Source organism: Haliotis rufescens, unplaced genomic scaffold (genome assembly GCF_023055435.1).
Source record: "Haliotis rufescens isolate VD_foot unplaced genomic scaffold, xgHalRufe1.0.p SCAF_4, whole genome shotgun sequence".
Classification (NCBI taxonomy): domain Eukaryota; kingdom Metazoa; phylum Mollusca; class Gastropoda; order Lepetellida; family Haliotidae; genus Haliotis; species Haliotis rufescens.
In genome coordinates this window covers 45301535-45360860 of record NW_025964112.1, presented here as the reverse complement: position 1 = coordinate 45360860, position 59326 = coordinate 45301535, and the positions used below count along the sequence as shown (strand labels likewise).

At 38.4% G+C, this 59326-nt stretch overlaps 1 protein-coding gene across 1 annotated transcript; it reads left to right on the top strand.

Annotated features, from left to right (window-relative positions):
* Positions 1-13057: 13057 nt before the first annotated feature.
* Positions 13058-57435, top strand: LOC124152173 (homeobox protein MOX-1-like). The gene is made up of 3 exons (XM_046525010.2): positions 13058-14197; positions 40183-40358; positions 56664-57435. The coding sequence occupies exons 1-3, from the start codon at positions 13738-13740 to the stop codon at positions 56877-56879; spliced, it is 852 nt and encodes a 283-aa protein (XP_046380966.1). The 5' UTR covers positions 13058-13737; the 3' UTR covers positions 56880-57435.
* Positions 57436-59326: the final 1891 nt, after the last annotated feature.

Sequence of the window (59326 nt, the reverse complement as noted above, 5' to 3'; positions counted from 1 at the left end):
GCCAGGGTTCGAATCCCCACCACCGACCCTAGCCTGTGAGCTGTATGTGATGTGTTAACACACACACACACACACACACACACACACACACACACACACACACACACACACTCACCCTCACCCTCACCCTCACCCACCACCGACTCACGCTAACACGCTGTCTGTCTCCAATTACGGTTAACTGCATATAAACTGAGGAGCAAAAGAAACTACAGTAAACTACGTTTATAACGAACACACTTATAACGAACTAACGGATATAAAGAACTGTATTTTGTCCCGTCCATTTGCTGTATACATGTTGTATATATGTTTATACGAACCACGGTTATAACGAACTAAAATTAGTGGTAGTATTGAGTTCGTTATAACCGTAGTTTACTGTACACGTCTCAGATGTTTTACCATTTGTTTGAGTTTCAACTGAAAATAAAGTTAGCGATATTATATCCAAAAGTTGAACTGTACTAAGGTTTACTCAAAACTCAAAGAGTACTTGTACGTGGTTTTAGTTTTTAAAATAGAATTTGATTTTAAAATAACGAAATATAAAAAAACACAAAACACCACTGGTGGGTATCGTGGACATCTTATCTTTGAAAATCAATACATTTGCATTTTTCACCACAAATCAAACATGGTGGGGTCATGTGATTGCAAATTACTGTCTTACTCAGTCTATACCGAACCAATCTTTTTTTACACAAAATTAACCAGCCAAAGATTACTTAATAGACTGTGGCAGGAATGAGTGATGGTTAAATAGCATAATCAAATTTAACAACAGTCTTTTCAATTTTCAATTACATGGAAAACAAACTCGGTACACTTTTTTCCCCATCAGTTCCTTTTGTATAGTCTCCATGACTTCGAGGTTTTTTTCTATTCAAATGTCTTTGAAAACGCGAGAAGCCAAATCACAATCCGCAGAATTATCATTACTTTTTTTCTGTCTATTCACGAACACCAGGTGTCATCATTGATTTTCACTGATCCATTCATAATTTCCATCGCACTTTTGCTTTTTACGCTCAATGGAATCAATTTCGTGGATAACCGAGACTGATTATTCTCTGGCGTTGACGTTTTATATTAAATTTTTAATATACTTAATATATAATATATAGAACAGACTTTTAATGAACAAACTTAAACGTTCAGCCCTTAAACAATTTAAATTGGATTTTGTGCAGGAAAGCATATTGTTACACACCATTTATGAAAAGTCTCTAAATTGACTTTTACATAATAAAACAAACTGTAATGGCATTTTACATATGCATATACGATTTTACATATCTGTAAAGTTACATGCTTGGTACGCTAATATAATTATATCCATTCTCGTACTCCAATTTCTAAATGCCTCTCAAAGAAGTTTTAATAATACCATTCATATAATGAATTCATTTCCATTTCAAGGATACTTAAGCCATTCTGAATCAATTGATATACATACAGCAACAATTGCAATATGCACGTAATATATGCCTCAACCCCTACTTCCCTTCAACGATATTCTTGAATCTTGTGAAAATACACTCTCATAAAAACAAAGTTTTACCTATCTAATAGTTTCAAAACAAACAAAAAAGTCTTATTTTTCCACAACATTGGATTCCACATACATGTGCTTAAAATGTGGACTAACTTATTCAGCTGGTTTTCACATTTCCTCTAAAACCACACAAATTGACGGAATTTTATATATTTTTTTCGCAACCGGAGAAAACCCAATCCTAGTTTTGTATAACCCGCCACCCGTCACGTTGGCGGGCCAATTTAGACGCTAGTTTCTACTCGTGCTGGAGCATATGTCTAAATAACACCACCGGAATAACTCTGTTTTAGTTTTCAGCTCAACTGCAAGTCGGACTAATTTTCGAGAGTTCTTTATTTTAAACAGAATTTCGAAAAAGCGTCACTTAAAGCACGGAAGTCCTTGCTCTTGATTTATTTCTATGTCGCCAGCACACGAGGCGAGAACTTGTGTTAAAGTTTTTTAAATATTTTTTGTACATTTCTTCGATTTGAAATGGTTTCTGTCGTTGTAAATCTGATGTTTTTTCTCATTTATTAGGTCTGCAGATTATCGCGTCTTTGGAATGAATATATAATTAACGCTTTTGTAAATCGATTGCAAAATACTGATACATATCCTAAGTCAAGATCTATTATTTGCTTAAAAAAACAGACACATTTTGTTCTTCAGTAAATATCTTTTGAGACAGACTGAGACACATTATAACGTTGTAACAATGGTAATGTGCATTCATCGACTTTCTCCACGCCTAAAAATTCAATTCCATTAAATTTTAGCCAAACAATTCTTAAAAAGATATTTCGATGAATTTCATTACCATGAGCTATTCGTAGGTTTCCATTTCCTGAGATCACGAGGTTACCTTCACAGCCATGATATAGCAAATTGCACGTGTGTTTACTTACTTTTTTATGCAAATTGTGTGAGTGGCGGGTAGTAGCGGAACGCGGGACATGCTTACCATTTTGGCGAACACCTGGTGTCATCACTGATTTTTAGTGACCCATTCATGTAAGTTTGCCTTTTACGCCCCCGGGAATCTGTTTCAGCAGAAAATCGAGATCACTGTTAAGGATATATATGGGTATATCAATGAACTGGCATTACTTGGGGCACAAATAAAAGCGACAATTTGTTTTCCATAATCATAAGAAACTTCTGCTAAAAGCAGAATCTATTGTATGATTCCGACTATATCATAAGAATGTGTTTGCTGAAATAGACCCCAATGGTCGCAAAACCGAACTGCGTTTAGTTCACGCAAGTTACCCATCCACCCATTAATTCTTATCCACAACTTGTCTGAATGTCAATTACAACTCCATTTTGTCTGGGTCGTTGGTTTCTCAAAGTTGCACTAATCTTTAAGTTAACCAATTAACCAAGTATAGATATTCTGTTTTACAATTTAACACTGGTTAAATGAAACACATGTAGTTGCAGTTAATACATCGACTACTAACACAATTCTTGCTACCGCCAATCTCCAATACACAATTATCAGGAACTAGATTCTACAAATTAATCAATACATTTGGCAAACATTTATGGCAGATGGATCATCTTACAGTCACCTGGATCATCAGGTGGATCATCTGGATGGTACAATTCTTACACATTTGCCCTGAACATCGAGGGGGATGACACGTATGACTAGAAATCCGGAGAAACATAAGATATTTAACCTCGTTCTTTTTACGCTCACCTTTTCCCGAACACCTGGTATCATCCATATTTGTGAGTGATTCATAAACGCATGCTCATGATATAGTGGGAATCGTACAATCGATTCTGTTTTGAGCAGAAATGTCTTATGAATATTGAAATGTGTTTGTCGCTTTTATTTACAAAGAGATACAAGTTTCACATCAGCTATTCCGTATTCAATTACAATTTTTTTTATGTGTGGGTATCATGTCATCAGACATGTTTTATCAGACATTTTAAGTTGTTCTTTTTCTCAAAGAATGGATGTATTTATGACCAAAAGATCCAATCTAACCTGAACCTTGATAACATATGGGCAAGAAAATGCTAATGACACCTTCGAGATCTCGCGAGAGGACGCACGCCCAAAACCCAACGCCATCTTGATTGGTACAAAGAAAGGAAAACAAAACTGATACGTGGGCCTGCTACTTTTGTCTGGCGCATCTTTAAGTCAGATTTTCGGATCTAGTGGGTCAGTTGCGCATGAGGCATGTGTCCATGTGTCGATCAGGATGAAGCTTTATTGACACATCCACCATCAACATTGTCTGACGATAACAGGCACGTGTCAAGTCGACGTGTGTTTTGAAGGAACTGTTGGCAGCCCCGGAGACGATACGAACATTATGGATACAAGAAACCAAATGTATATGTTACAATATAATTCTCATTGTAATATCATTGCAGGTTTTATGTGGTCTTTAATGTCTCAATTTTGTGTTGCAGTCAGGTATATTGGCAAGGCTAACCCATTGATCCGAATGAAGTGAATATTTCTTCCTTTTCTTTGAAAATGTGCGAAATAGCAAAAATGTGCATTTGCACCGATCTAGTACTCAAACTGTTTATTGATATGTACTTAAAACTTTATATTTCTTACGTTTTGGGTGAGCAGAATAATGTCATTTCCCCCCTCGACAATATGGCCAAACTGTTACATGTTTCCGGACCAGGTTATTCCTTGATGGAGTAGTCCAGTGGCTAGTGCGTTTGATTGTCGTGAGTTCGAATCCTACCTGGTTACACTAAAGCTGATCTTTCTGATAAAACGTGAAACAATTAAACACACTGGAAAAATAACATTGAATTAATGCGAAGTTAGTTTTAGATGTTTTCTCAAACATTTATGTTACACAGCAAACGTAGTTTAAAATGAACATTTCGCTTTGTCTCTACAATACCGTCATCTGTACTGTCTGGTCCATCACGTGACTGTCTGGTCAAGACTCGAGAGATTTCAAGCCGCCATATGGTATGGCGGGAGTCCTGCTGTGTGGCGTCAGGCGACAAACAATCACTTAATTTCTTTCCAAATTGTGTGAGTGTTGGGTGCTACCGGTCAGGGTCCCGTTCCGCAAAGCCATCTTTGCGCTAAGATGATCGTAAGCCTTCGTTAAAGTATGGGAGTTACGATCAACTTAGAGCTAAGATCGCTTTGTGGAACCGGGCCCTGGACATTGTTAACCCTTTCGCCAACACCTGGTGTCATCACTGGTGTCACCACTGGTGTCAGGACATTGTTAACCCTTTCGCCAACACCTGGTGTCACCACTGGTGTCATCACTGGTGTCACCACTTGTGTCATCACTGGTGTCACCACTGGTGTCATCACTGGTGTCACCACTGGTGTCATCACTGGTGTCATCACTGGTGTCAACACTGGTGTCACCACTGGTGTCATCACTGGTGTCATCACCACTTTCACATGGTATTCACCGCTGTTTTACTCTTTACGCCTAATGGGGTCTTTTTGAGGTGATCCAAGCTGAACCTACCATGGCGTTGACGTTTTATATTTAAAGGTATACATAATTTAAAAACAACCAAATTACACTTTTACTCAATCCATTTCATTGTGATGAGTCAGGTTAGATAAAAAGGGAAAACAGGCAGAGCATAAACTCCGCTACAAATGTTAGACCAAACTACCTCTCCCCCTGTAGTTCTTGGTTTGTTCCAGAATCGGGAAAGAAAACTTATTTCCACACACGCAGTATCAACTTCCGACAGGTCTCTGATACCAATACCTCGGTTGACGTTGTACGGAGTATCTATCAAATTTATAGAAAACCATAATATTTCCCTCCATTCCAATGTTTCTGAATTCAACAGCGTTCTGACAGTATCACTCGTGGGCGATCTGAGGAAAAACAAAACAGATACCCTAATCTGTTATACCTCTGTATCGGTTTCAAGACAAAGAAGTCTCATATGATATTAACAAAGGAAGACAAATGAAATAGATAGTTGAAAAATGCAACATTTCCTACAACATTAGCGCATCCTTGTCTGCACCTGCATCCGGCGATGCCACCTGTGGCACTCCCTGCCCCCACCCAGCGCTCTTCCTTTAACCTCCCCCGGCAAGATGATGGATTGCCCCCTGTAAGAAACCCCCTCGAATATGAAAGAAAAAAGGAGGTGGAAGCTAATTTAGATTTCAGAGGCTTGACAAATTGTATATGGTTTGCTCCGAGAATAATTCAGAAAATACGACCGGGCTTGAGAGCTGGGGTTCTACATGTGGCATGCAGATGGGAGGAAAGCATGTCGCGCGCCAAACGTAACGTAGGTTCCCGCTAGGACTCCGGGCGTGCTAACACTGCGACGGCTTGGGAAGCTTGACAACATTCACCAGTCATTGTTTATCCCCAGTTGGTTGGACTCTACTGAGCTATACACATTTTACAGAGGCAGTCTGTGCAGTTGCAGAGGGTTGCTTGGTTGACCCGACGGTCTGTGGATTTAAAGATACGGATTCTCTGCTTATTTCATTAAAAAGCCCGAGTTGGGTAAACAGATGCTGGGACAGATACGTGGACTAGCGGACGGATGGAGTGACGGTTGGGGAAGAGACACGACACATTTATGGATAGATTAAGAAAGATAAGCATAGTTTAAGATTGACTGATGGGTAGATAGACATAAGGACAAACGAAAGCAGATTGACAGAAAGTAACTAAATATTTACATTGATAAATACATTGATGAATAGATAGGGAGATATGGAATATGAAGAATTAATGGATAGATGATGGATAGATAAATGGGTGAGGACGGTATAATACGTGTATCAAAGGGGGCAGGAATATGCTTTCCTGTTTTTGGAACACAAGATGTGATCACTTTAACATGGACAGCGATTAGTGATTGTACTTTCTTCATTTCGACGCTTCCATATTGTGTGGAGTGATGTTGTCTGCAGTGACAGAATACCTCTGAAAAATTTCCATATAACGCTCCCTGAGCAATCATCTGCAAGAAGGTAATCCTGTATGTAGAAAATGCATTATATCTGAAATATGTGTACTCTTAAAGTAGCCAATTCCGTGGGGATTTCCGGGTTCGATAAGGCGCCTAATAATATGTGGTCGTAAAACGCGAATTTAGGGGCCGGGGTTCAGGTTTCTTGTTTGCGTGTCATTGAAGTGAGTGAGTGAGTGAGTTGTGTTTAACGACGCTTTTAACAGTATTCCAGCACGGCGTGTCAGTTGAATGTGGGAGGAAAGCCCAAACTGATGTCTCAGACGTTTACCACTTCTGAATAACCCCCGAGCACGGGTATGTGCCGACAAACCTAGAAACATTATCGGGGCGAACCGAGATTCGAACCCACAATCATAGGTTTCTGGTGTACCCAAGAGACGCAGCTCTGCAAAGCGAATTGCGGCGCTTTAGACGACTTGGCCACCCGTGCCCCCGTGTCATTGTACCCCGAGGGTATGGACCTTTGCTCATAATATCAATCCCAATTTCCGTCGCATGTTTCGAACCGGAGTTGGGTGTTAGGCATCAAAGGAACACACTACGTGCACATTAACAATAACATCAATACAGGCACAGACGCATTGTCGGCGTTCTCTGTTACAGCACACAGGAACACAGGATTGGGATCTGACCATTCCTCCTAACAACACATGAAAGAAAACAGTATAACTACCTTGTGTATGGACGCCTGAATTACTCTCCTTCACACTACTTGATATCAGAACTATCCATCGCAGCACGGGTTGCAAAGGAGACACAATGCAACGTACAACCTTCAACTATAGTCAAATATGTTGCTGGAGGAAAACCTGCGTCTGATAGCACATTAATGTCAAAGATCACTGAAGAGTACAATGTGCACGTAACTGTGATTTCTTTAATGATTTAAGAGCATGGCACTAATAGGAGAACCAAAGGGTAGCGTTGTTGACGTTCATCCTGGAGAAGGGGCCTATGTTCGTAAAGGCCATATTTGGTCTCCTGTTGTGGTAAAACGAATGCAGCTGTATGTCAGTTTAAAGTGGTAGTGTATTCTGAGGTTCTGTGTTTCATATTTGGAATTGTGGCACTGAAATGATTCCCTTAAATGTTTATCTGGGCTTGGAAATGTTATGTAACTTGACGACTGATTCACGTTAACGTGTGTGCATGTCTGAGAAAGGTTAAATACACAGAGAAGGTATACATTGCTTTCATTCATGCCATGACTTTTGTATATGATTTCTGATACTGATGGTAGACTCCAATTCTTACTATTTCCCTAATGGAGGGGAGATATGTTACATAATGACCCCTATATCTGAATGAACTCATCCACTTAGCTCCGCACCTATTGGACAGCTCTACGAGAAGGCTGTCCTTTGCTCAAAAGACATCTATGCAGTGAAACAAAAATATTTGGCGATCAAACGTGATCATATTTTATTTTATTATTACGAAACATTAACCATTTCTGTTGCGTCGATGTTTGGTATATCTGGACTTCAAATAAAGGTCCCAAAAATTGATGTCAAGTGAACATTAGCACAGATTATTTAAATCTCTTTCATTTCAACCGAATTTCACGCCGAGAAAAAGGACTTTATATTCACACACAAAGTAATAGAAACCATTTTATTGAAGATCGTGTAGTTGATGGTTAATCCGAACTTCGGATAGTTTGCTTGTCATACGATCCTTAAGTCGTTAGTCATATCCAGTTCGACATAAGTACTCTTGAGGTCTACCTGAACTTTAGATGACTCATGCTGAGTTTATTTTCAAATGACACCGCATTTGTTAGGATCCGATTGGTATTGTTCCCATGGTTTGATTTGACAGCATCGTGTCCATGACGAAGACCACGCCAGTATCCATCCAGCACCCAAGCAAATATTCATGACAATGTTCATGCCACTATCCAAGCCAAAGTCCATGCCACTACCGAGGCCAATACCCATGCCAAAGTCTATGCCAGCACTCACGCCAATACTCATGCCAATGTCCATGCCAGCACCCACGCCAATACTCATGCCAATGTCCATGCCATTACCCAAGCCAATACCCATGCCAATGTCCATGCCAGCACCCACGCCAATACTCATGCCAATGTCCATGCCAGCACCCACGCCAATACTCATGCCAATGTCCATGCCAGCACCCATGCCAATACTCATACCAATGTCCATGCCACTATCCAAGCCAATATCTTTGTCAATGTCCATGTCAGCATCCAAACCAATATCCTTGCCAAAGCCCATGCCACTAACGAAGCCAATATCCGGGCCAAAGTCCATGCCAACACCCTAGCCAATATCCTTGCCAATGTCTAGGCCACTATCGAATACAATATCGAGGCCAAAGTCCAGGCCAGCACCCAAGCCCAATATTCATGACAATGTCCATAACAGTATTAATGCCAGTGCCCAAGCCAGTTTCCATGCCAACACCCATGTCCATACCAATGCCCGTGCCAATGCCATGTGCCATGTCGATGTCCGTTGGTAAAGAGAAAGCGATAAACGACTTCAGTTTTACGACCTGTCTCATGCTTGGTTTTGTTCCTACACTGAGCTGGCACGACTTGATATAACTGCCATACTGTTCAAAGCCGCTTTAAGCCCATTCATATGAAACCTTCTCAGGATTTATACAATATCATAATAGAACAAGCACACCGCCGTGAAGCTGGAATATGGAATATAAGAAACAAGAAACTTTATACTGATAAATCATATCTCATTTTCTAGTGCATATTAGTGTCATACCATAAACATATGGCCAAAACAGCACCACCAGTCTTATCTTTCAGGGTATAGAATTGGTAGGCTTCTTCAATCATTAATGATACACACATACATCGATTAAGTATTTCTAAACTTTAACATTGTGAAATATGCTTTGGCTATTAGAGAATATTTTTAATTAATACTTTTTTTTTTACGATACACGTAAAAATAGCAACAGAGTACCAATGTAATGCAAATGAACAGAAACAGCTATGCAAATGCACAGAAACAGCCATGCAAATGAACAGAAACAGCCATGCAAGTGAACAGAAACAGCCATGCAAATGAACAGAAACAGCCATGCAAGTGAACAGAAACAGCCATGCAAATGAACAGAAACAGCCATGCAAATGAACAGAAACAGCCATGCAAATGAACAGGAACAGCGATGCAAATGAACAGAAACAGCCATGCAAAGGAACAGGAATAGCCATGCAAATGAACAGGAATAGCCATGCAAATGAACAGAAACAGCCATGCAAAAGAACAGAAACAGCCATGCAAGTGAACAGAAACAGCCATGCAAATGAACAGGAATAGCCATGCAAATGAACAGGAATAGCCATGCAAATGAACAGGAATAGCCATGCAAATGAACAGAAATAGTCGTGCAAATGAACACAAATAATTATGCAAATGAACACGTACAGTTTGTGACCGAACAATAGGTCGTGTTTAAATTTCGTCTGAAGTCAAATGCATGAGTATCAAAACTATTTGCGACTGCCAGTACCGCTAGAGCCTTTTCTCGAACACCTGGTGTCATCACTAATTTCAGTGACCAAATCATATTATTTTCAACACTATTTTGCGGTTTACGCCTAATGTTTCGCCAGCTTATAGAGACTGATTATTCTGTGGCGTTGGCGTTTTTAATTACATCCCATGGATATAAATGAAACGTAGGACAGGTCATTCCGTCATACCATATGCTAGACATGTAGATTAAAACCCTGTCTTTGATATTTATCAACTGGCAATGTTAATGAATAGTCCTCAAATACACCTCTTCTGCAATACTATATATGCTTTGCATACCCGAATGAACATATCTAGAAAATGACATATAAATGATATTCAATATTGAGATGTAGACTCCTAATTAAACATGAAGACCCAGGCTATTGGTGCATCGCACACCTGTGCATGGACACTGCACGATACAAGTATTTGTAACAGAAGCGTCTATGCAGCTTCAACATATTTTGATTAAAGAACTTTTAATGATGTGAAGCATTAAAAAATACTTCGTTGTTTATCCACATCACAGAAACATGAAATATGACTAGTATGTTTGTCTTAATACGTCTTGTTTTTCAAAGATACAGCTGATCGGATTTTTACATGGCAAAGAAGAAAGAAACCGAATAACATTATGGATGTATTATTAATATCTTCGTCGAAAGTTTTCATGAACTTGTAGAAAACCTGGATGAGGAATTAATAAAGGTAGGTTTTTTAAAGTTATGTATGTTAACAATGCTGATTGCCATTATATTAATGGCGTTAACACAAACGGCTTGCTGTACGGATAACCGCCGTCATATAGATGGAATATTGCTGAGTGTGGCGTTAAACAACAACAAAAAAGAAAGAAATGCTGTACGGATATTTCCTTAACAATATACGAAGAATTCTTTACGCTTGGGTCAAATCTCAGAATGGTAACTACAGAATGATTTGAAACGTCAATGCAAGAGAATAACCAGTCTTGATTATCAGCCAATTGGCGTACACATATACATGTTAATCCCGTACATATTGCCTATTGAGATAACATATTGAAAGATACTTAACCCAACATGAATGTATTTTGAAATACAATCGACTATTTAATCTTTTAATACAATCAATTCAAATAACATACACACAGAGTTGTTTAAAAAAAGAAAATCATACCTATTCATATTTTTTACCTACCATTACAACTGCAAACTGCATTGTAAATTTATTTTCGTGGTAATTTTGTTTTCTTAGGTACAAGACGTGGAAAATATAATCTGAAGTAAATCTAGCATGCTTGCTATCCGCTCTTTCCTTGGCTTAGTTTGCCATGCATTGTGTCGTGAGATAGAGAGCTCATTGGAGTTTAGGAGAGCATTAGCAGGCTCGCATTTCGCCTAATGATGATGAGAGGGGATATGGTATAACCAGATTCGGGGAGGAAAGCCCAAGAATGCACACCCCGCTCATGAAACCACCAATCGGTAGAGATTTCGCCTGGAGCTGAGGAAACGAGTCCACGAGATAAAATGGAAAAGTGTGAGCAAAGATTGTCTGTTGAAATATGAAACAAATGATATTCTCCTTATTGAAAAAATGGAGTTGTGTTTTTTGGGGGTATGCTGAACGTCATATATAAATAATGCTTTCTTTTGAAATCTTTGAAAAAGCTGATTGTGTTCATTTGGGGTTTCAACTGAATTTTTTTCTGATAACGATTCTCATTTGAAGACATTTATATCATTTTTTCACCATTTAACGACATTCCTTGTATCAAACAAGCATTAAAAAGAACTTGGTAACCTGATTATGAAGCGTAAGACAACACAGAAGCATTATATAACTAAGCAACTATAACTTTGTTTAATACATTTCGTATTTTTTTAACTAAGAAATAAGCTTATCCTTTAGAACAGTAATTCCAACAACAACAAAAAAAAAGATTTTAAATTTAATGAACAGCAATATGTTGGTTGTTGGTTGGTTTGTTGTTTAACGCCGCTCTCAGCAATATTCCAGCTATATGACGGCGGTCTGTAAATAATCGAGTCTGGACCAGACAATCCAGTGATTACTATCATTATCATCAATCCACGCAATTTGGATCGATGACATGCATCAACCAAGTCAGCGAGCCTGACCACCCGATCCCGTTAGTCGCCTTTAACGACAAGCATAGTTGCCTTTTACGGCAAGCATGGGTTGCTGAAGACCTATTCTACCCCGGAATCTTCACGGGTCCCACCAATATGTAATCCGAAAATCCCTGTACCTTATAGTTCAAGGAAGCTACCACTATAAATAAGCTATGTAAAGTGAGTTTGATGTGTTTGTACTGTACGATTACGAGTGCTGCTATGTCCACACATGTGTACATATAGTGTACTGGCTGGTGCTTTCAGCTTATGCTACATGCCCGAGGCTCACCAGGCCAACACTGACCAAAAGACAAAAATGTGTATATGCAACGTTTATAATTAAACACGTACAAAATATGCTGAAGTCAATATGCATATAAACTTTATGGCTCGTCATGTAACTATAACAGCAGTTTGTAAGGTCAACCAAAATAAAAAAGAATTTGTTCATTAATATATATATATATATATATATATATATATATATATATATATATATATATATGATCCACCTGAGTGTGTATCTTGTCTCACTTGCTATAAAAGCGTAGGAATATTACGGAACACCAAAGACGCTTCCTTAATCTGCATGCCGTGGAGCGATGTATGTCTGTGGGTATTATAAAAATACAAGGATTCTGCCGGTGAGCTTGTCCGGATTTTCGTATTTATTTAACGTTCCTCAGCAGCAATAAACAGATCAGCACATATCAAAATAATAAAACAAACTGTTTTTAAAACAATCGAAATCTGTCGTAAACAGTCAACGGAAGTGTGCACACGATGGAACGGCAGCTACTGCTAAGCGACACCCTATCACCCCTTCGCGAGTGTATCGCTCCGCCGAGTAAATAAGCCGCGGTTCCAAACTTTCGCATGTGATTGGTATTTGGCGGAATCGCTTTCTGACGACTGTCGACGACGGACAGCTCTGTACGGCTCTGCACATGCGCATGGCGGTTGATTTGTGACCCTTTTTCACACAAGGTGTCGCATCAGTGAGACTGGCGGCAGTAAATGTTAATCTACCTTTTGGATGGATGTTTACAACGTGTCGTCTGCTAGTCTGTGAGCGGTCTGTTATCAACTTATGTTTGATGTTACCACAGAAAGTTGTTTATGTACCTTCAATATAAGAGTGCTCTCGTTGGATATCAGTGAATTTGGATACGCATAATTTGATTTTTGATTGATAATTTGGACAACCTATTGTCATTGAGGACACGTTTTCGGATCCTTCTGAAGAAACTTTCAGAAGTTGTCGTGAAGAGTTTTTATTCATCGGCCGAAAGGTGCATATCATTAACACTGACTTGAATGCTTTCTGGTGATAATGATTGTTATTACTATGTAATCACGTATACCTGAAAGGATTACACCTGCAATGATGTCATCAGTTTGCATTGTCGGTATGCATAAATGAGCACAGAGCGCCAATACCTGTGGGATTCTTCAAGGTATCCGTGAACTGACTGTTCGAGCCAGAAGAGGCTGAACTGTGATCTTCGGAAGCAAATTCTCGACTTGTGTATAATTTCCCTAAGGGGGTATCGGCCGAGACAGAAAGCTGAATCAAAATACTATAGCGATGGAGCAACGAGTCTATGGAATGAATGCACCGGCTTTGCACCACTATTCTCATAACTTCCCAGGGTCTTATGGACTTTCTCAGACATTTCCTAGACAAACTGCATTCTCATCAATGTACGGGACTGGGAATTTCTCAGGGGGTGGGTTCACGTACCCCTCCCAATCATCAGAGTGGGGGTTCTCGTCCCCGTCTTCAAATTTTGGTATGAACGGACCATTGAGCAGCGCTGCGTCTAATTTGTTATCAAGTCGAGACACTGGTGACTATTTCTACCAGGGTGGGGTGCAGGTGTCCGGGGGGATAGGGGGTATGTCGGGGTCCCGCGGCTTGATGCCCGGGGGGTCACCGTACTGTGAAGTGGCCAACTCGTACAGTCCCCCCTTTTCTTCATCACCCTCCCAGAGTGTCAGCTCTTCACCCGGGTCTACAGATTCCAGTGACAAGACGAGGTGTTCAGGTAAGACCAATGTACAATTAATATACGTCCGTTATAATTCCCTAGAAATATGTTAATACAATAAGAATTTAAATTTGTTGTTGTTAATAGTCAGCTCAAGCAATCTGTTTTATGCACACATTAATTTGGAGACTGCCACATGCGACACATAACATCATGTGATACGATATTGTATCGAAATGGCATCGGTAGCATGATAATATCTTTTTATATATAAATATAGGGCATATAGAACTGTAAATGAGAATGATTTTTGCATTATTCTATAAAGACAAAAACTAAATTAATTATGCATTTCAATGAAGTCCTGTTTACCAGCATCAAAATTAAAAATAAACTGATTGCGTATTGCTGTAAACATTTAACTGATTGATTCATTTTAAACAAAATGTTAGTGTCTTTCTAAAAATTATATTTAGTTTATTTTAAGGGGGTATAATCTCATACTGACACGGACATACTTTATAATGGATACCATCATAACAACTATACTAGTAATAATAATAGTAATAATAATAACAACAAAAATTTGAAAGAATAATCATGAAAATACAACCACTAGTTCGATCCTAATCATGCACATATGTATTCGCTTCAACTTCGTTATTCGGACAAACTGCTTCATCGACTATTAAAAAGTTCTAAAAAATGAAATTACAACAGCTCTACTATTCTAACAGGCTATAAATAGGGAAAGTCGTCTACACATTAAAGCATTAAACTCTTTGACCTTTTCTTCTGATTACCAGATAGCTAAATATAGTTCACCAAGTCAACCTTCGTTTTAGTTTAGATTTTCTGAAGTTTTCATTTTTCATCTTGCGTCTTGATATAAATAAAATTTCATTTCTAATTGTAGTGACATAGTAGAGTTGAACTTGCACGCTTCATATCCCGCGAAGACCCTGCTTCAAACTGGCCATGAGCAACCCATCCTTGTCGTAAGAGGCGACTAACGGGTTCGGGTGGCAAGGTTCGCCGACTAGATTAATGCATGTCATCGTATCCCAATTGGGTAAATCGATACCCATGATGTCAAGCACTGGATTGTCTGGCCCAGACTTGATAATTTACAGACCGCTGTCTTATAGCTGGAATAGTGCTGATTGCGGCGTTAAACCATAGACAAACATGATGTTTGTTCCACATATATAGTAGTCGTCACTGCATAATGCGACCGTCATTATCTCCGATGATTGTCATCAAGCAGATAAACAATACTCTATAACTATTTGTGCTGTATTTCACTTTCAAGATTTTGCCATATATGTGTGAAAAGATAACAAGTGTTTTGAACTGAAATTAAAATTAATCTTTTTTTCCAAGAAACTGATATATGAATTAATCAATGTTATACAATATTTGATTTAGGATTAAAACATAAAACGCATTTAAATCAAGAATGTCTTCACAACTGTTTATCTAGTATCTATAACACGTCACTTTGTTACCCTTCGGGATATTTAAAATAAAGTTGTGAGATTACAATATTAACTTACGAAGGCAAATAAATATGAAAACTATATTCAAGCAGTATTATATGTAATATCTTATAAATCAATTACTTATATCAACTTACCATACGTAAACATATAACGTCAACGATAGAGAATAACCACCGAAACAAATCCCATTTGACGCAAAAGAAAATTATGTGAATGGATCACTGAAAATCAGTGATGACACGACGTGTTTGCGAAAAGACAACCCATTTGTCAAATAGCATGATCAGTAAGGAATACAGATATGGGGTTTTTTTATTATCAAAATGAAAACTTAAACTAAAAAGAAATTTCAATTTCAAAATTTGGTAAAATGGACATACCCTCCTCACATTTATTACCCGATAACAATGTGTCATATAATACCATATGGTATAATATAGCCTCTCCTATCAGATTATAACCTATAAAAAACCCATTACTAAACAGTGAAAGAAATGCCAAACAAATACCGGTGTAATTTTCACATAAAAATGTGCTAGTTAAAATAATGACCTTACGCGATAAGCGCCAACTATAGCGACGGTGTCCTGGTGGAACATCATCTGATCTAGCCTCTATACATTCATTGTCGACACTTTATTGTAAATATGATAGGTAGCTTTCCCTCTCGTGAAGGTTTGGATTTCGACTAAAGGACAAAAGTTCCTTCCTTAATAATAACGATCTTGCTGACAAGATTATATTCTTAAAATAGTGAATGTAAGAAACACGTGGACGGAGGTGGTATTATGTGTTGATAAAGAGTCTCAATTTCGTGAACCGTAATATATAACCTAACGAAAGGACACTAACGCGAATAATATATGGACAGACACACTGTTTGCTGTATCAAACGTCGCGGGGTTTGTATATGTGCTTAGACTGGAATGGTATCGTCTCGGAGCTCCATTTTTTCGTTTATATAGTCCTCGAACGAAAGGGTAAAACCTTATATTTTTAACATCCTTATAACCATTAGAAAAAGAGTTATAAGAAATGAATATATTGATTCACTGAAAATAAAAACCATTATTAGAACATGAGTACAATTGAGACGCGTGTATTCTTCAAGATAGACGTAAAGCGGATGATCCCATGTTGGGAGGCTTATCAATTTGTTTTATATTTGGCCATGGATATTTAGGTATCTTATGTGACATATATTTTTCATGATAATAATATGATAATTCTGTTATCTAGTGGGCAGTTAAAAGGTAATAGTCTTGCAAACATAAATCATTAAGAATAATATTTCCTACGTGAAACGTTCAATCTGTAAATTGAGCAATCGGGTGTTCCGTTGCTAATACAAAGGCCAATAATTCATAAAAGCGTTCGGGCGTTGCAGTTAGTCGCAGACAATATGAAACTGAAGAGAATATCTGTTGACGTTTCGGTAACTGCGAGGCTTTGCTTTCCTGATTCTTATCATGGTAAAAAGGCATAAAAGACAAACCAAAAACATTTTAGTTACAGAAAAGACAACCCTGGAATTCACGACGCAGCTTTGTGCGTATGTGTTTAATAAATAATAAGTCCGTTGAAAATATGTACAACAAAGTGAAGGATGAGAGGTACTTTTGCGGGAATGTGATTTTAACCAAATATGTGTAAAGAAGAGGCTGATTATGTGTACGGTCTTTATACAATGAACAAACGTGGGCACTGTATGTTCAGTGAAACCATAATCTTAAGGTTAAGGCCACTATACTCATCTCTTTTTCTCAGATAAAATAAATCAAATAAGAAAAGTCACGCTTAGGAACTGATTTTAATTGAAGCGCAATTTCAAAGTTCTTAAGTGATGTAAAAAGCTTTCCCATTGTTGGAATATTCTAACGATACAAACAAATTATTTAGAATCAAGAATAACTTCTAAAAGCTATGAAATATTTGGAGAATAGAAAACATTAAATTAAAAATATAATTACAATAAACATGTACTCCTTATAATTCCAAAACCAAAATCTAATTTTGCAAATATGTTCAGTAAATCAATAAGAAGACTGAAAGAAAAACTTCCCACCTCTGATTTCATTTAATAGGATATGACACCTTGCATCCGCACGCATCCATTTACAGTCGTTGTGGCACGGCAAGACAAGAGCAACAAGTGATATCCACTATAACGATGCTATCTCAAGCAGGTAGCGAGGCTAGTTCTTGGACGTACTGTTATCGTAATTTACAATTAGGTAGTTCATCGCATGTGACCCATTCTCAAGTGGCATCGACTGCTCACATGATATCTGCGTCTATTGTAGAGAGTATCGCGTACTCATCTCCTATTTCCTCGCGGGGTATATTTTGTTCCGACATCGACAAAGGTAGCATTTCATCTTCTGTATCAGTTTGCAAAACCAATATATGAATTTCGATACTTTCTCTAATATCATTAGATATTTCTTTGGAAACACATTCGGCTGTATGAATTGTTTTAGTTTATCATGCATATCTCCAAGCGTAATAGTGGGTGCCCCTGGAACCAAAGTAGATGTAAAGACGTTTTGTAAACGGATGTAGCGTCTTCTTAAAGGCAACAGAAGTATGAGGGTGAAATCTTACTGTTCCTTCTATCTCTTGGACAGGTACCTCTGTACCGTCAGTTGATGAATTCCCTTTCAGTATGTTCACATACGGTTCTCTTCGCGACTGTGCATACAAATCATACCATATGGTTTTCATGCTAAAAACTCGAAGAGGGGGTCGTTGGTAGGCAGGAATGCAGATGACAGTCTGTATGAATGGGGTTGAGATTGGATAGTGAATTCCCAGTGTTTTCAAAGTTTGGTATAATAACATTAGTGTGTGTTGACAAATGGTAATGGACGTTCCCCTGTTGGTCTGATATCTTCCTGCGTTTATCAACAGTTTCTCCCTGAAATTTTGGAAGAATGCGAAAAGCAAAGCAATGAAAAGAGGATGCGTTCCACATTTCATGTCTTTCCATGTTGTGAACATCTATAACATCGTTTGAAAGCATCTGTTTGCCGCCTTTGTTACGTACGAATGTTTCAGTAATGGTTTAGAAGATTATCCCCAACTTAACAAATATATATGATGACAAAGCAATTATCAATGCTGATACAAATAAGTTTTTGTTTTTGATTTCGTTGATACACATTTTATCATGTTTTGTGTAAAAACATGAACATAAAAAAATTATGTATGAGCCACTAAGTCAAAACGTTGAATTTATTTATTGTTTATGTCATTTGTACATCCAAATATATTCTATAAAAAAACTAATGTAACGTATCAGAGTATTGCGATCAGTTACAAGAGTGTATAGTTCTTTAAAAAGTGAAAAAATAACAACTTTAGTTCCCTACATCTTATCTCTTGCGGTTTTTCAAAATGGGATCACATTTTCCCTTGCCCTGTGGGATCATGGGTCACTGGCATACGCCCCCTGGTGTCAACTGTTTCTTTATAGCAAGCGAGTTAATTAAGTTTTAATTGTAAAAGTCGCCTATCAGACAGATCCACCAAATTGCCAGACGTGCGTTCGTCTCTTCTACAACGCTAGGATAAGACGAGATTGGGAGAAATAAAACTTTTACAGCTTCGGGCCTCAATTCCATTGGCTAGGCTACGAAAATGATATTGCATTTTGTAAAACTTGTTTTTTTTATGAGTAAATGAAATGATATTTTTCGGGCTTCTTTTGATCGATGTTAAATAGTGTTATTCAGTACAAACGATATGGGAAGTGTTGATATTTTTTTTCAAATATGTTGGAATAGGAATGTTTGGTAAATAGTTTAACCTATTTACGTTTAAAGGGTTATAGAGCATGTCTCGACAACTTAGGGAGATTTGACGCATTAAAGCACCTATAGAAGGAGCTGTTAAATAAGTCAGTGTAATCCATTCAGTAATAAACAGAGCTCGTAAATAAAGTCAATGGAAGGTTATCGTACAATCAAATGAAAGTATTTGAAAAAGTGTAAACAGAAAATTGATTTTTTTATCATCCCAAAGCAAATCCAGCTGACAACATTAGATTCTGTGAAGTTATTTTGAATGGGTTTTTGAGCGTGTTTGAAATGAGCGTTTACGTTCTGATGTCTTCTTAAGACGTTTGAGCTATCTCTGGGACAACATGTAAAACTACAACTGGAACTACTTTTTTGTTGAATAAATATCACCTTAACGCTTTACTTTGCCTATCAAGACTACAAATATGCATTAGTCTTTTCGGGCGCAGATTAGAATACAAGCAATGTACACCTGCATTACTGAATGGATGCTGTGGAATCAGAGTTGTTTTTCATGACATGTAAATGACATGTTTTCATCCATTTTTAAAACAAATTTCACTAATTCTTTAAGAGCTAACTTAATTGCTAATCATTTTCGAACTTGTTCAGTTTCATATTCAAAATATAGTGGTTAAATATTTGATAACAGAGTAAGCATCGTTTTGACATCAGTCGTGCGAGACTTGAAAAGGGATGTTTTATGTTAGTTCAAATCATATTTGAAAACTCAAAGTACAGACATTTAAGCATTGAATTTCTTTCACAAAAAATGGAATGATATTAACACCAAATAATTTGTGAATCAACGTTGTGTATAAAAATATATTCTGATATGAAGAATGACGCGGAGCCGTGTTTAAGCTGAGAGTACTTCAATTTCATGGCTGCCTGTGCAATTTTCCAGCGTTGTGGCACAGGTTCACAGTTGATTAGAGGTATACCGATTACATGATAGAACAGCTTGTAATATAGAACACCTATATAATACACACACACAAACAATCAGCTTGTAATATAGAAGACCTATAGAATACACACACACACACGATCAGCTTGTAATATAGAAAACCTATAGAACACACACACACACACACACACACACACACACACGATCAGCTTGTAATATAAAAGACCTATAGAATACACACACACACACACGATCAGGTTGTAATATAGAAGACCTATACACACACACGATCAGCTTGTAATAAAAAAGACCTATAGAATACACACACACACACACACACACACACACACTCTCACACACACACAAACACACAGACAAACACACACAAACAAACACACACACAAACACACACACACACAAACACACACAAACAAACACACAAACAAACACACACACACACACACACACACACACACACACACACACACACACACACAAACACGCACACACACACACACACACACATACACAGAGTAGTGCACGCATCAGACTCGCATCACTTGCTCCCACACCAAGCAGGCATGCGGTGATGTCACGGAAACGAAGCCACAAAAACACACTTCCATAATCGTATTCTCTGCTAAAAGCAGAGTCCATTGTACGATTCCGACCATATAATGAGTATGTGTTTATGAATCAAAATGAATTGCATCAGATATCATATCTGTCATAGATTCGTCAAATCTCGAAATGTCAAGCATCATCACTCACTCATTAACTCACTCACTCAACCACTCACTCAAACACCCAAAACTAACTTACGTCAATGTTGATGAAAGCATGAATCCTCAGATTGACCAGTCTCGAACCCATTGCATATCTCGATGTGGGCATGTATTGCAGTTTTCGACAAGCCCGTGATTCATTTCCCTTATAAAATGCAAATACCAACTTCTCTAAAAAAAAATAGATACCTCGGAATCATTATATCTATCCAACTTCCACCAACCCGCACGTATAAACCCCGTTGGGGTTCCGGATAAGAATATGTCCCCAATAATGTGTGGTTAATTTGGATCGGGTGGTCAGATTTGGTGACTTATTACACCTCATGGTAGCGGGGTTAAACAAAAAACACATTAGAAATAAATACTCAAACATTATGTCTGTAATAAAGTCACAACGCACATTTCTTGCTATCTTGAATCACGAATCATTCCTTTGGTGACTTTCGTGTTGAGAGGATTTCAATATCAGGAGTACAGAAATTAATCTTTAATTTTAGTGGTGATGATGATGATGATGATGATGATGATGATGATGAAGGCATCACTGCAGTTTGGTTCAGCTTCTATTTTTAGTAAGTGCAGTTGCTCCAAAATGCATGTTAGTTGGCACAGATTTCAAACTTAAGGGCAAGGCATTGTCATCTCAAGAAATGCAGACAGCTGAACAGGAGCCACAAAAACTGAAGTAGCAGCCTTTTTCTATTGGGATCTATTAAATAAAACATATTATATTCAAGTTTTTGTCAAAAACCTTCCCAAAAGCTTTTCATGTACTATGAGTGATTCGGACAGGTTCGTGGTATGCAAAATGCATCATTGTCTCGAAGGGATTGCGGAATCTTATATTAATCGGGCCACACGCACCTGTTCCAAAATCCCTCCGCCTTGGGAAATAGTCCATCCGCGACACATGCGCTTCTTGCGCAGCTCGAAAATGCATCATATTCCTTCACAAACATACGCCTTCCGACATCCCTAGCCTTCACAATACCAACCGGATGTATCGGATAGGTTGATATAAAAAGGAGGGTAGGTGCTTGCCACAATATGTACGCCATTGCACATTAGAAACTTCAGTAGATGGTATACAATGGTATACAATTCTTTACAAAGAGAAGCATAAAATAGTTTCCTTATAAATTTTGTTGTCGATTTATTTATTTTGCAAGCTGCCTGCACTGACGTTTCATGAGACCGCATCGGGACATGGATATTCAACAAAATACACACTTTGTGGCATACAATAAGGAAAAACTGAGCGGTTGAAACTATTCATGCGGTAATAATGGCACAAAATGTATATGTATACACAGAAACGCGATCTGAGTCTTTCTTTTCCAGATTTCTGAACCATACTTGAAAACCTTACATCAATAAAAATATTTGGGTTTTTTTCGAGATGATTGAATAAACGTGAAAAAAGTTTGTGTGTTTTATGTCAGGACTGTATACTATAAGAAGTACTATACCTGTGTTCTCGCAAAAAGAACGAAAGCTACTCGTTTTAGTGGGTTAGTTGGGGCCAAGCACTTTGCACAGTGTTCCAGTTATATCACGGCGTGTCAGCTTAATGTGGGAGGGAAGCCCGATGTGATGCAGGTCTCAGACGTTTACAACTTTGGTGAAACACACGAGAGCGGTTATGATCCTGACACATCTTGAAACATAATCGGGGCGAACCGGTATTCGAATCCACAATCATAGGTTTCTGGCGTGCCTAAGGGACGCAACTCTGCACAGAGATATTGTGGCGCCTGAGACGACTGGGCCACCCGTACACCCTTCATGGTTTAAGTCCAACAGATCCTGAATTGGTTCTTAGTGAAAAAGTAGTTACAGCGCGACACTTTCATCCATGTGCGAGCACCTGAAATATGTGTCAAATGGGAGCCGTCCATTTTGGTCGATAATGTGAACATTAATCTGTGTTCATAAATGTCTAGACTTTCAAACAATTGTCAGTGATGGTGTGAATACTGCTGGGGTACCATGTCTCCATTGTCTTCAGTAAGGTGACTTAACTATGGTTCCTAATAAATTATTCCAAATGGGTTTCCGATTTAGAATTGATCCTCAGCTACCTGTAGGCTGTCCTTAGAAGTGACTCGGCTCCGGGACTTGGTAGACGCATGTCTTTGTTCCTCGACGGCGTGGATCGTACTATCATAATATCAATCACTGGACATTTGATGCCTAACAATTTATATTTTAAAATTTAAGGATTGCATATTACAGCATTATGAACATAAAACTTTATATAAATACAAAACGTCAACAGGTGGACAGGGAATACATGAAAAATACAGGTCTTAAAATAAATCATGTACGACCATAAACAAAATCAAGAAAGAAAGATTTCTGTTTGCAATCTTTAAAAGTAAATCAGTGATACATTTTAAATATTATAAATATATTTATTTAGATGTTCCGATCAAAATAGTTCATAATTTTACAATGACAATGACAGTATATTGTGAAAAGTATTGTAACCATTATTAATACGTTCGTAGTCGTACTTCTTGTGCAGTGTTATCTAATACGTTTACACTGATTTTAAAACTATCAAGTAAAGGAGAATGCGTAAGTTAGATTCAATACCTCTTAAACTTTGAACATTATTTCAGTTATATCAGGGTAAGATCGCTTAATGCTTTAGGAAAGGCCAACGATAAGATCATAAAAGGGGTTTGTAACAAGAATTCTAAGATGCAGTTTGTCTTAAACGCCCAATGAAAACAGTTTCGTGGAAAATCGAGGCTGGCTATTCCCTGACGTACTATTTCTCTGGAAATTGTATAAATACATCCTGGTGTCATCCGGTTAATTAGTCCGAAAACGATCTGGAACTCAACGCAACACTGCCACTTTAAACACCGGACACGTTTGATCCCGCTCACCTTTCAAAGGGGAATACTTCCGACGTATCACAATATTTAATTTCAAATGTAACCAACCAGAACTTAACAAGCTTAATTGAGGACGCACGGGAGCGTATATACACACTACGAGATGATTGAGATGCACATGCCCACGAAACTAGTCTAAACTGGTCCCTCGGATTGTTCGCAGCAAGCTTAGCGACTTTGGCGAACAGGCGACGGTAAAAAAATTGCTACATATCTATACCATATCCGGTTATAGGTGATCATGCGTATATACCTTATTACGTATGTAAATATACAGGGTGGCATGTGTACACTTATAAAAGTATTTTAAAACTGCTTCTTTGATGTTCAGTTTGACGTGAACAATTTTACTTCACAATCAACTTCACGTAGTCCGTTATTGGATTTCATTCGATACCGAGGACCATTGAAAGTCATGTCTAGCGTCCACTGTTGTCTAGTCGCTACGGTAGGCAGGTGTCCAGTCAATGGCGACACCGGAAGCTTCCAGAGCTAAAAGTTTCGAGTTAGTTCTGATTCAGTCAGACAATTAAGACGAAGTCTGGTATGCGTGTCACCTTTACATTAGTTGCGTATAACATTTAGAATGAAACAGTAATGTTAAACATATAATTTCAACAGTATACATTACTGGAAATACAATGGCAATGATTAATTAAAGATGTTTGCGTCTGTTACAAGACGTAGGAGTTCGAATTTCACAAAACATGATTAACGATATATACTGTATGACTTTGGGGTCACTGCGCAAGTCGAACGGGTGAATGGAAGTAATCTTATGACAGAGGTAAGTCAGTCTATCGCCGATATTAACAGTTAAACAGAGAATCAAAGTGAAAGACAAATAATTAAATATAAGATTTGTCATCAACCCGAGTCAAGGGAGTTAACTGACTATAAGAGTCACCCTTGACGAACTGGGCTAGTGTAATGGAGTTATATCTTGGCTGGACTAACGAGTCTATGCATCAAAATTGCGTAACGAAATCGACATCTGGTCGCAAACTGCCGTGCCGATTGCGGGATTTACAAAGCATGTCGACTGTTATCTTAGCGTCAACAGATATTTTCCAAATCTTTTCATGTTTTTAATCAAGGTGCTCACGTGATTTGACGCACTTCGCGAAGTAAGACCCGTTCTGTTACAATAAAGATCTTTATTATCGATCAGACCGTCTTGACTGGGCGACGCCATTTTTATTTGAAGTATGTGAAAGTGATATGAGAGGTTGAATCTGATTAGTCGAAAGGAGCTGCATAGAAGGGACATAACTCGTAAAGGTTACAGGTAGCGCTTGGATGGAACTGGACTTTTACAGTCAGTTAACTCCCCTGCCTCTGGAAGATGAAGATTTGTTCGTTGGTTGTTTGAAATCGCAATCAACAGTTTACCAGGTGTATATGACGAGGGCCTGTAAATAATAGACCCTTTGACCAGACAATCCAGGGGTTGATATTGTGAGCAACGACCCACGCCGTCGGGGTACGATGACACGTATTCAACAAAGCCACCGAGACTGACCATCCAATCCATTTGGTCGCCTCTTACGAGGAATCCCAACGGAACTTTCTTGAAGAACAAACTGTAAGAACTTTAGAGATGGTTAAAGGTGCTTATAAAGTTGTGCCGAATAGGTGCCGTTGTAGTAAATTCATAGATTGCTGCAGAATGCTGTTGACTGTCACTGATCCGGGGTAGAATATGTCTTCAGCAACCCATGCTTGCTCTTAAAGGCGACTATGCTTGTCGCAAGAGGCGACTAACGGGATCGGGAGGTAAGGCTCACCAACTTGGTTGATGCATGTCATCGTATCCCAATTGCCTAGATTGTTGCTCATGATGTCAATCACTGAATGTCTGGTTCAGACTCGATTATTTACAGACCGCCGTCATATAGCTGTAATATTGCTGAGTGCGGCGTTAAACAACAAACAAACAAAACCACGAAGCTACATTTGACAGTAAATTTAATAGGCAGGAGAAGCTGTTGTCAAAAGACAGTTAAACGTCACAATTAGAAAATAAAGTAAAGAAAGAAAAAATATGAATTACCAGCAATAAACACTGGGCCACCAGACTGGTCCTAACGGTGACTTTCGGTACATCAACTAAACGATGATATCCCAGCAGGATGAACACCTGCGCTCCAATTACTGTTATTTTATGCAAACTAAGACGTTATATTTAAAGTCTACCTTCACTCAAAGTATAATAAACTAGAAGGCGCCATCTATTTTTTCATTCAAACAATTGAAGCATTAGAACTTTGAAAATATCTATTTTTGAATACAACAGACTAGAAGACATTTTCAACACGAAAGTCTTGGTATTAGGGTTCTGCTTTTAACTCCCATTGTCACGAACAGGAACAATGACAACCATTTTGCATTTGCAATATTCAAAATTTGCTATTTAAAAACAACAGTGCTCAATACAATTGTTCAGGGATTGACTTGGCTATAGCGACATCCGGTTTATCCGACTTCGTTACAACCAAAGTAGGTATAAGTGATCTCTCTTGGAGAGATTTTGTATATATTTGCTCTTTGAAGATGTAAAGTTTATGAGAACAGTTTTTTGAAAGCATAACGGATAAAATATGTCTTGTTTAAAAGACCCCAAAAGAAATAGGCTGCTACTTCAGTTTGAGACTCCTGTTCAGCTGTATGCAGTGCTCGAGACGACAGTGCCTTGTCCTTAAGTTTGAAATCTGCGCCAAATAACGTGTTTTGAGCATACTGCTGATACTAAATATGCCTCTCTATAGAGCAGTTCTACAATTTAAAGCCCACCTAGTCCACCCACCTCCCTTCACAACCGAGCCAACCCAACTTTCAACTTGGCATCTTGAAATTTCAACAAAGCATCTTGAAATTTCAACTTAGTATCTTGAAATGTCAACAGAGCTTCTTGAAATATGAACTTAGTATCTTGAAAGTTATACTAAGTTTAAATTTCAAGATGATTTGTTGAGATGTCAAGATGCTATGTAGAAGTTTAAATTTCAAGACAACAAGTTGACATTTTAAGATTTTAACTTGAAATTTCAACAAGTGACCCTGAGAGGCTTCCGTAGTAGTACCTTTTTACATCGATAATGTTGCCACGAGCTCCGAACCTAACTAAAAACGCAGCTAAATATAATACGAGGGGTGGAGGGCAGATTTCATTTGCCGTTACAGGAAATAGTCACTGAGGGCTAAGTCTGGGTTGTAGGGTGGATGACTTAACTGTACAGACTTAGCCACCAGTGACTATTTCTTATTCCGGCAAATGATATCTGCAAAGACATAAAGGCTGCCACAGAGGCGTGGTTAGAGGGCCAATCTGCAGATTTCTATAAAAGTGGTATTATAAGATTGAAGGACAAATGGAATAAGTGTATTGAGGTGAATGAAGATTATGTTGAAAAAAAAAAGGCATAGATATTCTGCGACTTGGTCTTATATTGAAGTTGCAAAACTTATTGAACGTCGTATGTTGCATGGATTGCACATGCACCACACAGTCGTTTAACTGTTGTGCCTGTTGTGCATCCATTGGAAATATAATCCAAACCCACGTGAGCAAATGGTGATCTTTCATTGGGTAAGAGCCTTCAGCTGTGATTTAACAAATGTTCGAGACTTCATTCTAAGAGTGACGTCTTGTTGATCCGACCACAGTCCTTAAGTGTACGGGTTTCGAATGAGGTTGAAATATGCCCGTCAAATACCCTTGAGTACGTCTCAATGATTGATCCACTTAACAACCTTTATAAGTCATAGGCATTTTGTCTGAATCTGACTTTAATGCTAAATAGCTATTATGTTTACAAATTGGCTTCATTTGACTTTCCTAAGTCTATGTGAGGCCTGTGTGACTACAGACATTTCCGGAAAGATAGCAAATTAACTAGTGGGATGCATTCCTCGCTTACAACCTATGCGGGTAGTCTGGTGTTTCGTTTCGTATCGAAAACGTAGCATTGCTTTGTATGGAATGGTCCTTAATTCATTAGCATTTCAAGAAATCAGGAATAGTGGTCATAACTACACACATTTTAATTCATGTGGGGCAGTGTGTGCATTATGTGTTATAAATCACTGTCTTATGATAAGCGAGAGTTTTTTTCTGGAATATGAGATACACGAAGTAATGCATATATGGGGGCCGAAGGGACTCTTTAAGGTAAAATATCTTTTTGCAAATATCGGGTTACCTGTATTATACATTAGTATACCATTAAGCAAATGTCTTCGTTGAAATTTTAGATTAGCTTTTGTCATACAATTTTATTATTCAAACCTGGCTACTACAGGAGATATTGTTTTGGCGAGATCAAGCGATACCTTAATGGATATCTCACTATTCTCTCTGCCAGTGAAGCTTCTTAGAAGAGCATTTTACACTCAAGACATTATTACTGTTTACAAACTGAAAAAAGTTGTAAAAATGATTTTGGATGTTAAATATATTGGGTGAGTGAGTGAGTATGGTTTTACGCCGTTTTTAGCAATATCACGGCGGGGGACACCAGAAATGGGCTTCAGAACTGTATCCATGCGGGAAATCGAACTCAGCCCTTCGGCGCCAAAACATATTAGGAGATCTATCCTTGGACCATAAGTAATGATAAGTGGTTGCGAAGACGAGTAGGAGGTCGGAACATATGCTTGATGGCAAGCAGGATAAGTTCGAAGCAATGTCCCTTCGAAGTACAATGATGCAGTATTTAGATAGTAAAAATGTTCCTCCTAATAAGTAAGAATTAGGTATGAGAAGGGCTCTTCTTTGTCCATTGTGAATGTCCAGTTACAAGAAACATTGAAATATTGGTATATAACCAAATCAGACAGGGTCAAATGGCTGACAACTAGCCTGTTTTGTTCTCACCCTTGCAATGTTTGGATTTACATAAGTACATGTAGATCTGAAATAAGCCATCAGATACTGATTCAAACAGAACATTTCATCTAACCATGAGCTAGTCTGTGCTTATTTTACCATATGTTTTTCTTTATCTTTATCTAAAACACAGCTTGGATCAAAGACTTCTGGACAACGCTTCCTGAGAACCTCAAAAATATTTTGGACACATTTTAGCTATACCTGTACTTTAAGTGTTGTTATAAGTCAGAAACATGTAAATGTTGAAATGAACATAGTTTAATTCTCACCTGAGACGAATTGCATAACCATTGCTTATCGTTTTGTTCATTTCTAAATGAGGCTGATCCTCATGACCACAAATGGTCTGTCCTCATCCCTTGTTCTTTGTTCCCCCACCCGAAGTATACCCTCCACTAACCCGTTCCACCATCAGACTTTCTCACAACACCTATTTAATCTTTTAACGAGTTCGATTATATCATAACATTGACATACAGATTTTCATTTCATTATGTATTTGAATTCTTCTGTTTGTGCATTCAAAAATGACAAATGGTGATGTAAAAACTGGTGTATATGTGAAAGTAGAAACAGTAAAACAAATAAATAAAGTAAATACAGTGTTGTAAAGTGAAATCATAAAAAATTGAAAGTGAAGATCACTTCGCAAGTGTTTGGCTGTATGTGAAGCATTCGCATTGTGACAGAGAAAACATTCGGGCAGGTAAGGATACTTCAGAGAAAGAAGTATGTCCAAGTTAAATGGGAAATTCTGCTTCTGATTTACCACATAGATCAGTTTTATATTTATTAATTTGCCTACATAGGAGTTATAATAGCGGTGATAATGAAAGAATTAAACTTTAACTTCACGAATTTAGAGATTGTGACTGGAAAACTGATTATAGACGTCAGTGCAATTATAACATGTACGTCAGTTGCACACTTTCTGAACTCCCAAGTTACCGACGGCTTACAACATTTTTTGTTTTATTCCTACATTTGCTATTGCCATGGGAACACTTAATGCAGAAAATTGATACTTAATGTATTTTTTCAGATGTGTCAAGTGTTCATAAAAGTGAATAATTATGCTTTGAAATTTGCCTTAGCGAATCGTGAAAAACTATGAAGAAAATTACTTTGTACCACAGCATACTCAGTTGGGGATATTTATCCGTTCTGTAGGAACACGTTTTCACATGCAAAGTGTCCTCGTTCTATCTGACGCTTCGTGCATTAGTTATGACCGCCAGAGGTCGCAGGGATGTTATTCCACGCAGGGGGTCATGTCCTCAGCCAATCAGTATTCAGGATGAATTGGCCAAAACAAACACATTGGACATGGGGTGCCATTAAATTTATTATGATTATTGGTGGCAAATGTTTTTTGTTTGAACTGACAGGATCACATTTGTTAAAATGGTGTGTGCTACCCATATGGGAAAACATTTAATATCTTGCAGCAATTAGACACACGGCGTGAACCGTTATAGAAGCTAGATGAAAATACACTAGTCATAGTTTGGAAGGACGGCACCGAGAGAGCGTAGACTGTCATACAGACCCTGAAACAAATACATCCAATACAGCCCATCCAAGTCTATAATGTTTGGCAAGTCTAGATTACTACATTATCTGAAAATGAAGAAAATCTCTGGGCTCCTTTTTGTTATATTTTATAACTATTATTTAACAATTGATGTTAGTCTACGAGAAAGCATGTCTCGTCCTCTTAAACAGTTATCATGACATGTATATTTAAATTGGTTAATTCGTGTACGTTGAAGTTTCATTTTGTACTCTTTTTTTTTTCTTTGATAAGAGAACATATGCAAACCGATCAAGTTAATTACTGACAGCTTCAATTTCTCGTTTTTCATTTTCACCTCTTTGGTTCGTAATTACAGAAGAATTCACAATATTGTTGATTTGTAAATATTCGGTCGTTGTATATATAAAAAGTAGCATCTCATTTAAAAAATGCTGTTGGTGTTCATACGCCGATGCCTTCAGAGCCACGCAAACTCTGTAGTTTAATGCTATGTAAATATGACTGACAGATATATGACGCGCTTCCATTCTGCTCCACCGTTATCTGCGACTAACCATGACTGAAATCTACATATGTAAATATGCGATAGACTCAACTGTCTGTAATGGAAAAAGCAAGCCTATAAGTAAATTTCAACATTTTTATCTTTACAAGCATCGTTTATCGTAAACTGTTTACACGAGGCTATGTTATCGTATACCAGCTTCCCAAATGTAAACACTGTATGTTGCAATAATGTATCCCAACAGATGACATATCAAATAAGTATAAACTGTAAACATCAAACGTTTTTTTAGAAGTTATCTCTGAGGCTCCATCGAAGAGAGATAAATAACTAAAATGTAATGACATATAACAATAAACGTTGGATGCCAGAAACGTGATAGTCCAACATATAATATGTGTCTGTGTTACATAAAACTAAAACCAATTTAAAATGAAACAATAAGCATTAATAACATAATATAATTTAATTACAATGTAATGAGAAGTGCATCTACTTTATTGCACTTGATTTCTTCACGAGGGTCTGGTCATTCCTATCTCTTGTTTGCTCTTATCTTTGGCTCGAAGTAATTGTGTTGAGAAATCTGGCTTTCCAAATATTTCAAGTATGTCCTAAATATGATTTGATGTTCGTTTAATGATACTTGAATGTTTTTGATTGTTTTTGTTTGTCGTTATACGCCGTAGTCAGCAATATACAAGCTGGATTACTGTCTGTGAATAACCGAGTCAGGATCAGGCAAACCAGTGATTGATATTAAGAGCATCGCCTAACACAGTCGGGGCACCTGGACCTACAATCAACCTTGTCACTTAACCCGACAACCCGATCTAATAAATTGCCTTTTGCGACAAGAACGGGTTATTTTAGACATATTTTAACTGTGAATTCGCAAGATGATCTGTATGACCTAATATATAATATATTTGCTCTGTATTACCTGCATCGCTTCTGGCTTGCCTCTCATGTGAAGCTCATACGCCGTCAAATAACTGAAATACTGTTCAAAGCGGTGTTAAACCAAACTCACTCGTTGTACATTACAAAGTACATTTGTCACATAGTAACTAATCCTTTATGTCGTGTAAACTTCTCCATGGAGAACCATTCTAACTTACTCGTTGTACTAAGTAGCTTTTAGTCCAAAAGGAGATGGAATTGGTTACCTGTTATATATACATTAACTGCCCGTCATGTATGGTACCAAATATAATCTCAACCATATATAATTACCTATTCCATCTGTTATGAAATATTAATATACTTTGCTCCTCGTGATTTTTTCTCCATCCGTATCTGATTTATTTTCAGATTGTGATACAGCGTTTAACTGTTACAACAGATAGCTGGATTCATTGTTTCCAATATCACATATATTTCCTGAAATAACACAAGTTCAGCGTATCCCATTTACGAGATATTCAAAATATGATTTTGAAATCCGAATACACGGACAATTATACATACAAATACTCAATCTGTTACGCATATGGTCTATGTGCATGGACTTCCTATGACGATATGTGAAACCCCGCGGAAACGGTAGCTGCCATATAACTAACTTAAAGGGGATTATAAACATCACCGGCCATGAAGCATCCGACGCCATCTTGCTTGCGGCCATTTTGATTAGTGCTACTTACCCAAGATTACAAAAACACGAGTATCATTCAAAAACATCGCCAACTACAAACTCTATATTTCTTAGATCTCGGGTTTGTTTAGATTCGGTAGGTGGTCACGAGGGGAACTTGTGGGGTTTATTTGAGGGGAAGGTTCCTTGTGACCTCAAGATCACATTACTTTGAGGTCTGGGGGACGGTCAGTGGCGATTGTGGGAACTAGTCGTAAAGAAAACATGATAAAGAATATGAAAAAGTATCCAGAACAAGAACCGGATTGTGACGAACGTGAGAAACTCTTTGTGGGACAAATTCTTGTTTTATACCCTCCCGGCTTTTCAACATAATCAAACCGGCATGGGCGGAAGAAGACTAACTTATTAATAAAAATACTTTCGTCTTCTCAGTATTTCGACACGAGTGGATAATATATTTCCTCGAACTAATAAATTCCATTTTCTCAATTTGCACCCTACGACAAATGTGATATAAATTAAGTTTGATATATATCAAACATGTCAGATGTGTCAGGAGTGAGCTGCCATAGATATCCAAATATACTATTTTCCTGACGAAATGAGTGACTAATTACGTAAAATGACAGGAGTCGCCTTCATTCCTACCAAAATATACACACCTTACTTGACATGTCGAACCAACGATTCTTCCTGTGTTTTGAAGGCCAATACTTTTCAGATTTATTTTACAAGTGACACATTGAAAGGTTATTGCGTCTATCAAAGCCAAGATCTCTATGCAGTTGGCTTGCAGAGTATATGTTTGTGGTAGTTATGTTTCAAGGCGTCGGTGTATGCCATACGAACTCTGACTGATTGCTTTTTACGTCAAGTTTTTAAAGCATGTTTCAGGCAGTGAACGTTAATGCATCATGTAGATTAGAGTTAATTACATCTGTATTGCACCAAGGCCTCCTCCCAAAGCCTATGCATTATGGGTATTTTGAATAGATTCAGCAACTGGGCTTAAAAAGCCAAGAGCGTGGGCGATGAGCTAAGGCGTTATCGATAATATCTTATTTGATTTAAATTCAAATCAATTAGAATATATTGACGAAATGTTTTCCAAAATGGTATCGCTTACTGACATCTTAATGGGATATATTTGGGGGAATATATATATATATATATATATATATATATATATATATATATATATATATATATATATTATATATAGGGGAGTACGCATGTTTTACCGTGTGTCATATGACCAAGGGCGTTGAGCTTTAGTGTCGTGTCCACGTTCTGAGGTCAATGTAGGTCAAAACGTTATAGTTATGCCTGTTTGGTAAATTCGAGTGAATAAAATTCGAAAATAGAACATAAATAAAAACAATTCTCTGGGATGAGATTAGCAAATAACAGTAAAAAGAACATTTTCGTAAAATGAATATATAGGAGCGACAAAACAATTTTCATAATCATTAGAAATCTCTGAAAGCAGAGTCAATGTAACAATTACACGAAAAATATATTGAAACGTACGACAGGGGCATTGCAGTGAGTAGAACCAGTTGAGGACGCTGTCCATAGTTAAGTATTCTCTTGAATTATTTTCCAATGATTCACAAACAGCACTGACACACAATGATAATTTTTACAGGATTACTACTAAATGGTTGTTATTAAAGTGTTTATTTTTTCGTGTAGCAAGTGCGTGTCGCCCAAATTTAAAGCAAGTGTTTCCCTCACGAGGGAGTTGATCAGGACAATACCCCCTAGTGCAAGACATCTTTCTAAAAGGGGCGACGCTACAGTAGCCAAACACATACTATATGCGGCCTGATTTTTCTCATTTCCTTGAGTTGGGGAAGGAATGTCACCTGTGTGGGGACACCTTAGCTGAAATTAACCAAACCAACTGGATAAATAATATCACAAAACAGCCAGAAATACACCAAATTGACTGACAGCTTTTACTGCATAGTTTCGGGTCGCCCTAGAGTTGAGAGAGTTCGGGGGCGAGAATCAAAGCGAAAGTGACGTGTTTCCTCTCATATTTGATAAACCACATCAAATATGTATATGAAGTAGTATTTTCAGAATTTACGCAAAAAAAAGAACATTTTTGTCACAAGAGCCTGCCTTCGCCCGAAACTCACGAGTTGTTAGGAGCCATGAAAAACGCCCAGAGAAACATTTCCGAAGTCCCGTGTGAGAGAGTGCATGTTACTTTGTAATGGGGACTGGTTCTATTTCTCGACCAGCCCTCTACTCGCTCATGATTCATGTTTAACGTAAATGAAACGCTGCGAAAATGCAATGCAGATATCAGCATGAAATATGTATTTTAAAATAAATAGCGCAGGTTCTTTCCCGCGCCATGTGAGGAACACATTTCCGGTAGAATTCAAATAATACGACCATTCATTCTTAAATTCGGTTTTGTACGATAACAAGATTAGGTCATTTATTGCATAAAATGTGATTATTTGGTAGTATTTGTTACGTTTTGTATTCATATTCTCACAACATCCTTCATTCTGAAGATGAAAAGTTACTCATGGAATATTTGAATTGCAAATAGGAAGTAGAAAATGAAGACATGACACAAGTAATCGGTAACATCGTCTGTTTTGTTTTATTTCTGAGATAAGTAGGCTCGAAGTAACCGTGAAACGTTGGTGAAAACAATAAAGGGATTGTTATTCATCACAAGTGTCATGTCTGCGAGTGATAATCTTGAAGACATTGATTTACGTTATCAATATAAGAAACGACTACAAGTAAACAATGTATACTTGGCTTCTGAAAAGGTGAATTTTGTGGATAGAAACTTATCCTAAAAAAACAAGTGTTTGTTTATTACCCACATATCAACAACTTTCATCCACTTTTAGAATTCAGTTCAAATACATAAACAGTGTTGGTTTTCTACTTTTTTTTAAAAATAAACAAGTCTGACACTAATTCAAACTGGCAAAGTCTTTCAACACTGACAACGTATCCTAAATAATGGAACATAGACGAGGTAAAAAGTGGCTTCCAAATTGCGAAATTATTTCACAAAGAGAACAACCGTGGCCCCCAGTGGCATAAAACGAGTATTTTATATGTTCCATTCAGTGTGGCAATAACCGGCAGGCTTGACTCGCTCGCCTACGTCTTGTTGTTAACGGAATGAGGGGGTCGCTTATGCCATACCGAGCTACAAATGTGGTATTGATAAAAGCCAGATTTGAACTAAAACGGGACTTTCAGGCTGCGGCACACGCCATATCTGCGTTCAATTTGTCCATAATTAGTTTTGAACACGTTCTTGACAAGTGTTGTACACCGACACCATAACTTTTGTGCAACGCTCCTTAGTTTGGCCGAGCTACCAATCAGATTGCTTCCTTGTGTGGTGGAGGGATACATACAAGTTGTCATGCCCGTAAAGTAGTGCCACCTCCGAACTATGGCTGAAAGGCTGTGAAATACCTTTCTGTGATTCGCCCTTCACGATATATCGCATTAAAACGCCCAACATGCGTGGCGATAGGTGTAATAGAACGCAGGTTTCTTAGATGATGTAATCAAACAAGTGTATTTTATGTACACGACAGTTGGGGCTATGTACTATTTTCGTGGTTTATTATACGATAAAACGTTGTTCTATTGGGACGTCATCTCGCGCTCGCAACTATATATGAGGGTCTTATAATTTTTTTAGAGGGAAGTGTCTAGTGAGTTGTTGCCCATAGGTGTAGCTGGGTAACGCAGATAAACGAACATCGCATCCAAAAGCGTGAGAGATATGACAATAGGTATTGGGAGAAAAGGTACAGGTAATCGACGTTATTGTGAGAATATGCGGGAAATACCCACCTGTGCATAAAATGGATGTGCCCGACATTGCCGAGGTTGCATTCTATTGAGGGAGTCATCATTACTTAAATAGGGGTAAATATTTTAAAGCTTGTACATTTTATCGTCATCCTGAAACAGGTTGTACATAATGTTGATATCTCATATAAGAAATAAACGACTCGTGGTCGTTGTTATCCTACAATAAAACACTGCAGGAAGAAGAAACCACGAGGTTTAAATAATGCGGTTTGATTTGGGAGATGTATATCAGATTGTATGACAAAATGTATTTTAAGTCACACTTTTAATTTGAGTTGGAGAAAGAATGTTGAATGCAGTCTAAAGTCCAAAAAAAATAAAGAAAAGTAGTTATGCAAAATGTTATGACTAAAATCAACTTTAAATAAAACTGTGTGCATATACTTTTAAAGAGAATGTGAGAGATTTTATGGAATATATTTTAGCAAGAGCAAATCTTTGACATGAGCTGATATAGATAAAGGCTATGTAAGTAAAGAGAGTGATAATTGATAAACATAAAAGGCTGAATGATCAAGTGTTATACCTTTGCACAATACAGATTATCGACGCTGATTGGTCAGTTAAATCGATTTAACGTCAAATTGCCTCATTGAGAACAATAGAATATGACGTCATACATCCGTCATGAGATCAAACGTTGATTACGATGTCATCTGATCAATAATATACCGCAGTGAACTTTTTCTCCAGGGATGAAAGTGGTTTTTTCCTCATTTACTTTCTAAATGTGGCAATGACTAACATACAGAATACCCTCCTCGAAACGAAAGAATGAAGGATTATCTGTCCCTGTAAGGCCATGGACATTCACTCAACACAGATCATTCGTTGGTTTTTCTGTGGAGGTTGCCCGTCGAAACAGAATTTCATGACGATAATTTCCCAGCTTTAAATGTTTGGCGTACCTAGGTGGCCAAAATGGTTCTTATTATGCCTATTCCTTTATGGAACTTCCCCATTGACTTGCCTTTGCATGTGTTTGTGACGTGTACCACCGGTACGGACAGGATACGCTCACCTGGTATCGGCACTATTTGATAGTGATACATTGATACATGCTTATTATATAGTCGAAATCGTACAGCGAACTCTTCGTTTACACTGTAAAATTTGTTTAAATATTAAACACAAACTAAAGCGCGTTCTTTGTCCCATAATTTTGTAGCGTTTAGCGTCTAAACATTGTGTGTAAAATCTAAACACGTTTAGATTATTAGAATGATGCACAATGATAAGACCTTTGTCTTATACATGTTAAGATTATAAGAATAATACACAAAAATAAGCACTTTGTCAAAAACATATTTAAATTCTAAACATTTTTAGATTATGTGTTTAATTGGTATTGGGGTTGTGAAACAATAGCTCATTTCATGTCCTCAGACTCTAATAATGTTAAGATAGAAGGCACCAAATTTGTATTCCGTTTATGATTTAAGCACATCCTAAACATGGCTTGTGTGTATTTTCATTCTTAACACATTTTCAGCGGGTTTGTCGCTTTTATTCTATGGCACAGTTATCAACTGAGTGGCTGTTCGCTAAAACTATCATCCACCTGACCCGTATGTCTGAAATATAAGCTCAACACGCCATTGTCGTGAAACAGGACAACGGAGGATAATGTGATAGTCAATGTTTAATGCACTCTTTGATATTAGATACTAGTATCCTATATGGGGACCTGACTCCCACAGTTACGTATGAAAGAGAAACGGTAATCTCGTCGTATCAAATGATCCCAGTAATCCACAGTACAACTATGGTTTGATAATGTATGCTCAAATGTCAAAATGTGATGGTTTTTTATGACAGTAATCGCCACATTGATCAAAAGTATTTTATGACAAACACTTTCAGCTGATAGATTTTTTTTCTCGGATCACATAACAAAATCGTCATGTTGGGACCTCGATGTCGTCTTTAAGTCAGTTATGTTGATTTTTCATCCATGCTACACAACAGTTACTTAGGATCGTAACCAAGCATGACAATGTCGACATACTGAGTGTGTGTATGTTTTGTTTGTATGTTGTTTAACGCCGCACTCTGTATGGCGGCCTCACACGGCGCTCTTTATATAATCAAGTTTGGTCCAGACAATCTAGCGACTGACATCATGAGCATCGATCAACGCAATTTAAAACGATGACATTCATCAACCAAGTCAGTGAGCCTGACCACCCGATCCCGTTAGTCGCCTCTTATGACAAGCACTGGTCGCTGAAGACCATGTCTAACCCGGATTGTGTGTATATGACACATTTAAAGACGTGACGGATAAAACGTTGTACTTCTGGTCATAAACGCCAGAGAAAAATCAGACTCGATTATCCATTGGGCGTAAAAGGCTAAATAGTGGTGAACATTATATGAATGGATCACTGAAAATCCGTGATGACCACAGGATTAGCGGAACAACGCATGATAATGATATAGTGAGTGCGTGAGTGAGTGAGCGAGTGAGTGAGTAGTGAGTGAGTGAGTTTGTTGTTTAACGCCGCACTCAGCAATATTCCAGCTGTATGACGGCGGTCTGTAAATAATCGAGTCTGGACCAGACAATCCAGTGATTGACATCATGAGCATCAATCCACGTAATAAGGATACGATGACATGTATCAACCAAGTCAGCGAGCCTGACCACCCAATCCCGTTAGTCGCTCTTACGACAAGCTTAGTCGCCTTTTACGGCAAGCATGGGTTGCTGAAGACCTATTCTACCCCGGATCTTCACGGTCCTATGATATAGTATCAGTCGGAATCTGCCTTTAGACGAGATTGCTTAGGGTTATTGAAAGGGTTTTGTCGCTTTTATCTTAATGTAAAGGATGTGTTAACTCAATATTGACCAAACATTTTTTACTTTATTAATTTAAAGAGGAAATAGGTTCAGTTTAGTTTGCAGTCAGGGTTGGAATCAGTTCATTCAAACAACACTTTATTCATCTGCTAAGTTTTATTACGTAGGTCAACCCACTAAAAACGATGAGCCAACTTGATTAAAACGCAAGACTCGGTCTAGATCTACAAGGCGAGGTGAGGTGAAATTGGGTTTAACGTCGCGTCGAAGATTATTGCACTTATAAAGAGACGTGCGTGCACGTGTGTGTGTGTGTGTGTGGCTGCTTGTACTAGTCTGGACTGATGCCGGTTTATAGTGCTAGCTCACTGAGATACCATGCCGCAGTTTAACATGAATACCCCACTCAGACATAGTATACTGACTCCGAGCCGACCAGTCCTTGTTTTAGCCCCTTGATGCCGAGCGCCAGACTGGGTAATAACAAGTACCATCTTTTAACGTTTTTTGGTATGACGCGGCAGGGAATCGAACCCCGGACCTTCCGCTCTCCGGGCGGACGCTCTACCACTAGACCACGGAGGTAGTCCCTAGATTTAGAAACAAGACCCCCTTTAAATACACTGCGATACACATAACATACCCCTACGTCCTATCTTCTGGTGTACATCGCGATCGTTCTAACAGATTTTGTTTTAAGACAAAACCAATGAAGGCAACAGCTAAGGTAAATGTGTATGTAGTTGAAACTTCAAAAGGTGGTTACGAAAACTATTACCATAAGTTATCAAAGCGACCAGTCACTGAAACCTCTATGATATGTCGAGTAGTATATATGACAGACGACTGGGCTGTTACAGTTTACGAGTTTCAATGAAAATATTGACCTTTCCATTGTTAAACATACTGGTCATGTTTCAGATTCAGCCACAAGTCCATCCTACAAACTCGATCTTTCCACAAAACCCCGCAAAGAGCGGACGGCGTTCACCAAACATCAGATCCGGGAGTTAGAGAAGGAGTTCGCTGTCCACAACTACCTCACCCGGTTACGGAGATATGAGATAGCAGTGGCTCTCAACCTCACCGAGAGACAGGTATGACATAGTCAACATATGATATATAGTCTATAGCCCCCTGGTATATGAGATAGCAGTGGCTCTCAACCTCACCGAGAGACAGGTATGACATAGTCAACATATGATATATAGTCTATAACCCCCTGGTATATGAGATAGCATGGCTCTCAAACTCACCGGGAGACAGGTATGACATAGTCAACATATGATATATAGTCTATAACCCCCTGGTATATGAGATAGCATGGCTCTCAACCTCACCGAGAGACAGGTATGACATAGTCAACATATGATGTATAGTCTATAACCCCCTGGTATATGAGATAGCAATGGCTCTCAACCTCACCGAGAGACAGGTATGACATAGTCTACATATGATATATTCTATAACCCCCTGATATATGAGAGAGCAGTGGCTCTCAACCTCACCGAGAGACAGGTATGACATAGTCTACATATGATATATTCTATAACCCCTGATATATGAGAGAGCAGTGGCTCTCAACCTCATCGAGAGACAGGTATGACATAGTCTACATATGATATATTCTATAACCCCCTGATATATGAGAGGGCAGTGGCTCTCAACCTCAACTCAAAGGGGTGACATCTTCCCGAGGCAAGAGAGTTAACTGACTTTAAAAGTACAGTTTCCACCCTTGCAGAACTAGGCTGGAATTCCTGGGCTCGATCGTAGCGCCACCAGTGGCTGTTATGAGTTATGTCCCTTCTATGACTCTCCTATGGACCAATCAGATTCCACCTCTCGTATCACTTGCATTCAAACAAAATGGCGGCGCCCAGACAAGACGATCTGATCGACAATCAAGATGTATATTGCGATTAAAGGTGCCTTACATCGCGAAGTGCTTCAAATCATGTGAGCAACTTGATTACAAAACTTGAAAAGATTTGAAAAATATCTGTTGACAACGAGTTGGCGGTTCACATGCTTTGCAAATCCTGCAATCGACCGAACTCTGCATGACAGTTTACGAACCAGATTTCGATTTCGGTGCGCGATTTTGACTCGACTATGCATAGACTCGTTAGTCCGGCCAAAATGTAACTCATAATACCAGCCTAGTTCGGCAAGGGTAAAAACTGGACTTTTATAATCAGTTAACTCTCTTGCCTCGGGAAGATGAACGGGTGATGGTTGGGTGAGAATCGAGTCGCATATTAGGAGATTATTGATTAAATCTCCCTTATCGTATCGTTGCTTGTCGATGTATCCGAGGCGTATGTCTTCGCCATCTCTACTTTGTCAAGAATGGGGTATGTTTGGGGTTTAATGACGATGTAACTTTATTTAGTCAGTCAGGTACCTTTAATACACGGATTTATAATCGTATGTCTCTGTGAATTTTTCAGCTTCCGTTAAGTTGGGGATTTGGCGTTTTGATTTAATAGACCGCCTCCGTGGTCTAGTGGTAGAGCGTCCGCCCGGAGAGCGGAAGGTCCGGGTTCGATCCCCGGCCTCGTCATACCAAAAAGACGTTAAAAGATGATAGTTGTTATTACCCTGGTTGGCGCTCGTCATCAAGGGGCTTAAACAAGGACTGGTCGGCTCGGATTCAGTATAGTGTCATGTTAAACTGCGGCATGGTATCTCAGAGAGCTAGCACTATAAATCGGCATCAGTCCGAACTAGTACAAGCAGCCACACAAACACACACACGTACATGCACGTCGCTATATAAGTGCGATAATCTTGAACGCGAAGTTAAACCACATTTCACCTCACCTTTGATTTAATATAGGATAAAACCTAAACCCAAATGTCTTAGATGTACATAGGCGGACCCAGGATCAATTGGGGCGAATCAGAGATTTGAGCCACCAACCAGTGGATCCTGACACCTAGGGGAGACAACTCTACACAGCGATTTGGGAAGCCTTATAGAAATTCGTTAGTCGTTAAATGAATGAATATTTTAAAGCCATTTTCCATGTTTTTATTGCGCTTGTAAAATGTCAAAGTTTCCACTGTGCCAAATCTTTAAGTATTAAATTAGGAAACAATTCATAGCTCAAACAAAATATTTCCCCCTAAATGACTAATATCTCTGAAATAAAAATAGGGGTTACGGGTGGTCGTGCTGTGCAGAGTTGCGTCCCTTAGGCCTGCAAGGAACCTTTTATCGTCGGTTCAATACGAGATTCGCCCTCATATGTTTCTAGGTTTGTCAGCTCTTTGTTCGTGCAAGTGGGTTTCAGAATTGTGGAAAAAAGATCTGCATCACTATAGACTTTCCTCCCACATTGAGCTGAAACGCCTTGATATAGTTGATATACTGTTGAATGCGATGTGAAACCTAACTGATCCTTAAACTGAAACAAAATATTGTATGATTTTGTTTCTATTGTTTGTTTGTTTGTAACGACGCACTCTGCAATATTCCAGCACTATGATAGAGGTCTGCAAACAAACGAGTCTGGATCGAGCATCGATTGGCGCAATTTAGAAACAATGACATGACATACAATCAACGAAGGCACCCGAAATTCCCATGGCTTTTTTATTTATTTTGTTAAGTTGTTTTAAAAAGTAAATTTAGCCCTGGTCAGAAGACAACAGTTGTACACTTTCATGAGTTTTGGATATTTTAGTTTCAGTGTCAGTAAAAGATCAATATTGTATTAGGTGATTGCATATCAACATTTGTCGGAAGGAAATATAAAAATATGAAATTCAACTGAAACAAAAAAAAATTAAATAATTAAAAAAGATCACTAGTCTGTATACATAACATTTGTTGTCAGTTGATGTTATAATACTACTTTGGACCCGTGAAGATCCGGGATAGAATAGGTCTTCACAACCCATGCTTGCCGTATGAGGCGACTGTGCTTGTTGTAAGAGGCGACTAATGGGATCGGGTGGTCAGGCTCGCTGACTTGGTTGATGCATATCGTCGTATCCCAATTGCGTAGATCAATGATCACTGGATTGTCTGGTCCAGACTCGATTATTTACAGACCGCCGTAATATAGCAGGATAAGTGCGCTATTCCAGCTATATGATGGCGGTCTGTTAATACTATAATACGGCTTTGACATTTGAATATTTGTCCGTAGCACTACACCCGATGAACCATCATCACGTTTAAGTCTTTTCTCTTCGACCTATTCAGAATTGCAGGTTCTTGATCATGAATTTATATCAGGTTTCTGTTCTGATTTTCATATTTACCTATATCTCGCGCGGTATGTAAAAAGAACTATTTTCGGCGGAAGGAAATGTCACGATGCTCCGGTACTACTGGCAAGACAACAAGTTTCGGGTTTGATTGTTCTGGTAGGCACGTGTATGTATATTTTGATTAAAGCATGTCATGAATGACATCTCAAAATAAACAACGGAGATATGGACGGATTTTTTTGAAACCGACATTTCCTAGCCAGAGAGACGGAGAAAATGTACAATTATCACCCAAGAATTGACTCAGTCGTCAGAAGTAGGATACCATTTCAAACGGTGATTTTCTCATTGAAAACTCTCATCAGGTCGTAAACTTTGTAGTCATTTAACCCGATACATTTGAGCACAGGATTGGGTGATATTATCCGGGGTTCCATTTCACCGCTACTCCGCTCTTCCCGTTCGTGTTTGGTGATTCCGATGGTAAAAACATCTCGTGCATTTTTCGCTAGCCCCACATGCACAGAATGAGAAAACCTCATGTAAGAATGGGTCGTTAAGATTAGGGTTTTTTACGGCTGGAGGTCTGCTGTACATATGGTGCGAGGTTCCACCTGGGTTGTGGCGGGAGGGGCGGGGGATGGGGGAAGAGGTGGCAGAAAGAGGGAAGTCTGTCCGAGGGATGTTGAGGGTGTTGCAGAACTGCAACGGTGTAAGGAGGGGAGGGACTGGCGAAGAAGTGAGGGGAATTACAAGCGGAAGGGCGTTGTAGATGTTAGGTTGGGGTGAGGTAGCGTGGATATTCAGGAAGGGGTAAGGGGTAGGAACAGAGGAATGGGCTAGGTTGGGATGGAGATGGTAGAAAAATGTGGCGCGGGAGAGACAAGGGTTAAAGTGAGTTAAAATTTAACGCCGCATCGGTATTATTTCAGCCATAGAGCGACAAGTTCTAGCAGCTACAAGCGCGTCATATAAATACATCAAAGTTATATTTAAAAATACTTTTGTCAAATATATTTCAGCACAACAAAAGACAAGGGTTAGAAGTAAAAGAATAGAGGGGGGGGGGGGGGGGGGGGGGGGGGGGGTAGAAGGGGAATACGATGCCAGTAATCATTAAGGAAGGGGAGTTGGAAGGTAAAGAACGGATAGTCTTTCTTACAGACCCAAGAGTATATATGGACAGTAAACTACGTTTATAACGAACACGCTTATAACGAATTACGGTTATAACGAACTAAAATGAGTAGTCCCTTTGAGTTCGTTATAACCGAAGCTTACTGTAATAAAACATACACCCAATTCCATTCTCACACCATTCTTGCTTCCAAGGTGCCCATGTTAAACCGTTCTCAGCTCTGCTGAAATTAAGAGACTTGCGGGTTCTTTAATATTCAAGGGTTCCCTTATAGAATTCAATCTTTTAACTTATCTATACTTTTACTTCATGGACGATATGTTAATCTGAATAAAGAGGTGACGAATGGTAAACGGGCAGGTTGAAATGGTGAACATTTGTTGACGGAGGTACAGAGACAGGAGTAAAGAACTGGCGTGATGACAAGGGAAAAGGGGAGTTAGGGTGAGTGAGTGAGTTAAAACTGAACGTCACATCGGTAATATTGCAGTCATATTATGACGAGGAGAGATCTGGTTGGTTTATTGTTTAACGCCGCACTCAGCAATATTCCAGCTATACGACGGCGATCTGTAAATAATCGAGTCTGGACCAGACAATCCAGTGATTGACATTATGAGCATCGATCGACGCAATTAGGATCGATGATATGCATCAACCAAGTCATCGAGCCTGACCACCCGATCCCGTTAGTCGCCTCTTACGACAAGCTTAGTCGCCTTTTACGGCAAGCATGGGTTGATGAAGACCAATTCTACCCCAGATCTTCACGGGTCTGACGAGGGGAGAGACGGGATGATAACGAGAAGGGGGGAAAGGGACAAAAAGCTTGTGGTCATATTGGGGTTAAATATAAGCGTCTGTTCAATGGAGGTGGGCCGGGTGGGGTTGGGGTAGTCGTACGTTAGGGATGGGAATATACTCAATGCCAGGAAATACCCAGTCTCGATTATACACCGAAACAGATTCCATTGGGTGTAAGGAGAAATACCACTGAAAATCAAGTGTTCGCAATACTCACAACCAACTGGAGAAGAAATATACTGAAAGGAGAGGTTATTTTGTTTTTAAATATTTTAGATGGATGACCACAACTTAACAGTTGGCCATATATTGTGATACCGTGATCCTTTATGAATTCATTGTTTTCTACATGTTTTGAAAATATCCCTTTGTCAGTGACATTGTTTATTTTATCTTTATATAGCTAATAGGTTGTTCCATCTTTCGTACATCTCGGCTAAAAAATGAGCAAATAATAAGATAAACAAAAAGGCAAAAAATAAACAACTTAAGAGCAAAATGAAAGAAACCAAAACAAATAGAAATGAAACATGTTTCCGTTGATTGACATTCAGATTATTAACACATACTTCAAATCCAGCTTCTGCCTGTATTGTGTTTATATAATCAACACAATTCGGTGCACATTTCAATGGCGATGAAATTGACAAATGGCTACTATGCGTGAACTCGCTACCAACACGACGAGCAAGCATGAATAAAGACAGCAATATCTGTCCCCCATTTCCGTGTCCCCGACCTCTGGGGATGATTGATGAGCGAAAATCTACAAATAAATGCATATTTCAAGGATCATTAGCCTAAGATATCTATATCCTGTCAGGGACTATTTTCTTTGTGCAGGGATAATGCCAGTAAAACAACAAATATCACTGCGCCTTGTTTAGGCGTCGAAAGAACGAATATCAATTGAACGTCCCATATCGCCGTGTTGAAAGTACTGCAGATATATTAATCATAAAGGAAAATATGCAGGGAATCATCTGGAAAACGGATAAGTTTTTGAAAATTGATTATGAATGTGTTACCGATTATTGTCATAAATTGTATCGTGCATACATTCTCGTGACTCGGCATGTTAGTGCGACTGACAACCTGTCAGACAGCAGCATCACGGTTACTCTAAACGTTGTCTATTTCTGTACTGAGCGAGTTAATATTCAGTAAAAGAATAGGATGGTAACAATGACTTATATAGCACAGTGTAATTTCAAAAAGGGATACTGGCAACACATGCTCACAGTGAATATTTAGATACATTTGTCGATAATACACAGGGATATCGAAGCTGTTTTTAAGAAATGTCAGAGATTTTATTTTATACGTAAATTAAGATCTTTTGATGTTAACGAGAGTGTAGAATTTGTCTCTGTCTTTGTCGTTGTTTTTCAGATTTAAGTATTTTTCATTTTCCCTCTTCTTTGATCTATATTAGAAATAAAACTTTCAATACAAATGAAAGAGGAATGAAGGGTTTATTGGATATCATTCATACTCAATGTATGTCTACTTCGTTGAACAAATTATGTGTAATATTAATATGTAATATCAATATCATATTCGAAGACGTAAATTTAATTCTTTTAGGTTATACGTCTTATTGTTAGGTTTCGTTACAAATTGCATGATATAATTTGAATTCGACCTGAATAGTGTTCTTCAGTTGGAACTTATTACACCTGCCAGATCTAAACACTAGCACGCAGTCAATGTTGGCAGTTGACTTAAAATTAGAATAATATTGTCCCAAGCTTTAAAAAAATATCCCAATTTCCCACAGTGCGCGTTCATCAGTTGGAGGAATACCCCATGGATTTCAAGCAGGGGGGATAAAACCTCTCGGGAATGGCCAGCACGTGCGAGAAATTTGTCTTTTTCTGATGAAACACGTGGCCTAATCTATTTCCTTCTAGCTTGCCGCCATCTTGAATGACTTTACCAGATTCGTGGTTGTATTTACACATACGTGATATTTGCTTGTTAATTATGTTTTTTAAAGTTATATTCTCTCTCGTGAAATTAAGAATATCATTGTTATTTCAAAATATATTTGTGGAAGCGCTTTTTGGTTCCTTAAAGTTTGCCTGAAATAAGACACCAGTTTCTATATTAATATAGATTAATTTTCAAACACCAGTACCAACTGTAGAAAAACTGTTTCAATCCACCCATAACAAAAATATGGTAAAACAGCTGAAAAAACGAAAGTCTGTGATAAACAAAAAATATATGAATATCAGAGTTTTAATAAACGGTCAGCTGAGTTGCTGTGTAGATTTTTACGCCTTTTTAGACGTTTTTTTATCAAGAGAATTTGATTTTTGTTAGTTCGCTAGCGTCATTAATGTTATTGTAAATGCTCGACCTTCTGCGGGTTTATTTCAAATATATCATGTCTGTAAATTGAGGCTCTTTGATGTTTTCTTACATTTCAAAAAGTACATTTATTTCCATAATTACACCTGAATAATGTAACGTCTAGACCTAGGAACATTCCTATGTACACACTATCAATACTTACAGCATCAGTGAGTGGGCACACAACTGGAAAATAGTTTTATTCCTCTGTACATATATCTAATATGTGACTTAATTCGGAGATAATCATTGTTTTCAGATTGACAGGCGTTATTTAATTGAACCGATGGTGTTGTTTTCTAGGAGTTGGAATGCCCAAGTGGTCAATGACGAAACCTTTCTTTGTGCATAGCTGCGTCCCCTAGGCGTGATAGGCTCCGCTGGTAGCAGTTTGAGTCCAAAATTCACCCTGATTTTGACACGCCCACCCCCCCCCCCCCCCCCCCCCCCCCCCCCCCCCCCACCTCCACACACACACACACACACAAACACCACTTCATGCAAACTTGCAGTTTATCTCACGTTGACGGACGTGTGTATTCCTTAACAAGCATAACCCTGACACCCACTTTCTAATCGGAGGTTGGAGGTATTTATCAAAATTCGATCCTTTTTTCATTTTCTTTTACCTTTTCATAATTGTGTCATTTCTCATCTCTTCATTCTTAACGATTGTTCACCCTTTACTATCTATGGGATAGTTGTATTCTTCTGATTAATCTTCTGTCATATTTTCTATCTAACCGTTTGGTATTATCTTAGGGTTAATGTCTCCAGGTTGATTTATCTTTTGTCATATTACCTATCTTACCATTTGGTATTATCTTAGGGTTAATGTCTTCAGGCTGATTTATCTTGTCATATTACCTATCTTACCATTTGGTATTATCTTAGGGTTAATGTCTTCAGGCTGATTTATCTTTTGTCATATTACCTATCTTACCATTTGGTATTATCTTAGGGTTAATGTCTTCAGGCTGATTTATCTTGTCATATTACCTATCTTACCATTTGGTATTATCTTAGGGTTAATGTCTTCAGGCTAATTTATCTTGTCATATTACCTATCTTACCATTTGGTATTATCTTAGGGTTAATGTATGACGGGCAGGGGGCAGCGCGAATTGAAATACATATACAAGCGCAATACGATGCAGAAGTTCCGAGATTGGGCTGGATAAACTAGCGGTAAAAACCACGGAAAACGACGAACACGGACACACAATCAACTAGACAGCCGGTTCTTATTTTGGACAACTCTTACAACCAAGAAATCCGTCATGATACACGTACTAGGATACATGACACTTGGATAGCGACCTCGCCATTAAGAATTCAGCCATGCTGAAAGAAAACAGATTTGACTTTGAATTTCACCTTCCATATTCTTCCAGTTCTGGTACCTTTGCCAAACAAGATATTGTACGCCTTGCATTACTTGAAACAGAACCATTTTTTTACTTTGACGTTTGTAGAATGTTCAACGGAATTGTGGCGTTTGACTTTCTACTGATGATGAGGGGCACCCGTACTGCAGACAATGATGTATTGTTACAGTGCTTGGACACGAACGTATTTGGATTTCATACATCAATATTTGTTGAATATATAATATTACATAGATACTAGCTCCAACCCCCGTGTTTTAATTTCAAATAGGCATCGAACACAACACCAGAACAGAATATGACTACTGATGTGGAATTATTTACGTGGACTTTTTCATATATTTCATATCTATTTATGAAGGACAAACAAAAGCTTTGGAAAAATAACATTGATAAGATATATTTTTAATAAGTGGCAAAAAAGGATGTAACAGAGATGGCATTGATACGCGCATGGGACACAAGAGGATGCGGGAAGTCATATTGTACATGATGGTAAATGACATTGACATATTGGCATAAGCAATTATATTTTATTAAGATGTATACGAAATATGATGACAGAATCTGTGATAAGTAGAAACTGTCTGGTAAAGGAAAGCATACACCCACGTTTGGTGGTGGCTAACAATGAAACAAACAAGAAATGGTTATTCGATTATGATGATTGACTTTGATACGAATATAACAGTTGTGTTTTTGGACTTTAAGTTTGCAGTGTTCCGGTTTTAAGCCTGGTAATGTTTTGATATATTTTGTAATTTTTGGGTCAAATCCAGTTCGCAAGTATTTATTTTCTTTTTCCCCACAGTTTAGTCAATTGATGTCTAACACACGTCACCGGGTAACAATAGCGGTATTCACTTGGGTGGCTTACGTAACGTTATTGACATTGTGTTAAAAATTCATCAGCTTTCCAAATATACAACGTAGTTATGCTGTAAACGTTGACGCTTCCTACATATGTTCTGTCATACACATTCTAACCCTGAGTTACTTATGGCATTTTGACGCCGAAAAGTTTATTTTGACGTCTGCCGCTGACTGCGGGATGAACTTCCGCCAACATGGCCGACACAGGGCATCCGGAACTAATGATATCCGCGTGAGGGAAAGGGCACCGGTCAAAAATATTGGGGCTTAGTTTTTATTGGTTGATTTTTATTACGAAAACATTCGTAAAATAGAACAAATAAACCGCCAGTTTCGGATTCTTGTTTTTAACGTCTTTCTCTATTTCCCTCAGTCCATGGTTGATTTGATTAACAAAACCAAGCAAAGAGCCAAAGACGAACCTGGAGTAATTGAGAAATGATATTCGCATCAACAAATGTTATTGTGATCGTACCAATGAAATGACAACCTAGCAAAGAGCCAAAGACGAACCTGGAATAATTGAGAAATGATATTCGCATCAACAAACGTTATTGTGATCGTACCAATGAAATGACAACCTAGCAAAGAGCCAAAGACGAACCTGGAGTAATTGAGAAATGATATTCGCATCAACAAACGTTATTGTGATCGTACTAATGAAATGACAACCAAGCAAAGAGCCAAAGACGAACCTGGAATAATTGAGAAATGATATTCGCATCAACAAACGTTATTGTGATCGTACCAATGAAATGACAACCTAGCAAAGAGCCAAAGACGAACCTGGAATAATTGAGAAATGATATTCGCATCAACAAACGTTATTGTGATCGTACTAATGAAATGACAACCTAGCAAAGAGCCAAAGACGAACCTGGAGTAATTGAGAAATGATATTCGCATCAACAAACGTTATTGTGATCGTACTAATGAAATGACAACCAAGCAAAGAGCCAAAGACGAACCTGGAATAATTGAGAAATGATATTCGCATCAACAAACGTTATTGTGATCGTACCAATGAAATGACAACCTAGCAAAGAGCCAAAGACGAACCTGGAATAATTGAGAAATGATATTCGCATCAACAAACGTTATTGTGATCGTACCAATGAAATGACAACCTAGCAAAGAGCCAAAGACGAACCTGGAATAATTGAGAAATGATATTCGCATCAACAAACGTTATTGTGATCGTACCAATGAAATGACAACCTAGCTAAGAGCCAAAGACGAACCTGGAATAATTGAGAAATGATATTCGCATCAACAAACGTTATTGTGATCGTACCAATGAAATGACAACCTAGCAAAGAGCCAAAGACGAACCTGGAATAATTGAGAAATGATATTCGCATCAACAAACGTTATTGTGATCGTACCAATGAAATGACAACCTAGCAAAGAGCCAAAGACGAACCTGGAATAATTGAGAAATGATATTCGCATCAACAAACGTTATTGTGATCGTACCAATGAAATGACAACCTAGCTAAGAGCCAAAGACGAACCTGGAATAATTGAGAAATGATATTCGCATCAACAAACGTTATTGTGATCGTACCAATGAAATGACAACCTAGCAAAGAGCCAAAGACGAACCTGGAATAATTGAGAAATGATATTCGCATCAACAAACGTTATTGTGATCGTACTAATGAAATGACAACCTAGCAAAGAGCCAAAGACGAACCTGGAATAATTGAGAAATGATATTCGCATCAACAAACGTTATTGTGATCGTACCAATGAAATGACAACCTAGCAAAGAGCCAAAGACGAACCTGGAATAATTGAGAAATGATATTCGCATCAACAAACGTTATTGTGATCGTACCAATGAAATGACAACCTAGCAAAGAGCCAAAGACGAACCTGGAATAATTGAGAAATGATATTCGCATCAACAAACGTTATTGTGATCGTACCAATGAAATGACAACCTAGCTAAGAGCCAAAGACGAACCTGGAATAATTGAGAAATGATATTCGCATCAACAAACGTTATTGTGATCGTACCAATGAAATGACAACCTAGCAAAGAGCCAAAGACGAACCTGGAATAATTGAGAAATGATATTCGCATCAACAAACGTTATTGTGATCGTACCAATGAAATGACAACCTAGCAAAGAGCTAAAGACGAACCTGGAGTAATTGAGAAATGATATTCGCATCAACAAACGTTATTGTGATCGTACCAATGAAATGACAACCTAGCTAAGAGCCAAAGACGAACCTGGAATAATTGAGAAATGATATTCGCATCAACAAACGTTATTGTGATCGTACCAATGAAATGACAACCTAGCAAAGAGCTAAAGACGAACCTGGAGTAATTGAGAAATGATATTCGCATCAACAAACGTTATTGTGATCGTACCAATGAAATGACAACCTAGCTAAGAGCCAAAGACGAACCTGGAGTAATTGAGAAATGATATTCGCATCAACAAACGTTATTGTGATCGTACCAATGAAATGACAACAAATGTTGATAATAACTATGATCATTCAGATTAGAAAGTTTTACAAATTGATCAATCTTCTTAACACGTGACGATCTAGCTTCATGTCGTGTTAATGGTTATGGCGCTCACAAAATCACTCTTCAACTTATCTTTCTCTTAAATTGCGATAATATTTAATGAAGAAAGTAAATAACAAACGTGAATTTGAGACTTATAACTTGTTGAGTTTAACAAAAAATAAAAAATAATGCAGAAACCTTATGGTGTCCATTTTCAACTCAGTTAAGCTAATCGTCAAAGAACAAAATAATACTTTTGAGTAATATGCTTTGAAAACATATTATACATTGTTGTACATTCATATCCCAGAACTGACAATCATAGGAGGAACATCGAATGGTAATAATCTGCTAGAAAGCGCATAACTCCATATGCAATGTGTGCTCAAAGCGCTACATTAGTATTACCCCTGTCGATGGATCAATGTGTACTTGATTTTTCATTCAAATACCTGGAGGTTTGTGCAGCTTATACTGCCTGTGATACGCTAGAAGGTTTATAATCAAATTACTTTCTCATTCTACCGGATACCCATTAAACGGAGATACCCACATTAATAAATAATGGGGACATTCTTTGCAAACTGCAGTTCTTGGAATGAACGAATCGCCTCATATCATACGTTTAGATGAGTTTTTAAATGATTTTGCAAATAATTCTGTATATTTAGGATTGTATATTGAGGGATTGAAAAACAGTTCACGTGGCTGTCTTGATATGTTTTGCTTGAAGAGGTGTGGTTTGTGTTATATTGCATCTGTGATGTTTATTTCTCTATTGTACTGTAAATGATTTCAATGAATGTATAATTTGCTCCTGTCGCAATTCGCCAGTAATATTGCCGATGCGACGTTAATTGTTACTCACTCATTCACTCGACCGCTCGATCACTCACTCACTTTAATCCGTTACGATCCGGGTAAGAATATGTCTTCAGCAACCCATGCTTGCCACAAAATGTGCGACTAACGGGACCGGGTGGTCAGGCTCGCTGACTTGGTTGATTCATGTCATTGTACCCCAATTGCGTAGATCGATGCTCATTATGTCAATCACTGGATTGTTTGGTCAAGACTCGATTAGTTACAGAGCGCCGTAATACAGCTGGAATATTGCTGAGTACGGTGTATAACAATAAACAAACAAACACTTACTTAGTCGATTTTTGCCTTTTGACATATAAGCGATTTTGTCGATTTCTCAATGTCCACCTGACAAAGACATTGTGGTAACGACATTCTTTTTATTAGTTCTCAAACGCTTCGAACGAACAGAAATTTAACTGATACGTCGATCATTCACCATTCCACCCTCAATCGAATGCGTAAAAAGCGAACTATGCTTGCCGTAAAAGCCGACTATGATTATCGTAAGTGGCGACTAACGGGATCGGGTGGTCAGGCTCGCTGACTTGGTTGATGCATGCCATCGATCCCAATTGTGTGGATCGATGCTCAAGTTGTCAATCACTGGATTCTCTGGTCCAGATTCGATTATTTACAAACCGCCGTCATATAGCTGTAATATTGCTGAGTGCGGCGTTAAACAACAAACAAACAAATAAACATAGCATGACGTCAACGTATACCGTATTAGTTCACTGTTCTTGCCCTAACGCGAGATGTAAGCGTCTGCAAGAAACTGTCTAGGTAAAACTCTCATTGCAATTACGCTGCAATCTCTATATGTGATTATCTGTTTATGTCCCGAGAAAATATACCATTCCCTAAGTAATACAGAAACAGATCGTAATTTGTCGGTCCTATCTGTTGGTGTAACTGCGCTTCCGTATCTTGCCTTTATTTCTATCTTGTGATACAGTTGTTTTAATTAATCATTGCTATCTTATCGTAATTTGAGAGATAAATTCGGAACTCATTCGATAGAGTGACGCCAATTCGGCTGTTTAATGAGCCGAACCCTCGCCGAGTTTAGATTACGTAAGACCCGTGATAACGCCCTGCACTTATTCACTAACACATACTGCTAAAAACCACGGGTCTGTACTATACAGCTTGTACATAGACATCGTGACGCTGAAATAAAGTGTTTTGAGTAACCTTTCGTGTCCGACTTTTCTGAATGATTCACACATATATTACAACATTTTTTTCAAATTATAACAATGCAAGAGTATGCCTGTTTGCTATGAAACACCGCTGCCCACATAGATCTCTTCTGGAGATATGTTTGGTAGAAAAGATGCAAACAATAATTTTAATCACAGCTTCAGTTCCCGGGTTGTAAGAAGAGATGCTCCTTTAAAACTTTACTGGAATACCGTGGACGCGAATTTCGGATTACGAACTATTTTCATTTTGTTTGGGTGTCTTTATTCTTTTCTCGCACACAATTTCTCCCTCCCCTAAACACAACGCACGCTCATAGCCCGATTTATTGCGAAATAAACAATAGTTGATATTTAAATATGATATTCTCTTTATATGTTGTTATAAGGGCAATATCGTGTTACTGGTGAGATTGGTGCGGGTAACAAGGCAGCGAGTCATTCTCTCAATCACGGATATACAGTTACAGTTGTCTCATATTTACAGTTTCTTTGCGTGGAAGTTATTTTACGTGCGCTTCTAACAGTATGTGCCATTGATAACGGTACAAGTGGCTCACACCCCGAAACCGGACTTGAAACACAGGGATGACTTTTGTTTCTTGGTTGATTGTTATTTAACTCAGCAATATGAAGGAGGCCTGTAAAAAATGTTTAAAGAAGGAAGATGTGAGAAATGCATGTACATGAGAGTAAGATGGTTCAAAGACAAAGCGTAAGCCTTTACTTGAACTGGACATTGGCCCGCAGGGTATTGTCTCCCTTTGTTAATTGACAATCCAGCCCCTTCACAATGGTAGCCCGTTCGCGGAGCTCTCTATACTGTCGCTGCCACCAGTCAAAACTCCCTACTGTGATAGGTGACCACAACCATGCTTGAGTTGAACTCGCAACCGACTGACCGTTATGTTTACAAACAAGTGATGACTGCCGTGATGCTGAATACTCTTACCCCAGCTTAATTATTTTCTTTGTTTGTCAATTTGAATTTCTATTTCATTCCAACTATTATGTAATTGGTATAGTTAGAATGTAACGGGGAAGTTAGGTGATTTTCTGATTGGCTGCAATCTCGAACCAATCTGATCACACAAACAACAAAGTAAATTCAAATATGGTCAGTCGTAAACCTTTTAAAATAATCTATGATGGCATTTCCAAAGACATAAACACAAGTATAAACGTTACTAGATTTGGGGTTAGAGGGCAAATTTCAAGGTTCTGGTAATGGCCGCGCATGCACTGGTGGCGGCGATGTTACCGAGAGTGTAACGAACGTGTCACGCGCTGCGAAGGACCTTGATTATCAATCTGCGTCGAATCGAAAAACATGATCATGAACGACCTGCATGTTAGTTCCCGGGCCCGCTCGCATAAACAGATCTTAGCTTCAAGACTTTTGTAAGTCTGTGTTTAAGTATTTTCAATGAATAGTTGCAGTAGACATTGTATTTGGTTTGGTTTGTTGTTTTACGCCGCACTCAGCAATATTCCAGCTATATGACGGCGGTCTGTAAATAATCGAGTCTGGACCAGACATTCCAGTGATTGATATCATGAACATCGATCCACGCAATTGGGATACGATGACATGCTTCAACCAAGCCAGCGAGCCTGACCATCCGATATTGTAATACATATGATTAATGAAGTGAGACATTGTCTCTATCATATTGTCAATCACTGGATTGTCTGGTGCAGGACAGATTATTTACAGACCGCTGTTACAGAGCTGTATTATTGCTGAGTGTGGCCTTAAACAAAATATAATATATTTTATATTACAGCAAGAGTAATAAAGCAAAACTGATATGCATAATTCATTTGAATTTAGAAGACAAACAAAGTGGGTTTGGGGCCCAGGCTAAACTTGCTTGGACTGCCTATTTGCCAGATCTACGTTTGTGGTCTTGTTCTATTATTGTTGTTCTATGGTTTAGGTTTAGAAAAAATATAATTCCATATGTTTGAAATGTGTAATGTTCTTTCTTGACTGTTCTTTTATTGTATTCTAGGTAAAGGTGTGGTTTCAAAACCGACGGATGAAATGGAAAAGGGTCAAGGGTGCTCAGCTCGTGCGGGACAAGGTCACAGGTCAACTGAAGCCCTTGATGACCCCGTGTGTGACGTCATCGGGTGGCGTGTTCAGTGATTCGCTGAAGGACTCAAACACAGGATCACGTGATCCCATGGAGCATATAAAAGAAGAAATGAAAGATGCCAAACTATGAAAGAAACTCTACATTCATACTGGTTGTAAGTGATCGTGAAATGACATCATCGTGACGTCATCATGACGTCATCGGACATGACAAAATGTATTACCCGAAGGCGGTGTGTCTCAGTTGGACCCGAAGCTCACACGTTGCACGTACAGTAAACACGGCAGCAGGAAACGACTGAAGGTGCTAAAAGGGTAACGTGGAAACGAAGAATCGACGGAAAGATTTACATTCAGTTCGCAAGAGGCAAACTGAATTATTCAAGACATGTTTACTAATAAGAAGACATTGTGTGACCTTTTTTTTCTCAATTGAGAATCTGATTATTATATGTTGTTCAGAATGAACTGTGGATTCATCTTAATATCACGTGAGAGATTGATGGGGGTGGTACACATGTAGGAGCAGTATAGAATTTGTAAGAGGGATTTCCTAATGCGGCTGTAGTGAAAGTTATACAGCAGTATGAACGTCTATGGGATAAGACAATTATACTGGTATATTCAGTGTGTTCGCTCTGAAAGGAGGCCTTCTGTCTTCTTACTAGGAAATTACGCGTAGCCTTCTTGTTTAATTAAAAGACGCCATCCAGAAATCATGATTTTTCAAACATTACTAAGGCATGCTTGTCGCTATGACAACACACGTGCTAAGATATAAGACTTATTGTTCATGCTAAGAAGTGAGACATGAAACGACGAGACACGGACAATCTATTCATGATGCATATGATGTATTGTACACACAAACTCTCTCAGATGTTCAGATGTTCCTGACACCGATCAAATGTTCCTGGTACCGATCACATGTTCCTGACACCGATCAAATGTTCCTGGTACCGATCAAATGTTCCTGGTACCGATCACATGTTCCTGACATCGATCAACAGTTCCTTGTACCGATCAAATGTTCCTGACACCGATCACATGTTCCTGACACAGATCAAATGTTCCTGACACCGATCAAATGTTCCTGACACCGATCAAATGTTCCTGGTACCGATCACATGTTCATGACACTGATCACATGTTCCTGACACCGATCAAATGTTCCTGGTTGCAGATAAAATGTTCCTGGTGCCAATCAAATGCTCCTGATACCAAGCAAACGTTCCTGGTACCGAGCACATTTTATAATACGGATCAAACTTTCCCGATACCGATCGATTCTGATACTCAAGGACGTCAACCACACGTCATAAGACGCAGCAAGTTGACTGACTTGGGAATCGGCAACATGGCATCTTCGGGCGATGAAATTTGAAGCAAATCTCTAATCTGATGTTATCAGTGTATTGTCAGTTTTAATTAAGTCGTGACTCGCCATCGTCCATCGCAATGTCAGTGCAACGTTTGGCATTGGTATAACACGCTGGCGTTTTGTAAACGATTAGTGATGTGGCTTTTTTTCAAATTGTCACCAGCTAATATATATTTCAATTTCGTCTTTCACTGAAATAATCTTTGATGTGATAAAGCTCTAGGTATATATACAAACCACCATACATCGTAAGGGTTTCAGTAAGAATTTTTTTTAAATAGATCCAACTTTCGTTTCCCAAAATGTTGGTCTTGATTTGTAGGAGGTAAGTAAACGAAAATGGTTACCGGAAAGACCACATACACTCTGAACGGGATTGAATGAATGGGCGACTTACACAGACTGACAGGCGATCTTACGATTCTCCATGTTAAAGTAAGGGTGTTACGATAACTTAGCGCTAAGATCACTTGTGGAACAAGGCCTTGGGCTTGTAACGAACAATCTTGGGATAATAAAAATCTAAAGATCCTGCACAATCTTGGATTATGATATAAACGTAAGATGTTCTGGCCTCTGTATCAGTCAGATCACGGCTAACCCGTAAGGGTCTTGTGTACTGCTTTTCTTCGTGCTGGCCCTTGTTGACGGAGGATGGACTGGATGGGTTGCTCAGAGTCCCTGCAAAAGCATATATAGGGGCCACAATCGTAAGATTGTTTCTACGATCCTGGAATATGATAATATTCCAGGATTGTACAGGAAATCGTATGAGTTCTTTTATCCCAAGATTGTATTAACAGACCCACGTACATAAAGCGATCTTATTGATTGGGCTATTGCAGCGTTATGTTACGACAGTAAGCACTTTACTTTGTGCAAATGGTTCACTGTGATGAATTTCATCTCTCTTGAGAATGACGACCTGTCTCCTATTTGTGGATAGTTTGGAAGATTTGGCGGTATATTAAATCCCTAAGTCCGCAATAAGAACAAAATAAGTCAAAATATATCCCGATTTTTACATGCATCGAATACTTATACAGAAGTTATTGATTTTAACAAAGTAGGACTCTGTGTTGAGAGTTTTAAGGCTTGAAGAATTGGAAAAGAGCCTATTCAGAGGTACAATTAAGAAACTGGTTATGGCTAAATATGGGTGTCTATATATCATGGTCGCAACAGTCACATTGGCA

Coding starts and splice junctions, on each gene's coding strand:
- LOC124152173 (XM_046525010.2), top strand. CDS start 13,738: ATGGAGCAACGAGTCTATGGAATGAATGCACCGGCTTTGCACCACTAT. Junction 14,198..40,182: donor TGACAAGACGAGGTGTTCAG/GTAAGACCAATG, acceptor GTCATGTTTCAG/ATTCAGCCACAAGTCCATCC. Junction 40,359..56,663: donor TCAACCTCACCGAGAGACAG/GTATGACATAGT, acceptor ATTGTATTCTAG/GTAAAGGTGTGGTTTCAAAA.